The following is a 72089-nucleotide window of genomic DNA, read 5'->3' as shown; positions in this document are numbered from 1 at the left end:
TTCGCACCGTTCCTTCTAGTGACCAATCAGACGGAGGAACCCACGAAGTTTCGGTTGACAATGCCTTTCAAAGCCGAAGAAATCTTTCTTTTAATGTTCCTGCTAATCCTACTAATCCGGGAAGGGGTTTCGTAAACCGTTACTTCACCAAATTGATCAACAAAGAGGATGAAGGGAGCCAATAACCACCACCTCTACCTTTATGCTTATTTTATTACTTATGAATACTACTATTTTGGAACCTTATGAATATTTTTCTTCGAATCTATGAATATTTTTGGGAAGTTAATGATTTAACTTTAATTTCAAAAATACAGGGTTTTGAATATTTAACCTAAATAATCAAAAAGGGAGAAATTGTTAGACATGTAAAATTTTTCATAAAAAATTTTCTTTTCATACAAAATTTTTCTTAAAACTTTCTCATCAAGTCAAACCATTTTCAATCGGCCAACGATTACAGAGTTTTGAATATTTAACTTAAATAATCAAATAGGGAGAAATTGTTAGATAAATTAGATAGTTAATTAATAAGTAATTAACTATCTAAAGAACTTAATCAAACTCAATCTTTTGTGTAGGAAAAGCTGGGAGCGGTCATATTCTCAAATTGGCCAGTCAAACTGATATCAGAAAAGCAACACAAACCGAAACTCCCAAATTAATATATCCTATAAGTTTCAGTAGAAGACCGTCTCGGCTCAACTTCAGGATCGGTGAACTTTTCCTTAAAAATCGGTTTCTTATCCTCGACGGTAGGACCGATAGGACCGGTCAACCGTTCAAAGCAGCAAACCGACATGATGTCCGGTTGATTCAATTCTTGGAAAATCCTGAATGACTGTACAATCCTAACGGGAAGATTAATCAAGATCAAATCAAAGATATTGAACTAATGGAAGTTTCCATTTTGATGCAATAAGTTCTCTTTGGGAATAGACAGAAGGAGATTTTCAAATATGCAGACTGTGTTATTTCCTATTTGATACAAGTCTGTTGATAGACTGTAAACTGCAGAAGACTGCCAAGTGAACATATATACCTATTTTGGTATAAGTCCAAAAGCAACCTCCAAGGAGTAGAGATCTGTCCAACCGACCAGCTCTTAAACTCAATAGAAGACAAACTGATCGGCTGTATTATTTTCTTGGGAAGCATCAACCGCATTTAACACATTACAACTCATTTTGACCAACCAATCAAATTCAAGGATTATCATACTAAGTATCTGTTGAAAGAGAAATATTACCATGCAGGTATCTTATCATATAAGTTATATATATTTGTGATATTGTGATTTTTTAAGGAAAAAGAAAATTATTTTAAGCTATTTTATTTAAATAGTTATTCATCAAGTCTTTATAATAATTATATTTTGTTTTCAACATTTTTGTAATTTTCATGCAAAGGTATTCTTAACATAATGAACTTTCTTATTGTCTTGATTTTGCAGCAATAAGTTATGAAGAATTCAAATACTTAAGGCATGATTTTAGAAATTATTTCCCCCTTTGAATGCTCTCATTTTCTCTTTATTTTTATATTTTATATTTGTAGTTGAATTAAATTAATATATATATATATATATAAATGTATAATTTTCTTATTATAATATTTTGATGTGTATATATTAAAAAAATAGTACTGAAATAAATAAAAAATTAGTAATTAAAAATAATATTAGTGAAATTCATTATTTTTGTCATAGAACTTTTAGCTACGGTAATTTATTACTGTTGCCATTGTTGGCGACGGTAATATCACATGTGGCAAAAAATTGGCGACGGAAGCAATAGCTACAGCTGGTGACGAGTGGCTTTCTTGTTTCTATTGATAATTAGCGATGGTAAAAGGTTCTTTAGCGACAACGTTTACTGTCGCTATTGACCCTTCTTTTGCTAGTGTCTACACTAACTTTGGATGTCCTTTCATAGTTCTCCATAGTCGGGTCAAATATTAAAGGCTTCCCAATGATGCTCGTAATATACGCAAGATCGGTCGAGAGTTACATAGGTGCGGTGTAACATTCTTCAAAAATTAGAAATTTGATATTTAAAGAAGATGAAAAGTTGGTTGAGTGATATTTTAAGTTTAATTATAAACTTAAAATTGAAATGAGAAGAAAAATAATTAATTAGTTAAATTTATTTAAAAGAGGTAGTTGAAACAATTAAACAAAAATATGATAAATTATAATATTATATTCATTGTTATTAATTGAAATATAAGAATATATTTAAGTTAACACTAGTAAAAAATGGTTTTTAACGAGGGTAAAAACTCTCGGTGAAAGCCTATTTTCTCTCGGTGATAGTTTTCACCGAAGGTGACAAATGCTCTCAGAAGGTGTCGGTAATTTGACTGTCGGTAAAAGAGAAAATAATATAAGCATTTAATGCTCTCGGAGATAATATTATTGCCAAGAGTACTAATCACTAACCGTGATAATTCCAATCTTTTATTGAGAGTAGAGGTTTTTTTTTAATTGGTTTCTCTCAAAGAGATGATCACATATGGATTAAAATATGATATATATATATATATATATATAACAGACTGACCATGGATTAGAAAAGGCTCAATTGGGTTGTTTATCTTCCAACAAAAAGACTAATTTAACAATTACACATCACAAAATATATGAAATCTCATTTATCTTAAAAATTCAATAGTTTTTATGGTAATGTTAATCAGAGACATGGTGAACTTCTTCAAATTTTACCTTACATATATCTTCAAATTTTATCCCTTTCTTTGATTCATTCAACTACAAGAAGATCAATAAGAAGAGACAATCTACATCACTATTCCTCCATTGATAGTGAGCATCTGGCCGATGATGTAACTTTCCGCAGGATTGAGTGACAAGAATTCCACCAGACCAACGACCTCCTCAGGCTGACCATACCTTTCTGTAAAACCCAATAACAACTATGTGAATCAAATCAAATCCACTTTGATAGCTCTATGTACTGCTTTTTTTATAAACTTGATATAAAACAATAAAATCTTCACTTATCACAAACCTCTAATGAAATTTTCTTGATGACAATCCATATATGTCAAATTTGCCTCCATCACACTTCTTATACCAAGCAGAAGAAAATCACTTTCAATTTTCCTTTTTTACGATTTTCAATGTCATTGTGACAAAAATTGTAAGAAAATTCTAGTTTCATTTCATTACCTAATGTGATGGTTTGCAATATTTTCTTCTCAATGTCATCACCAATTATTGACAGTCATATTGAAAGCTATGAAACTAGGAGATACTACATTAATTAACCTGTCTCACAAAGAAAATAATCATCAACCGGTTTTCAAATAGTAAAATTTTCAGATGAACAAAAACAAAAATAGAAAAAATGACTGACATTAATGCCTCTAGTTCCACATTCCTTTGTAAAAGTTTTGGTTAGACCAATTAAACCAGCTTTTGCAGCACTATAATTGACTTGTCCTACATTCCTAACCAAACCCATAATTGATGCTATGTTAATGATCCTTCCTAGAGAGAAACCAATAACAAACTAAACCCAAGAAAAAGTTTGGGATGATTTACCCTATGACAATAAAACATCATCTAGATGCAAATCCATATCCTTTTAAGAATGTAATAATCATGTAGGTAACAACTATAGTTCTCAAAAATATTGTAAACAGACCAAAATCAAATATCAATTTGAAATCACAACAATTCTTATACCTGAATGATTTTCTACAAACACCTTTTAATATTAAGTAATTAAGAATTACAATAGAGTGTCGACTGTCCTACTTTTCATCTTCCATCAAATATATTTCTACTTACTATAGATTGTTGAGTTATAGAGCCTACACTTATAATAAACTCTACATTGTTAATTAGAGTTTATTGGGTTTTCTTTTTTGGTTTTGGGCTTGGGCCTGACCAAAGTTATTTAGGTTTATTACCTGAATGTTTACCCTATAAATATGTGATTATTAAGAGTTTACATTGGATAGATAGAATTCTAGAGAGATAAAGTGTGAGGCAAAAACTTTGTATTCCTTCTTCTTCTTCATAGTAAATCTGGTGGTGGCTGAAGTGGATGTAGCTCAATTTGAGTGAACCACTATAAATCTGTGTGTTCTTGTGTTCTTCTTTCTTGTGTTTTTACAGATTGTTTTCAAGCTGGTAGGATTTGGGAGATACAAATCCTAACAACTGGTATCAGAGCAGCTGGTCTAGATCTGAGCATTGGAAATGATGGCAAGTGAGAACAATATAGGACATGGGATTGGAAGATTTGATGGGACAGATTATGCCTTCTGGAGAATGCAGATTGAAGATTATCTCTATGGAAAGAAGCTTCATGTTCCTTTGAGTGAGAAACCAGAGAAGATGGATGAAGCTGAATGGAAACTCCTTGATAGACAGGTTTTGGGAGTTGTCCGATTGACGCTAGCCAAGATAGTTGCTCACAATGTAGCAAAGGAGAAGACCACCATGGGTCTAATGAAAGCTCTTTCTGATATGTATGAGAAACCATCTGCTAACAACAAGGTACACTTAATAAAAAGACTCTTTTACTTAAGAATGGTTGATGGTACTTCTGTCACTACTCATTTGAATGAATTCGATACAATTGTGAATCAATTGCTATCTGTTGAGATTAATTTTGGGGATGAAGTTAGTGCCCTGATTTTGTTAGCATCTCTACCAAATAGCTGGGAACCTATGAGGGCAGCAATTAGTAATTCAGTTGGAAATGCTAAACTGAAATTTGTTGAAGTTAGAGATCGTATTCTTGCTGAAGAGGTTCGTAAAATTGATTCTGGTGAAACGTTCAAAGGTTCTGCTCTGAATGTGGAAAACAGGGGAAGAGGTAATGATAGAAATTTCAACCGAAGTAAGAGCAGATCTATGTCAAAGAGCAGGAGGAGTCAGTCCAAGTCTGGGAGGACATTTGAGTGCTGGAATTGTGGTAAACAGGGTCATCTGAAGAGGAACTGCAAAGCACCGAAGAAAAACGGTGATGATAAAAATGATGCAGCCAACGTTGTTACAGAATCTGTCACTGATGTGTTACTTCTGTTTGTTGATAGCCCGATAGATTCATGGGTTTTGGACTCAGGAGCGTCTTTCCACACCACTGCTCACAAAGAATTAATGGAGAATTATGTGGCTGGAAACTTTGGGAAAGTTTATCTCGCAGATGGTGAGCCACTGAATATTGTTGGCATTGGTGACATCAAATTGAAGATGGCAAATGGTTCTGTTTGGAAGATTAATAAGGTGAGACACATTCCAGGTTTAATGCGCAATTTGATCTCTGTTACACAACTTGATGAAGAAGATCACAATTTTAGTTGTGGAAATGGTGGATGGAAGGTGACTAAAGGAGCAATTGTTGTTGCTCGAGGTCACAAAACTGGAACGTTATACACGACTTCAACTTACAGAGAAACAATTGCTGTTGTAGCTGATGACTCGAAGAACAGTGAATTGTGGCATTGCAGGTTGGGCCATATGAGCGAAAAATGGATGAAAATTCTTTTGAAGAATAGACAGATTCCAGAACTGAAGTCTGTTGAACATCAGTTATGTGAAAATTGCATTCTTGGAAAACAGAAACGAGTGAGTTTCTTAAAAACTGGGAAGGAGCTCAAGAAAGAAAGACTAGAGTTCGTACACACTGATGGGTGGGGACCTGCACCTGTTTCTTATATTGGCGGATCATACTACTATGTGACTTTTATAGATGATTCAACAAGAAAAGTATGGGTTTACTTTATGAAGCACAAGTCTGAAGTATTTGCTATTTTCAAGAAGTGGAAGGCTTTGGTTGAAAATGAAACAAATCAGAAAGTTAAGTGCTTGAGATCCGACAACGGAGGTGAATATATCAATTCAGATTTCAAAGAGTATTGTGTTGAGAATGGGATCAGTATGGTGAAGATTGTTCCCCGAACGCCTCAAGAGAATGGAGTAGCTGAAAGAATGAATCGAACATTGAACGAGCGTGCTAGAAGCATGAGATTGCATGCAGGGCTGCCTAAAACCTTCTGGGCAGAAGCTATTAATACTGCTGCCTATTTGATAAACAGAGGACCCTCTGTTCCTCTTGAATTCAGAATTCCTGAAGAAGCTTGGAGCAATAAAAAGGTAAACCTTTCTTATTTGAAAGTGTTTGGATGTTTATCATATGTTCATATTAATGAATGTGATAGGAGCAAGCTTGATCCAAAGTCTAATAAATGTTTTTTCATTAATTATGGTGATATCGAGTTTGGTTATCGTTTTTGGGATAATCAAAATCGGAAGATCATTCGTAGCAGAAATGTTATCTTCAATGAACAGGTTCTCTACAAAGATTGTGTTGGGAAGACATCAGGTGGTGATTCCAAGTTGAAAGAGACTGGTACAGTCGATTTGAGAGAATTTTCAGCTGAATATATACCGGTTGTCGAAGAAGAACAATGTGTTGTTGAAGATGAAATCGTTGAGAACGTGGCCCTAGAGGTAAATCAGCAAACACCGGTTATACAGTTGAGAAGATCATCAAGGAATCGAAAACCAGTTGAGAGGTGGTCTCTATCTCTAAACTATATTTTGTTGACAGATAGAGGTGAACCTGAATGCTATGAGGAAGCAATACAATCTAATGAATCGGTTAAGTGGGAGTCTGCGATGAAAGATGAGATGGACTCTTTGATGTTGAGTCAGACTTGGGAGCTCACTGAGCTACCAAAGGGAAAGAAAGCACTTCACAACAAATGGATCTTCAGGATTAAATAAGAACATGATAAAACCATGAAGTACAAGGCAAGGTTGGTTGTGAAAGGATTTCAACAGAAAGAAGGTATTGACTACAATGAAATCTTCTCTCCAGTAGTTAAATTGATGACAATTAGAACTATTTTGAGTTTGGTTGTGAAAGAAGACCTTCATCTTCAACAAATGGATGTCAAAACTGCTTTTCTTCATGGTGATCTAGATGAAGAAATTTATATGCGACAACCAGAAGGATTTGAAATCAAAGGAAAAGATGAGCTTGTGTGTAAGCTTCAGAAGAGTCTGTATGGTTTGAAACAGGCTCCAAGGCAATGGTACAAGAAGTTTGATAGCTTCATGAAAAGTAACAATTTTTTGAGGTGTGAAGCTGATCATTGCTGCTATATCAAGAGGTTTGATAAATCGTACATTATTCTTCTTCTCTACGTTGATGACATGTTGATTGCTGGAGCAAGCTTGTATGAGATTAACAAGCTCAAGAAAGAGTTGTCTGAAAAGTTTGCAATGAAGGATTTGGGTGCTGCTAAACAAATCCTTGGGATGAGAATTTTCAGGGATGAAGAAGTTCTCAAGCTTTCACAAGAAGAATATGTGAAGAAAGTTCTTAGCAGGTTCAACTTGTATGATGCAAAACCAGTTACTACCCCATTAGCTAGTCACTTTAGACTATCTAAAGATTAGTCGCCTTCAACAGAGGAGGAGAAAAATTACATGGCCACTGTTCCGTATGCCTCTGCCATTGGTTGTATTATGTATGCGATGGTTTGTACAAGACCAGACATAGCACATGCAGTGGGAGTTGTTAGCAGATTCATGAGCAATCCGGGTAGAAAACATTGGGAAGCAGTAAAGTGGATACTACGATACTTAAGAGGAAGTACAGGTCTTGCTTTGTGTTTTCGAAAGTCTAATATGGGTTTAGAAGGATATGTTGATGCTGACAATGGTGGTGATGTTGATAGTAGGAAGAGCACAACAGGGTACATTTATACTATGGGAGGTACTGCAATCAGTTGGGTATCAAAATTGCAGAAGATTGTTGCTCTTTCTAGTTGTGAAGCAGAGTATGTTGTTGTGACAGAAGCTGCTAAGGAGATGATGTGGTTACAACCCTTTTTGCGAGAATTGGGTCAAGACTACGAGGAAAGTGTGTTGCGATGCGACAGTCAGAGTGCCATTCATTTGGCAAAGAATCCTGTTTATCATGGCAGGACGAAGCATATACAGGTTCGTTATCATTTCATCCGGTCAGCTTTAGAAGATGGAGTATTAGCTCTTGAGAAGATTCACGGAAGTGAGAATCCAGCTGATATGTTGACGAAAGTTGTGACAAATGAGAAACTGAAGTTGTGTGCAACTTCAGTTGGTCTTCTTCGTTAAGACACCGAATGGAAAGCCACTACCGATCGAGAGATGATGAAGTTAGTCTCCAAGTGGGAGATTGTTGAGTTATGGAGCCTACACTTATAATAAACTCTACATTGTTAATTAGAGTTTATTGGGTTTTCTTTTTTTGGTTTTGGGCTTGGGCCTGACCAAAGTTATTTAGGTTTATTACCTGAATGTTTACCCTATAAATATGTGATTATTAAGGGTTTACATTGGATAGATAGAATTCTAGAGAGATAAAGTGTGAGGCAAAAACTTTGTATTCCTTCTTTTTCTTCATAGTAAATCTGGTGGTGGCTGAAGTGGATGTAGCTCAATTTGAGTAAATCACTATAAATCTGTGTGTTCTTGTGTTCTTCTTTCTTGTGTTTTTACAGATTGTTTTCAAGCTGGTAGGATTTGGGAGATACAAATCCTAACATAGTTAACCCTATTAAGCAAAGTAAAAATTTAAACCATTAAATACAAATCTAAGCTGATTTCTTCAGTGATATGATATAACAAAAACAGGGAATAGATTAGAATGAAAGCCTACATCATCACTAACAACAAGTAAAGGCAACTTTAATAAATTTATAATATGAACCGAGAAGAAGAAATAAAAAACTATGAACTATAAACTAAGAACAACAAGAAAAGCCAAATTAAGAATCCTAAAATTCTAAAAAAAATCATTTTCCATTACCTAATAAGTTAGAATTATAAAAATTATGGTTGATAATCAAATTATCATTTGCATTTTTTTAGACAGAAACGAATAGCAGAATACCAACCTTACGGCGCCGAGTACGAAGGAGGAGTGGCCGAGAGCGAGGGAGAATAAGCAATCAACGCAGTCGCTGCAAAACTCCGATTGACGTTGCAATTGATGCTCCAATTAAACAATCCACGCTCCGATTGAAGAAGGAGGATCATCTGATAACTCCGATTGACACTACGAGAGGAAGAAGAGAGAAGAGAGTCCACAGGTTTAGGGCGTAAATTAAAATATTATCGCCGAGAGCTTCAAATGCTCTAGGTGATAGTATTTAATGAATTTCACCGAGGTCTTCAACCAGATGCTCATACTTATCACCGAGAGCTACCTCATGCTCTTGGTAATATCAATAACTTTCACTAAGGGCTCTCATTTGCTCTCGGTGATATTAATGTCATCGTGAGCTTTCTTTCGCTCTCGGCAATTTTACTCTTTTTACTAGGGTAAATTTAAGTTTTAAAACACTACTGAAGAAATTTATTAACGAAATTTCTGACAAATATATAATTTGCGACGTTTTTTTCATCTGAATAAAGTTTTTGCAAATATGGGTGTCGCTAATACTTTGACGGACCGACTTTTAGTCGGAAAGTTTTTGCAACAGAGTTTGCGACGATATTTATGTCAAATATTCTGACGACATTTCCTACGGAATAATAATTTTTTTTCTAACAATTTTTGACATTATTTCGTACTTTTTTCATCCCAACTTATTTATAAAAATAACCGTCACAATTTTTTTTATAAATATTTTATTATTATATATTTTTACCTCATTATTTTATATTCCATGTAAATAAAATATAGTTAAACTAAATATAAACAAAGTAATTTCAAAATTTACAATAATTTATTATCACAAAATATACTAATTAAACTTTAAACACAAAATCATTAAGTATATCAAATGATATTTTTAGAAATGCTAATGTTAAACTAATACAATCCATAAACGCATTGGTTTCTTTAGCACCAAGTATATCAACACAACATAATATAGATTCAATCCTTCAAACACATATAATATAAACGACGACGGAACAAATCTCGAGCCTGTAATCAATTTAAATCAAATTCAAAATTAATTATAAAAAAATCAAAACACATTAACACAAGTATCTTATATAAAAAGAAAATAAGCACAAAGTGATATAGAATACCTGATAAAATTGATCACACTCACCTCCAAAACTTTGTCACTTTCTTCTTCAATGATCTAGAGCCAAACAGAAGAAAAAATATATATATAATTAGAAAAAATAATACTAATAGAATATTCTCAATAAGAAAGAGTAAACTTAGTATACAAAGAGATTAACATTTTCCCACAATTACCTAATATAATACTGTCAATAAGTACCTAAAGAATAGATAGAAACTTTGTTATATTCACATTAGGAGGCAATGTTTGAAACTATAGTTAATTATATTATAGTCCAATTATGAGTCCTAACTCATAAGAATATTATGGTTTTATAGTTAACTTTAAAGGTGTGAAATAATGTTTTATTGTGTCTATTAAAAGTTGTATATCACTAATTTTGATCTCTTTATGGAAATTGATATTTTCTACATATTCAATTATGAATTTAATTATTTGTGCTCGTTTAATATATTTTATTTTTGGATAAAAAATTGAATTAAAAAAATTATTTTACAAGAAAAATAGTTTTTTAAGTTTATATTATGTAAATAGTAATGATATATAGTGATAATATGTTGCGGAAAATATTGAAAGAAAAGACGCGTCAATGAACATTATTATTCTATTATTATTATATTAAATGAGAAGTTGAGATTTAAAAATTTTAATATTTTTTAAGAAATATAAAGTTTTATTAAGATAAATTATTAAAATTCAATAAAATTTAAATAAATCTCTCTTATGGAAAAAATACAAGGTCTTTCACAATCTAGGACTCAATCGAACTCGACTCGTTACATAATTGAGCCAAGTTCGAGTAATTATATACCCGACTCGAGTACTCGTCGAGCTACTTGAGCATATAATATGGATTTTTTATTTTATTTTTATAATATAAAAAAGTAAAAAGTGTAAGGCTCTATAAACCATAAATGTTCTTGTCTTCATTTTCATTAGATTGTCAACAACTCAACATTCAAAATTTGGTTTTCATTCTTAGCCATTCGGCCATCAACATTCAAAGTTCATCTTCAAACGCCTGAAGGCTCCGCTCCAAGTAAGTTATTTCTCTCTTCTTTCTTATGCAATCTCTATTCTCCTTCTTCATACCTTCACTAATTTTGGCGCGGTGACCAATCGAGATTCCGAGCTAATTTCTCGGCTCATAGAGTATTGTATATGTGTTGTTGAGTCGTTTGTATTGAATAACATTGTTTATTGTATAACCTGTTTAGAGATTTCTCTTACACTCCATGCGTTCGATGAAATGCCTATATACATATTCTGGTTAGTTTAGGGTTGGTTGAATACTAATTTCTTACTTTCTATATGCGGGGATATGTTAAATGTTTCTAAAATTAGTATAATTTTATTACAGTTATGTTTGTTGTGTGTGGTGTTTACAAAGTTTAGTTATGTTGTATGCAGTTATGTGTAGTGGATAATTATGCAAGTTAGTAATCATTTGTGTAGTGGGTAGTTATGGAAGATAGTTATTGAAGTAGTGAATATGTGGGAAAGTTATGTAACTGTTAATGTTTGGGTATAAAATTCCCAAATGTCTTTATCAATATATGAAAAATCAAAAAGATTGTAATGTACCTTTCCTTCTTCTTGGCTGTTAATCAATTGACAGATTTCTCCTTCTTCTTTAAATATCTTCTTTTTCTTGAAAACTTTGCTTTCGCTACCCTAAATTCATAAAATCATATAATTTAGTACTCTATCAAATCATAGCCTGTAACATATTGGTATCAAAGCCATACAATCCTACCATGGTGGAAACCCGAAAACAATTAGAGATAGATGCTCTTCGTGCTTCCATTGAATCCTTAACTGCCTCCTTTCTCGATTTGAACACTAGAATGAATCATAGGTTCAATGCTATTGTAACTCGTATGATGACCAATGAAGAACAAGTTTGTATTCTTGGCCAAGAAAACCGCCCTAGGGGGCACGAGGGTAATGGTCGTCAGAATCCTCCACGTGATAGAAACATTCGAAATATTCCTCCAACCCGGCTCACTAAGGTCAATTTCCCTCGATTTGATGGAACCGAAGTAGAGGGCTGACTCATATCCGCAAAATAATTTTTTAGGGTTGATAAGACTGAGGATGAAGCCAAGAAAGACATTACTCCCACTTGCAACAACGCAATCATCGGGAAATCTTGACGTGGGAAGTGTTCAGGAGGGACCTCTTAACGCATTTTGGTCCCTTTATGTATGATACCCCCATGAGACAGCTTATGCACCTACGACAAGATGAGGAATCAGTCCTGTATTATAATCAACAATACATAAATATTTCCCAGAAATTGCTTAACCTTCTCGGGGAGTATGTGATAGAATGTTACTTGGCAGGTCTGAATGAGGAGATTGCAGATATTGTCAAACTCAGAAATTCCGAAGCCTTGAACGAGGCAATGTCGATGGCCAAAGCTCAAGAATCAATATACAGATCCATGTGGAGCAGAGGGCAGTTGTATAGTAAAGCTTCCCCTTTACTGCCTAAACCAATCGGGTCAAGTATCAACTGGACTTCCTTTTCGGGTAATCCTCATGCATCTTCTTCCAATGTGAATCAAGGCTCGATGAAGCAATTAGAACCTACTGTATTTGATGAGAAAAGGAAGAAATACTTTTGTTACAAATGTGACCAGAAATGGGATCCAAACCACAAGTGTAAAACAAAATTATTTATGATCTCGGCTAATGACAAAGAAGTCTTACCAAATGTCCGGGAATTGGTTCAAGAAATGGTTGTTAACGATCCTTCATTGTTGCAGCCCAACCCAGTGGTTGAGCCTATCATTTCCCTACATGCCTTAACTGGTTCCAAGAATTTCCAAACTCTCTAGATCCGGGGCAAGATTGGGAGTATGTCGGTGGTGATCCTTATCGATATAGGTAGTACTTACAACTTCATTAACATCAGGATACTAAGGAATATAGGCCACGAGGCCATGAAAACCCAAGTGCTGTCGGTAAAAGTGGTGGACGGTTCAACCCTGTTTTGTTCTAGCGTTTGTAAAAACCTGAAATGGTCTATGAAAGGTAAAAATTACCAAGCGGATATGACCATGACATGTTATGATATGATGTTAGGAATAGAATGGTTAATCACTTTAGGTACTTCAGTCTGGAATTTCAAAAACCTTATATTTTTTCTTTTGAAAGGGTGGGGACAACCATTATCTTGCAAGGAACCACAGACACAAATCAACCTTATATAGGGTTACCCAGATAGTGAAATTGTTAAGTAAGGGTAGCATGACTGCCTTGGTACAAGCAAAAACAGAGCATGGAGTCCAGTTCTTTGCACTTATCACAAGGGACTAGGAAGAGGTATCTAAAGATCTCTAAGAGCTGCTTGATGATTTTAGCACCCTGTTCCAACAACCTGATATTATGAAAACAATACGTATACAACCTGAAATCTAGGTTTGACAGTACCTTAGTAACTGCCGATAAGATGAGAGATTAGAGGAGTAGAGAATGAGAATAATTTTAGATCTGCAATTGATAGGAAGAAGAGATTGAATTAGAAGAAGGGATTAGAAGAGATGCAGAATGAGAATAGAAAGAGTTAATCAGGGTTACCTGAAGAGTCAATTCATCAGTAGTGGTTTCTATTCCAGTTCAGCAAGTATTTAAGGTAGAATCATTCACCCCTTTACAGGACTCTCTAACTGCCTATGCCAGCTGGCAAGGCCAGCTGTTACTGCCCTTCTGTTATAACTAATGCAGTTACTCAAGTGCTACAAGACCTTTCATATGCTGTGTAGCAACTTATTCCAAACTAAAAAAATCTGCTATGTGAATACAGCTTATTAACAACGAACTTACCGAACCTGTCGAATTCGTTAACAATCCGTCGACTTAATAAGGGTTAGAAAACCTAACCTTAAAATCCTCTCAAAACACAACCATAAGGCTTACCACCAATAAGAGAGCACGATCATCGGATCGCACTAAAATAAGGCACCGAATCTGTGTGGTTACACTCATATCGCTACCCGGTCCTACAGAAGTCAGAAATTGAGAACTTAATCAATAGTATGTTGAATAGGGGAATAATTAGAAAGAGTCATACTTCATTCGCTGCTCTCGTGGTGTTGCTCAGAAAAAAGACTTATCTTGGAGGATGTGTATCGACTATAAGAGGCTGAACTCAGCCACCATTAAAAACAAATTTCCAATTCCGGTGATAGAAGAACTAATGGAGGAGTTGCATGGATCCAAGGTTTTTTCCAAATTGGATTTAAAATCTAGTTTTCACCAAATACGGATGTACATAGGATATTGCCATAAGACTGCATTCCAAACTCATGTGGGCCTATATGAGTTCCTGGTAATGTCATTTGCCTTGACAAATGCACCTTCTACCTTCCAAAGTTTGATTAATGATGTGTTGAAACCATTTCTAAAGAAATATGTGCTGGTTATCTTTGATGATATTCTAGTTTACAGTCCAAATTAGAAGGAACACCTATTTCATTTGAAACAAGTATTACTCACATTAAAACAACATCAATTAGTTTTAAATAAAGGAAAATGCAGCCAAAACTGTAGTCAAATTGCATTCCTGGGGCACATTTTGGACAAAAGGAGAATAGCTTAAGATCCGGAGAAATCGGAAGCAATGAGTGCATGGCTCGTTCCACGATCAGCAAATAGACTGAAGGGGTTCTTAAGCTTAACCGGGTATTACCGTAGATTCATCAAGCAATACGGTTGCATTGCTCGACCCCCTACTTCCCTACTGAAAAAAGGACAGTTTGATTGGAAAAAGATGCAAATGACGCATTTCAGTTGCTGAAGCAGATGATGATATCTCCTCCAATTCTAGCGCTGCACAAATTTCAGATTCCATTTGTTGTAGAGATGAACACAAGCGAAGTAGGCATTGGTGCGATATTGATACAGGAATGTCGCCCAATAGAATTTATCAGCAAAGCTATTGAATCTGGGAAGCTGCCATCATCGACTTATGAAAAGGAACTGATGTCCTTGACGTTTACTGTACATAAGTGGAGAACCTACCTCAGATATAACTATTTGTGGTAAAAACAAATCATAAATCTCTTAAGCACCTTCTAGAACAAAGAGTGCAGACTCCTGCACAAAAAAAATGTCTTTACAAATTGGTAGGTTATGATTTTACAATATAGTATAAACTGGGGAAAGAGAACCTGGTGACAGAATTGGTTGGTTTTTTTTCAAATTGGATTTAAAATCTGGTTTTTACCAAATACGGATATACATAGGAGACTGCCATAAGACTGCATTCTGAACCCATGAGGGCTTGTATGAGTTCCAGGTAATGCCATTTGGCTTGACAAATTTACCTTCTACCTTCCAAAGTTTGATGAATGATGTATTGAAACCATTTCTAAAGATATGTGCTGGTTTTCTTTGATGATATTGTAGTTTACAATCTAAATTGGAAGGAACACCTATTTCATTTGAAACAAGTATTACTCACATTAAAACATCATCAATTAGTTTTAAATAAAGGAAAATGCAGCCAAAACTGTAGTCAAATTGCATTCATGGGGGACATTTTGGACAAAAGTAGAATAGCTTCAGATCCGGAGAAATCGGAAACAATGAGCGCATGGCTCGTTCCACGGTCATCAAAGAGACTGAAGGGGTTCTTAGCTTAACCGGGTATTACCGTAGATTCATCAAGAAATACGGTTGCATTGCTTGACCCCTTACTTCCATACTGAAAAAAGGACAGTTTGGTTGGAACAAAGATGCAAATGACGCATTTCAGTTGCTAAAGCAGATGATGGTATCTCCTCCAGTTCTAGCGCTACACAAATTTCAGATTCCATTTGTTGTAGAGATGGACACAAGCGAAGTAGGCATTGGTGCGGTATTGATACAGGGAGGTCGCCCAATAAATAGCATTTATCAGCAAAGCTATTGAATCTGGGAAGCTGCCATCATCGACTTATGAAAAGGAACTGATGTCCTTGACGGTTACTGTACATAAGTGGACAACCTACCTCAAATATAACCATTTGTGGTAAAAACAGATCATAAAGCTCTTAAGCACCTGTTAGAACAAAGAGTGCAGACTTCTACACAAAAAAATTGGCTTTACAAATTGGTATGTTATGATTTTACAGTATAGTATAAAAAGGGGAAAGAGAATCTGGTGACAGATGCGTTGTCCAAGCGAGATACAAGGGTCCAATGCGCAGGAATTTCAGTATTCCATACAACTGTGCAAAAATAAATACAAGAAATTTATGTGACAAATCTAAATCTAGTCAGGCTTGTTCAAGAAATAAGTTTAGAACCTAACTCTAACCCAAATTTCACTTATATCGATGACACGTTGAAAAGAAGAGGGAAATTATTAGTTGGACGAAACGCTAAACTAAGGACCACAATGATAGCTACAATACATTATGGTGCAGAAGGGGGCATTCAGGTTCATTGGTCACACAAAAGAAATTGCAGCTAGTATACTTTTGGTCATGAATGACTAAGGATGTGCAGGAGTTTGTTCGAACCTACGAGACATGTCAAAAGAATAAGTCAGACAATATGGCATATAAAGGTAGGTTACAATCATTAACAATCACAAATCGATATTGGGAATTCATTTCTATTGATTTTTAAAAAAAAATTCCCAAAAACACAGGGAACATTTGTCATTTTTGTGTTGGTGAACAAACTGTCCAAAATGACACATTTCATTAGCTTGCGACACCCATTTTCAGCCAAAACAGTCGCTGAAGCTTTTGTCAGCAACGTCTCCAAACTTTATGGAATGCCTCTATCTATAGTCAGTGATCGAGATAAGGTTTTCCTCAGCACCTTTTGGAGAGAATTTCTAAAGATACAGCAGGTGCAACAATCTCTGTCCACAACGTATCATCCTCAATCAGACGGACAAACATAAATTGTAAACAAATGTTTAGACACTTACCTACAATGTATGGCTGGACAATCCCCCAAGGAATGGGTTCGTTGGTTTCCATTGATTGAGTGGTGGTATAACACCAACTTTCATTCAGTCATCAAAACTTCACCCTTTGAAGCTATCTATGAGTATCCTCCACCAATTCACACCCCATATGTTGTTGGGGATTCAAGAGTTGAAGAAGTGGATCTAACTCTCTTTGTACGAGAAGCAACTCTCCAATTACCGAAGTTTCACCTGCAAACAGCACACAACCGAATGAAACAAGTGCAATATAAGAAAAAAATGTGATATTAGAGGTAGGAGCTTGGGTGTTGTTAAAACTGCAGCCATACAGACAGTTATCTGTCCAAAAATGCTTTCACAAGCTGTCTCCAAATTTTTTTGGACCATTCAAAGTTCTGGAAAGGGTCAGTAATGTGGCTTACAAACTGGAGCTAGGGGCTGGAACAAGAATACACAATGTCTTCCATATATCTCAGTTAAAGAGTTTCTAAGGCACCCATATTGCCATTGTAGAAATCTCCCAAACCAAGAAAGTTGACAGGAAAGGCAGGATAGATCGTTATCCTTGCACATTTTCCCATTTCCTTCCTTGCCTTAACAGACCAGCTGACCATTTCATCATATTCCTCTTTCTTGAGCAAATTCCAATCTTGAAGATAATAGACATTAAATTGTATCTTGAGTTGATTATTTCTTTCCTTGCTCATTACTAACTCTTATCTTTGAATCTGGAACAACATTTTTTTAACGTGATTTCTCATTCCTGCAAGATTGGCAATCTCAGTTTTTCCCCTGTTCCATTTCCTTTCATTTCTCAGTATCACTTGACTGTCCTTGCATATTATTGTCCTTGCATATTATTTCCGGTAGCAGCAAAACCTTTAGCATCAATGAAACTGTTTTTCCTTTTTACTCTAGTAACAATTGTAGTAATTGAATTATGCCCATTTGTTAATTTATGTACATTCTGAAGATGTCATGCAGCAAGATTCTGCAATTTATTTCCAGTAATTGACCGGACCCCTCTCTACATCATTAACCGCAACAGTATCAGAAGCATGTCCTTCAATTGAATCTTGCTTAAATTTCCCATCACCAAGAACCTTTGCATCTTTATTTGCACACTTCTTTCTTCCAGTATCATTCTCAACATCACTTGACTGTCCTTGGGAATTATCTCCTGTAGCAGTAGAATCTTTTTCATAAATGTGATTGTCTTTCCCTTTTACTTCTGTGGCAATTATGGTAACTGAATTATTTGGGTATCCATTAAAATCATGCTCAGCTATTGTTCCCGGTACGTTGGGAGGATTGCCCTCAGAATTGCTAGAAACTAGTCCCCCACCTGTATGTATCTTTAGTAACAGCAGTTTGCACAAATTGTTTCTCAGTTGAAGCCTACACAACAACAGGTTGCATCTTTGCAGAGCTTAAATCTGTAGTTCCATATGCAGAGTTGTTGCTTCCAGCAATAATTTTAGAAACATTAGCAGCATACTGAAAACACATCATCATCAGAGTCAGTACCATCAGTTACTGTTACAAAATCCAGCCTAGTACCTTCTTGATCAACATCTATGTATCCTAAATCCTTCAAGCTAAACAACACCAGAACCAAATCCTGAAGAACCCTCCTTCTTCCCATCAATGCTAGCTAGAAACACGAACTGGAAAATCCTCTTTTAGCACATCATTATAGCCTAATTCCAGAATTATGTCCTTGCTAACCCGAGGATCAGAAACCAATCCCTGCATACCTCCTTTAATTTCATTGATTTTATCAGTAACACAGCCTTGGGTATTTGTATTCTAATTTTATTCAATATTCTAATTTTATTTGTATTTTTTTTTTCTCAATTACAGATTAAGAAGTTATGACTAGTTTAAATGAAATAACTTTCTACATGTTGGCATGGGAGATTTTTACATGGTTGACTGCAAAATCTATATTCAAGTTGGCAATAACTTCCCAACAATGCTTGAATTTTATGAAAGACATATCATTTTGTAAACGACAAGTACAAAACATGATACTTAAGGACGATAGTGAATTTTTTATTCAAGCAAACACTGTACTGCACTTTCCCCACATTCCCGACGAGAACAGAATAAATCTTTTGTCTCTTACAGACCAAGAATTAAGCTCGGTTATTCAACCACAATCTATGGAGTTTTTGAGAGATGTTCGACTGCTTGTATCGAGCGGTGGTTGTCGTGAATCTAATATTCACAACAATGATGATTCTATTTCCAAAGATGAGGATGCTATTTTCAAACAGGAGGATTCTATTTCCAAAATTACTGAGGGTTGAAATAGACGTAGTTATATCTTTTAAGAGTTATTTTATAATTTGTTAGTCTATAAATAAGGATAGAATTGTAAGGAGAGGGGATATATTTTGGTATTCTAAATTGTTATACTTTCTCTTTCTAATTACCAGAGCCGTCGCTCCTGGTAACCCTAACCCTAATAAACTCCCAATTTCTATTCAGTCTGTTCTTCTATTCATTCTGTTTCTTTTATCAATCTATTCTTCTATTCAATCTGTTTTTCTACCTATTCTGTTCTCATTCTGTTCTTTTACTCGTTCTGTTCTTCTTTTTCTATTCTACGAAACTATTATTGTGAGATTTATATCGTGATTGACAGTAAGGTCACGACAAGTGGTATCAGAGCTTACGATCCTCGGACTTCCGCTGAGAATGGTGAATTCACGTAACAAAAGTAATGAAGAGATGATCCAGAATCTGACTGAACGCATCGAGACGATGGAATCACAGATTAATGATAAGTTCCAGTTACTGCAGTTGGAGAATCTCAAAATTAATCAGAATATTGAAGCGAATCAGATAGAAACTGCTCGTAACTTCAAGATTATGCAGAAAGCTAACGCTGAAAAATTTGAATCTATAATAAGGCTGTTGGAATCCAAGAATTCGAACACAAATAATAAATCAACCGAAGACAAAAGAGGAGGTTCAAATACACCTCCACTACAGTCGAGATTTAGTTTTGGAGCAACCACTTACGAGAGAGATGGTATTTACAGAAGGCCAGACAAACAGCCGGTCGAACAAAGTTTTGGAACAACTGAGACTCCTATCAGTAATCGGAAATACACTACAAGTCCTAATTCGATACGGACCGCGGGAGATCATCCATTGCCAAATTGGGAAGAATTCTCTGAAGAGGTGTTATTAGCATTTCAAGAAGAGGGACACCAAAATGTGATAATAGAATTTAATCAGTTGAGACAGACAGAGACTTTGAAAGACTATATCTATCAATGGCGAGAGCTAAGAGCATTGGTTGCAGCTAAATGTTTTCCACAGAACGACGAATACTATGTGAAGAGTTTCATGGGAGGCTTACGACCTGAATTGAGAGAGGTTTTAAAGATGGCAGGACCAGTGACATTAGATCAGGTAATAAAACTAGTTACGGTGAAGGACGAATTCCTCGAACCTCTTGGTAAGGAAAAGAAAATGTTCACCAAATTGTCAACTCAGACCTCAAATGAAACTCAACCAAAACCTCCATGGAGTAATAACCAACAAGGTACGTTTAAACCAACTATTAACGAAAATACTACTGAAATACCAGTTAGAGATCTCACGTTTGCAGAAATGAGAGAAAAACGTGCTAAAGGTAATTGTTTCAAGTGTGACGGAAAATATTCCAAAGATCACGTTTGCCCCAATCGTCATCAGTTATTCAATATTGAAGTAATGGAAGACGAGATAACTAACTGGTTTAAAGCTAAAGAGGAGTTCAAAGCCGAATATATCTATGATGACTGTCTTAAGGCTAAAGAGGGGGCTAGAGTCGAAAGAGTTAACGACGGGGGTTCGATTTCAATGCACGCTCTTAATGGGAGTGCTAATAATGCTACGCTCAAGATTCTTGGACAACTCAAAAAAAGGAAAATCACTATATTAATTGATATTGGCAGTACGCATTCGTTTATTGATGAGGGTACTGCATCTCAGTTGGGTTGTGTTCTAAAGGAAACAATGCCTATGGGGGATACTATTGCAGGCGGAGGCAGAATATTTAGTCGATTCTTATGCACAAATTTGGCTTGGAAAATGCAGAGTCATGATTTTCTACTAGACTTCCGAACGATCAAATTGGGAGGTTATGATATGGTTTTGGGAGTTGATTGGATGACTAAATATGGACCAGTGAGCCTTGATTTCGAGGCGAGAGTTATGAAAGCTAGGTTATCGGGTGAGAAGATTCGATTGTCGGGTGATAAAGAGGGCAGTTCTTTTTATTTAATGACAGGGGACGACGTAGCTCGTAATGTGAAGAAGGATGACGATTGTTTTGGGGGTCAACTATTTTTTATGAATGCTGAGTCTACAACTCTGTTATCAGCCCAAATTCCTAAATTCTGCAAACAGTTTCCGATGCAGAAGCCACGTTCGAAAAGGGCAAGGAAGTTCTTAAGGGGAAGGGGATGTCGTGAATCTAATATTCACAACAATGATGATTCTATTTCCAAAGATGAGGATGCTATTTCCAAACAGGAGGATTCTATTTCCAAAATTACTGAGGGTTGAAATAGACGTAGTTATATCTTTTAAGAGTTATTTTATAATTTGTTAGTCTATAAATAAGGATAGAATTGTAAGGAGAGGGGATATATTTTGGTATTCTAAATTGTTATACTTTCTCTTTCTAATTACCAGAGCCGTCGCTCCTGGTAACCCTAACCCTAATAAACTCCCAATTTCTATTCAGTCTGTTCTTCTATTCATTCTGTTTCTTTTATCAATCTATTCTTCTATTCAATCTGTTTTTCTACCTATTCTGTTCTCATTCTGTTCTTTTACTCGTTCTGTTCTTCTTTTTCTATTCTACGAAACTATTATTGTGAGATTTATATCGTGATTGACAGTAAGGTCACGACAAGTGGTATCAGAGCTTACGATCCTCGGACTTCCGCTGAGAATGATGAATTCACGTAACAAAAGTAATGAAGAGATGATCCAGAATCTGACTGAACGCATCGAGACGATGGAATCACAGATTAATGATAAGTTCCAGTTACTGCAGTTGGAGAATCTCAAAATTAATCAGAATATTGAAGCGAATCAGATAGAAACTGCTCGTCACTTTGAGATTATGCAGAAAGATAACGCTGAAAAATTTGAATATATGATAAGACTGTTGGAATCCAAGAATTCCAACACAAATAATAAATCAACCGAAGACCAAGGAGGAGGTTCAAATACACCTTCACTACAGCCGAGATCTGGATATGGAACAACCCCGTATGAGAGAGATGGGATTTACAGAAGGCCAGACAAACAGCCGGTCGGACAAAATTTCAGAACAACTGGGACCCCTATCAGTAATCAGAAGCAAACGACAGGTCCTAATTCGATACGGACGGCGGGGGGTATGTCTATTAAGCAACCACAGATGGATCTGGACAAATTTGATGGTTCAAACCCTAGGGGATGGATCAGAAGAGTCAATAAGTTTTTTGATCACTTCACCATGCCTGAAGAAGAAAAGGTAAGCTACGTGTCTTATTTTCTTTCTGGTGAGGCTGATGTATGGTTCTACGATTATCTGATAGATCATCCATTACTAAATTGGGAAGAATTCTCTGAAGAGGTGTTATTAGCATTTCAAGAAGAGGGACACCAAGATGTGATAATAGAATTTAATCAGTTGAGACAGATAGGGACTTTGAAAGACTATATCTATCAATGGCGAGAGCTAAGAGCATTAGTTGCAGCTAAATGTTTTCCACAGAACGACGAATACTATGTGAAGAGTTTCATGGGAGGCTTACGACCTGAATTGAGAGAGGTTTTAAAGATGGCAGGACCAGTGACATTAGATCAGGCAATAAAACTAGTTAAGGTGAAGGACGAATTCCTCGAACCTCTTGGTAAGGAAAAGAAAATGTTCTCCAAATTGTCAACTCAGACCTCAGATGAAACACAACCAAAACCACCATGGAGTAATAACCAACAAGGTATGTTTAAACCAACTATTAACGAAAATACTACTGAAATACCAGTTAGAGATCTCACGTTTGCAGAAATGAGAGTAAAACGTGCTAAAGGTATTTGTTTCAAGTGTGACGGAAAATATTCTAAAGATCACGTTTGCCCCAATCGTCATCAGTTATTCAATATTGAAGTAATGGAAGACGAGATAGATGACTGGTTTAAAGCTAAAGAGGAGTCCAAAGCCGAATATATTTATGATGATTGTCTTAAGGCTAAAGAGGGGGCTAGAGTCGAAGGAGTTAACGACGGGGGTTCGATTTCAATGCACGCTCTTAATGGGAGTGCTAATAATGCTACGCTCAAGATTCTTGGACAACTCAAAAAAAAGAAAATCACTATATTAATTGATAGTGGCAGTACGCATTCGTTTATTGATGAGGATACTGCATCTCATTTGGGTTGTGTTCTAAAGGAAACAATGCCTATGGGGGATACTATTGCAGGCGGAGGCAGAATATTTAGTCGATTCTTATGCACAAATTTGGCTTGGAAAATGCAGAGTCATGATTTTCTACTAGACTTCCGAACGATCAAATTGGGAGGTTATGATATGGTTTTGGGAGTTGATTGGATGACTAAATATGGAACAGTGAGCCTTGATTTCGAGGCGAGAGTTATGAAAGCTAGGTTATCGAGTGAGAAGATTCGACTGTCGGGTGATAAAGAGGGCAGTTCCTTTTATTTAATGACAGGGGACGACGTAGCTCGTAATGTGAAGAAGGGTGACGATTGTTTTGGGGGTCAACTATTTTTTATGAATGCTGAGTCTACAACTCTGTTATCAGCCCAAATTCCTAAATTCTGTAAATAGTTTCCGATGCAGAAGCCACGTTCGAAAAGGGCAAGGAAGTTCTTAAGTGGAAGGGGATGTTGTGAATCTAATATTCACAACAATGATGATTCTATTTCCAAAGATGAGGATGCTATTTCCAAACAGGAGGATTCTATTTCCAAAATTACTGAGGGTTGAAATAGACATAGTTATATCTTTTAAGGGTTATTTTATAATTTGTTAGTCTATAAATAAGGATAGAATTGTAAGGAGAGGGATATATTTTGGTATTCTAAATTGTTATACTTTCTCTTTCTAATTACCAGAGCCGTCGCTCCTGGTAATCCTAACCCTAATAAACTCCCAATTTCTATTCAGTCTGTTCTTCTATTCGTTCTTCTATTCACTTTGTTTCTTTTATCAATCTATTCTTCTATTCAATCTATTCAATCTGTTCTTCTATCTATTCTGTTCTTTTACTCATTCTGTTCTTCTTTATCTATTCTACGAAACTATTATTGTGAGATTTATATCGTGATTGATAGTAAGGTCACGACAAGTGGTATCAGAGCTTACGATCCTCGGACTTCCACTGAGAATGGTGAATTCACGTGGCAAAAGTAATGAAGAGATGATCCAGAATCTTACCGAACGCATGGAGACGATGGAATCACAAATTAATGATAAGTTTCAGTTACTGCAGCTAGAGAATCTCAAAATTAGGGAAGAAACTTCTCGTAACTTCGAGATTATGCAGAAAGATAACGCTGAAAAATTTGAATCTATGATAAGGCTGTTGGAATCCAAGAATTCCAACACAAATAATAAATCAACCGAAGACCAAGGAGGAGGTTCAAATACACCTCCACTACAGCCGAGATCTGGATATGGAACAAACCCGTATGAGAGAGATGGGATTTACAGAAGGCCAGACAAACAGCCGGTCGGACAAAATTTCGGAACAACTGGGACCCCTATCAGTAATCAGAAGCAAACGACAGGTCCTAATTCGATACGGACTGCGGGGGGTATGTCTATTAAGCAACCACGGATGGATCTGGACAAATTTGATGGTTCAAACCCTAGGGGATGGATCAGAAGAGTCAATAAGTTTTTTGATCACTTCACCATGCCTGAAGAAGAAAAGGTAAACTACGTGTCTTATTTTCTTTCTGGTGAGGCTGATGTATGGTTCTACGATTATCTGATAGATCATCCATTACCAAATTGGGAAGAATTTTCTGAAGAGATGTTATTAGCATTTCAAGAAGAGGGACACCAAGATGTGATAATAGAATTTAATCAGTTGAGACAGACAGGGACTTTGAAAGACTATATCTATCAATGGCGAGAGCTAAGAGCATTGGTTGCAGCTAAATGTTTTCCACAGAACGACGAATACTATGTGAAGAGTTTCATGGGAGGCTTACGACCTGAATTGAGAGAGGTTTTAAAGATGACAGGACCAGTGACATTAGATCAGGCAATAAAGTTGGTTAAGGTGAAAGACGAGTTCCTCGAACCTCTTGGTAAGGAAAAGAAAGTGTTCTCCAAATTGTCAACTCAGACCTCAAATGAAACACAACCAAAACCTCCATGGAGTAATAACCAACAAGGTATGTTTAAACCAACTATTAACGAAAATACTACTGAAATACCAGTTAGAGATCTCACGTTTGCAGAAATGAGAGAAAAACGTACTAAAGGTATTTGTTTCAAGTGTGACGGAAAATATTCTAAAGATCACGTTTGCCCCAATCGTCATCAGTTATTCAATATTGAAGTAATGGAAGACGAGATAGATGACTGGTTTAAAGCTAAAGAGGAGTCCAAAGTCGAATATATTTATGATGACTGTCTTAAGGTTAAAGAGGGGGCTAGAGTCGAAGGAGTTAACGACGGGGGTTCGATTTCAATGCACGCTCTTAATGGGAGTGCTAATAATGCTACGCTCAAGATTCTTGGGCAGCTCAAGAAAAGGAAAATCACTATATTAATTGATAGTGGCAGTACGCATTCGTTTATTGATGAGGGTACTACATCTCAGTTGGGTTGTGTTCTAAAGGAAACAATACCTATGGGGGTGACTATTGCAGGCGGAGGCAGAATATTTAGTCGATTCTTATGCACAAATTGGCTTGGAAAATGCAGAGTCATGATTTTCTACTAGACTTCCGAACGATCAAATTGGGAGGTTATGATATGGTTTTGGGAGTTGATTGGATGACTAAATATGGACCAGTGAGCCTTGATTTCGAGGCGAGAGTTATGAAAGCTAGGTTATCGGGTGAGAAGATTCGACTGTCGGGTGATAAAGAGGGTAGTTCCTTTTATTTAATGACAGGGGACGACGTAGCTCGTAATGTGAAGAAGGGTGACGAATGTTTTGGAGGTCAACTATTTTTTATGGATGATGAGTCTACAACTCTGTTATCAGCCCAAATTCCTAAATTCTGTAAACAGTTTCCGATGTAGAAGCCACGTTCGAAAAGGGCAAGGAAGTTCTTAAGGGGAAGGGAATGTTGTGAATCTAATATTCACAACAATGATGATTCTATTTCCAAAGATGAGGATGCTATTTCCAAACAGGAGGATTCTATTTCCAAAATTACTGAGGGTTGAAATAGACGTAGTTATATCTTTTAAGGGTTATTTTATAATTTGTTAGTCTATAAATAAAGATAGAATTGTAAGGAGAGGGATATATTTTTGGTATTCTAAATTGTTATACTTTCTCTTTCTAATTATAAGAGTCGTCGCTCCTGGTAACCCTAACCCTAATAAACTCTCAATTTCTATTCAGTCTGTTCTTCTATTCGTTCTTCTATTCACTTTGTTTCTTTTATCAATCTATTCTTCTATTCAATCTATTCAATCTGTTCTTCTATCTATTCTGTTCTTTTACTCATTCTGTTCTTCTTTATCTATTCTACGAAACTATTATTGTGAGATTTATATCGTGATTGATAGTAAGGTCACATTCCCGACGAGAACAGAATAAATCTTTTGTCTCTTACAGACCAAGAATTAAGCTCGGTTATTCAACCACAATCTATGGAGTTTTTGAGAGATGTTCGACTGCTTGTATCGAGCGGTGGTCTTCTTTTTTGTAGAACATCCCAAAGGAGACCCAATCATGTAGAACCTTTTGTGATCATTAACCCGGCCACTGGAATGAAGGTTGAAGTATCTGCACCTTCTGGTTTGTCAAGAGGAGAAAGAGATAACAGTTTGAAAGTTGTCTTCAATCATAATAATAACGGCGATCCTTTTCTTATGATTATTATGATAGATAATTATGGTTGGAATGCAATATATAAGTTAATGGTATACTCCTTTGAAGAAAAGAAGTGGAGAGGGAAGAGTCAACGAGGTATTGATATTGGAGGAAGAAATTTATTCGTGGAAAATCATGTGTTCTTCGATAATTGTATTTGTTTTTTGTCGCACTTTTATCGTTGTTGTTTCACGCGTAAGAGTGAACATTATTTCCCCTATATATGGTGTTACAATATAGAAGAGGAAAAAACACAATATTTGAGATTACCGAGGAATGCAAATAAAGGGCGAAACCACAGTACTTGTCGAATGAAAATATTTCCATGGGACAAGTGCGAGACGACGACGATGTGTCTTGTTAAGTTTTGTAAAGGCCAATTCACAATATGGGTATGGAATAAAAAAGGTGAGAAACAACATGAGTGGGTTCAGATTTTGAGGAAGACAGTCTCGGATATTGGAATACTATCTGATGTTGATGTTGATGTTGTCGGTTTTACAGTAATGAATGGAAAGACGTTGGTTATTGTAATGGAAAACAAAAAGGTTTACTCTTACAATCTAGTGAGTGATGGTGTCAAACAAAAGACGGCGACTCTTATAAGCAATAACCATGGATGCAATGGATGGAATTTTATAATGTATTCCTACTCTAACACCTTGGCTCAAATTCCAAATGCTGTGCCCATTTTCTACCAAGGCTAAGTTAAGTTAAGTTAGATTTTTTTTTTTTATTGAATTATTAGATGAAAAATGTTTTGTTAAACCATACAGCAAGTTGATACTATGTTATTTGTTTTCCTATGTGAGAGATGGAAGAGGGAGAGAGAGAGGTATGTTTGACATTTGGTATTTTTTTTCTTTCTGAAATCTAATTAATAGTTTATTTATTTATTTTCTTTTATTATTAAAAAAATAGATTTATTTAATTTTTACATTAATTTTTATTCCAGATAGATAAAAAGAAATTAAGAGTATTTTGATGTTTAATCAACAACCAAACAAAAAAAACTTATTTTTTAAAAACTCTTATCAAACAGGTTCTTTTAGAAAAAAACTTAAAAAATACCAGCTCTTTGATTATTTTCGATTTTATTTATTTGGAGGGTTTATTTGATACGGTCATTTCATGAGCCTTGTAATTTGAGTTATTTTATAAAGTATGTTTTATCTCTCAAAATTTGTTTATTCAATGTTTAAGTATATTTTCAACGAAACTTAGAGAGGGAAAAAAAATAATAATTTGTAATGATTTTGAGAAAGTGATGATTATTTTTTGTAAAAAAGACTTAAGAATATTGATATATATGAATAAAATAAAATAAAAATAATTTAAAATAGAAGATATTTTAATATTTTGGTTAATGAAATGAGTGATGTGATTGTTAAAAATGATTGGTTTGGAAAATTAATTGTTTGAATTTTTTAAAAAATTCAATGAAAACAAGGCCTTAATCTCTTAATAACTACTAATTTATCATTTATTTATATTTAGATTATTATTATAGATTTCAATTTTCAGAACTTCAATAACCATTAAAAATAAACCAATTTTTGGTCTTCCTAACATACTTGTAAGAGGAACGTTAGAGCCTTCTCAGATGTCCGCAACATGCGGATACAGTCTGAAATAATATTATCACCGACGGCAACTCCTAACCACTGATTTCATTTCACTTTAATTCTCAATTTTTATTTGTCATCTTTTATCTCTTTTTTTACTTTATTCAGTTTATTTTTACTCCGATTTCCTTTGAACTCATGTAACTCCTTTGTCTTTTTATGCATTTTATTATATTAACGCTAAGTCATCTTTAAAAAAAAATACTTTTAGACCCTCCAGGGGTAAGGCAACCAATGCTTGCATAGGGCTCCCCACTTTTATAAGGCCCCAATTTTTTTATATTTAATAATATTATATTATTAATATTATTTTTTCCTCTTTTTTCTCCTTTAATATTAAATATATATTATAAAAATAACTTTTTTATCTTCTTTTTAGTCTCATATTATGATATAGTTATTATTTATATTTTATTTTATTAATTAAAATTAAAAAAAAATACTATTTTAGGGGCCCCAAAATTTAAATTTGCATAGGGCCCCCAAAATCTTAGGTCTTCGATCTTCTACCTAGGGATGGCAATGGGGCGGTTCGGGGCGGGGAATGCATTTACCGTCCCCGCACCGTTTTAATTTCGGGGAATCCCACGGGGCACCGTTAATAATTATTTTTATTTAAAATAAATAAAAATTATACAATAAAATTATATAAACAAGTTTTTTAATATAATATATATTATAATATATTAAAATTTATATTATTATAAAGAAATAACATTAGTACTCTTATAAAATATAGTGAATAAATAAATATATTGATAATTTAATATATTTAATTATATTTATGGTGTTCGGAGCAGATTCGGGGTAGATTCGGGGTGAAATCGGGGCGGGGGACACAAATACCATCCCCGCCCCATTCTCATTCGGTTTCGGGGAAAAACCATCCCAAACGGGACAATTCGGTTCGGTTTTCGCGGAGCGGTTTCAAATTGTCATCCCTACCTCTACCTACCTGCATCCTTCGTAATGTAGGCTCATTCTCATAACTGCCTTCGTTTCCTGAGAAGGCTGATGAGAAATTGATTAATTGCCGTTAGAATTGATATGATATGACTGAAGATTTGAAGAGAAGAAAAGAAGGAAGTTCGAACCTCTTTCGATTTCTTATCATCATCTTGCTTTTTCTATGTTAGAATTGATATGATATTTATGACTAGGTCGACTTTATTCTTTGTCTTGTGTTCGAGAAACTTCTTGTCAATGTCATGTTGTTTGAGTCCAAATCGGCTTTTACATATTCAATGCCTTCAACAATAGTTTTGCATAAATAAATCATCATCTCAGCATAGAACGTACGAATCATTGCGGTAAAGGAAGATTATAAATCGAACAGATTAAATTACATTGGAATTATAATTTTAATTCTAATTTTTAATATTACCTGATAAATATAAATTAACAGATTTAATGTGACCAAATCCAAGATCATAATGCATCTATAAACCTTAATTTCAAAACTCCATAAGAAAAATGAAATACTAGAAGAAATATCACAAAAAATGTATCAAATTAAAAACATCAATAGATCACTTTGGGATAGTTGATATTTATGATTATATTAATATATAATTTAAAAATTATGTTAATACAATTTTGAAATTATATAGTAATATAATGTTTTGTATTATTAAAAATTAGTATGGTGTAGTTGGTTAAAAATGAGTGCAGTGTAGTTTGATAAATGATTGATTAACATTGTTTAACTAAAATATTAAGCAATTTATTAACCTTAATGCGAAAACCCGACATTAATTATTATAATTATATATATAAATATATTCGAGTTGAAATAAGTGTCATTTATATTTGTAAAAATTATAATTTTTATTATATTATTTTATAATGAGTAACAATATATTTTAAAATTTGTTTTTACAAGAAAAGATAATGTGTCATTTGATGAGAAGATTGAATGTAATAGTTTTTATTCCATAATTGGAATAACATAAAATCAAAATTCACAACATGTATGATTACTCTTTTATAATAAATAAAAATCTAAATATATTTGTTAAATCCTTATATATGTAATACATGTTATAAATTAAATTAGATTTTATAAATATATGTCTAATTCATGTGTTATAAGGAAAATAATAAACATTAAAAGATTATATATATATATATATATATTCATAAAATCTATTTTTTTTATTATTAAAATATTACATATCCAAAAAAAAAATCTTACATAATTGTTAACTTATTAATTAAATTTGATTGAACTTCCCAACCAAAATATTGATAAAATCCGAACAAGAAAAATATAGTATTTTATTTAATGAGACTATATATATATATATATATATATATATTATGACAATTAATTATAATAATATTTTTTACAATATACCAACTTAATTTTTGTTATGTTTAATAAAGAAATTTTTAAAATTTTTATTATGTTGACATTTTTTGTAATTGATATTATTTGATTAATTATTATTAAATTAGTTAACAAACACATTAAAATATGAATTATTAAAATTATGATGTAAAAACAATGGAATTTGATTTAAAATAATTAACATAAATTATATCAGTACAAATTATAATTTTATTATAATAAATAATAATAGTTTTTCAAATCTCTTTGAAGATTTGCTCAATCATTACGCATTAATAATAGTCTATAAAAAAATAAATTTTAGATTTTATGAATCATCCCCATTTCATGTCTATAAAATATTAAAATATTTCTTACAAAGTATAAAATCAAAACAAAATTGTATACTTATGTGTATCATGAGAAAGGGAACGATGAAGAAGAGTTATCTAGATTTAACTTTTATTCTTTACCTATTTCTATCAGGTTAATTTTTTATCCAACAAATATATTTCTTATATTTTATCGTGATTTTTATTTATATTTTTTTTTGCTAGTGAGTTTGAATATTTTGTTCTTAATATTTTTTTAGGTATGACTATACTGTCAATGGCGGAATCTAAAAAATCGACCACAAATTCACTGCATTTCTGGTGTATGGTAAAATGTTCCATAATGTGCGTAACTAATAAACCAGATTGTACTAACAACGTGTGTAGTTGCAAACCTGGATGGGGGTATGGGGATGTTGCAGGCTCACCTTTGTTGGATCTCCCTCATAATTTCCATTGATTACAAAGTAAAGATTGTGAAAGTAATTGAAAATTATTGTGGTATATAAATAAAAATCAATAAAATATTTAATTTTGTACCAATATTTAATTTTCTACTTATTATAATTCATCCATCAACATTAAAAAAAAAAATCAATCTTTTCTATACTAAAAGTGTTTAGATCAAAGAAAGTGAACACAATTCCGATTTATACTCTTTTTTCTAGGGGTGAGCAAACGGGTAAACTCAACCCGTATTACTTAATCCATATTCAAGCCAAATTAAATTTACTCAACCCATAACCCAACCTATATTATTTACTAATATAAGTTGGGTTGGGTAACCCAAATTATTATTTTTTTATTTTTCATTTAATATGTATTTGACTCATTTAACACATTTTAATCCATTTAACACGTTTTTCAAAAATTTTACGTTTTTGGAATGTTTAACACGTTTTTGACACGTTTAACACGTTTTTTTTTACGTTTTTGACACGTTTTTCACACGTTTAACACGTTTTTCACACGTTTAACACGTTTTGATACGTTTAATATGTTTTTGGCACGTTTAACACATTTTTGACACGTTTTTCATGTTTTTGGTATGTTTAACATGATTAACACGTTTTGACACGTTTTTCACGATGGTAACACAATTAACATATTTTGACATGTTTTTCACGTTTTTAGCACGTTTAACACGTTTTGACACGTTTTTTACATTCTTGACACGTTTAACACGTTTTAAACATTTTTATCACATTTTCACACGTTTTTTACGTTTTGTCACGTTTAACATGTTTTGACACGTTTAACACGTTTTCCACGTTTTTAGCACGTTTTGACACATTTAACACGTTTAACATGTTTTCACATTTTTAACACGTTTAATACATTTTTTACACATTTAATGTGCCAAACGTGAAAAATGTGTTAAACGTGTCAAAAACGTAAAAACGTGTCAAATGTGCCAAATATGTGTTAAACGTGCCAAAAACGTGTTAAAACTTGTCAAAACGTGTTAACGTGCAAAAACCATGTTAAACATGTCAAAAATATGTTTAATGTGCAAACACGTGTTAAACGTGTTAACATGTCAAAAACGTGTTAAACGTGCCAAAAACGTATTAAACATGCAAAAAACGTGAAAACGTGCAAAAACGTGTTAAATGTACCAAAACATGTTAAATGTGCTAAAAATATGTTAAATGAGCCAAAAACGTGTTAAACGTGTTAAACATGTCAAAAACGTGCTAAATGTGTTAAACGTGCCAAAAATGGGTAAAACGTGTTAACATGTGAAAAACGTGTCAAATATGTCAAAACCGTGTTAATAATGCCAAAAACGTGAAAAACATGTTAAACATGTGAAAAACGTGTTATACGTGTGAGAAACATGTTAAACGTGTAAAAAACGTGTTAAACATATCAAAACGTGTTAAACGTGCTAAAAACGTGAAAATCGTGTTAACATGCCAAAAATGTGAAAATCATGTTAAACTTATCAAAAACGTGTTAACGTGTTAAATATGTCAAAAACGTGTTAAAAGTGCCAAAACGTGAAAAACGTGTTAAACTTGTCAAAAACGTGTTAAACGTATTAAACATGTCAAAAGAATGTGAAACGTGACAAAAACGTTAACAATGTGTTATTAGTGTGAAAACGTGTTAAACATGTCAAAAATGTGTTAAATGTGTCAAAAATGTGTTAAACATGCCAAAAACGTGTTAAACGTGCCAAAAACGTGAAAACGTGCCAAAAACGTGAAACGTGTTAAACAAGTGAAAACGTGTTATGAGTGTGAAAACGTGTTAAAAATATTAAAAACGTGTGAAAACGTGTTAAACGTGTGAAAAACGTGTTCGACTTAAAGTTGGAAGATGATTAATTTATATTGGATTAATAAATGAGAATTAAATTAAATTTATATAATTTTGGTAACCCTAACCCAACTCAAATTAAATTCAACCCATACTAAATCCAACCCAAATTAACAAACCCTGATTAATATTTTGGGTTTGGGTTAGGGTTGGGTTTGGATAAACCCAAATTATACTCACCTAGTTTTTTCTATGAAAATATATATACAAAGAGAAATGATAAAGCCAACGAATGACTAGCGAAAGCAAGGCCACGAATCCTACGTGGCCTTGCCAGCTAGGAGAGAGAAAGAAAAAAAAAATAAAAAAAAATAAAACGTTTCAGCTCCTCTTTCTTCTTTCTTCTTCCCTCTCTTTCTTCTCTGGCGATTTATCACATCCGGTGAACGAACCGGCGTCTTCTTTGGCGATTTATCACTCCGGCATCCCGACTTCTACTTTCTTCTTTCGCTCGAAAATGGTAAGACACTTCGTTTTATTTTTTTTTTATTTTTTTTTTCTTTCTCTCTCCTAGCTGGCAAGGCCACGTAGGATTCGTGGCCTTGCTTTCGCTAGTCATTCGTTGGCTTTATCATTTCTCATATACAAAATGATGTCGACTTCTTAACTATGTATGTTTTCTAAATTAAAAAATAAAAATGAAGTGTTTTAGATTTTATATAGTCAAACTTAAAATGGTGTTCCATTTTGTTTGGGTGCATAATATATAGGCATTGACCTATCATTTGTTTGTTTAATTCAAGTCTTTCCATATTATTAAATACAAATATTTGATTTTAATTTTATAATTTTTTTAAATGTCACAATTGTATTAAATACTAAGCTGAAAAGATCTGGATAACTCTTAAAAGAATTGATAGATTATGATTTTTCACTTTCTCATATTCCAAAATAAATATGTCAAACCCTAATAACAATTAGATATAAACAATAACTCAAATTGTTTATAAATGATATCATCATCCAAAATTTGTTTTTCTTAATTTTAAAAAAATATATCAAAGTATTTGAAATTTTAAATAATATATATGTAATAATTAAATTATTAATAACATCATTTCAAATATACCTTTTTTTACTCAAGTTAGGATAAAAAGTTTTATTACAATTTTTTCTTTTTTTTGTATTTTTTTTAAATAAATTTGTAATGAATAATAAAATTCATTATTGTTTAGCTCTTTAATTATTTAACATCGAAGGATGTCTTATTTATCTTTAAATCACGAAATAATGTAGTCAATACTATTTTAGTTGATTTATTCTATTTTAAGAATTTGTTTTACTACTATCTCCGTCTTGTTTGATTTCATAAAATTTTCGTGAAACACCATTTATACTATATTTATTGTAAGTAAAAATTTGTACTGTAAAATAATATATTGGTGATGTTATATATTTAATTATATTTATTAGCTTTTATGACAAAATGGGATTATAACATTTTAACTTTATAGATTTAAAAATAAAAGATTGATTTGACAAACTTACTAAATTTAAAAATAAAATATCGGTTAAACATATTAATTTCTTAAATTAAAAAAAAATGTATATATAAGTTCAAAATGTTGACTTACTAAATTAAAAAAGAAAAAAGTCATAAAAACAATTATCGATTGAAACTTTATTCGTATTTTAAATAATAAATAATAAGTTATTTTATTTGAAAAAATATTAAAAAAAAATAGAATTGAAAAATATAAAATTACACTAAATTAAATTACATTAAAATTCTAATTTTAATTCTAAAACCAGATAAACATAAACTAACCGATTCAATTGACCAAATCCAAGATCATAATGCATCTATAAGTTTAATAACTTATTGTTAAAAACCTTAATTTCAAAACTCCATAAGAAAAATGAAATACTAGAAGAAATATCACCAAAATTGTATCAAATTAAAAACATAATAGATCACTTTGGGATAGTTAGAAGTATAATTTGATATTTATGATTATATTAATATATAATTTAAAAATTATGTTAATATAATTTTGAAATTATATAGTAATATAATGTTTAATATCATTAAAAATTAGTATGGTGTAGTTGGTTAAGAATGAGTGTAATGTAGTTTGATATATGATTAATTAACATTGTTTGACTAACATATTAAGCGATTTATTAATCGTAATGCGAAAACCGACATTACTTATAATTAATTATTATAATTATATATATACTCAGAGTGGAAATAATTGTCATTTATATTTGTAAAAATTATAATTTTTATTATATTATTTTTATAATGAGTAATGATATATTTTGAAATTTGCTTTTACAAGACAAAATAATATGTCATCTGATGAGAAGATTGAATGTAATAGTTTTTATTCAATAATTGGAATAACATAAAGGGTAGTAGCGGGAGAAGAGGAAAGAAAATTAAATGGACTGCTCTCTGTATGCCAAAAGAGGAGGGAGATATTGGCCTGAAAAACTGCATCGAGTGGAACAAGGCTCTAACCTTCAAGCATCTGTGGGCATTGGAACGCAACAAGTAATCATTATGGATCAAATGGGTACACACGCGATTAATGAAACTGGAAACCAGTATCTGGACGTGTAAAATCAATTAAGGTATGAGCTAGTTACTAAAGAAATGGAAAGAAATCAAAGAAGCAACACTACTCAAAGCCGAAGGAAACAGATTCACAACAAACGTATTCAATTGCGGCTTTGGAGCAGTAGTTTACAACATTTGGCAGGAATGTAATGCGAGAGTTTATGGCAGAACTCGCATAAGTGTTGAAGAATTATGTAGAAACATAGTCCCAGATTGTGGTGCACTTGCGGGAACGTGGAAAAAAGTTTCAAGTACGAAGTAAAATTGTCAGCAGAAATTTAAATTTACTGTTTACTAAAATTATTAGAATCGAAAACATTGTAATCAGATAGTTATGTTTTTGCTTTTATTCAGAATGATACGACTTCAAAATCATTCTAGGTCTGTCTAGAATGATTTCTTAAACTCGTTTTTTTTTCTGTTTTGGAAATTTTTTAATGAAATGACGCTAGGTCGTTTATCAAAAAAAAAAAAAAATATATATATAATAGATCTATCTTCTTTTTTTTTAATTCACATGCTTTCTGTTTGAGGAATTATGTCTCCTGTTTTTAAGGTTTATTATAATAATAATAATAATAATAATAATAATAATTAATAATATATATAATATATTGAGAAATAAAAATTGAAATTCAATTTCAAGAATAGGATGCATAACTCTTGGACGGTAAGAGGCCACATAAAACCTTTTTTTTAAATAAAAAATATGTTTCTCTTGCTTTGAATACTCATCATCTTACTAATTTATAGAACAAATAACTAATCAATAATCTATTCTTTTTATTAACTAAATGTAAAAAATATTATTAAATCTATATATTGTTTAAAAAATATATTAAAAAAATAAAAAAGTGTATATGTTGTAACCATATGACGTTCACATTATTTATTACATTTTAAAACATAACCCAACTTACGAAATTAAATTTGATAGTCTTCAATGAATCGTTAAAGTATCTTTTAAGTGGAATTGAATGAAATGGTTTTCAATAACTCATAAATACATCTCTAGATCTCCTCGTAACATTTGCCTATAATATTGTCGCAAAGAAAACCAACTAGTAGAAGTAAGTTTATAAGTTCCTAGCTAAATCTATTAGTAAGCAGACGAACTAAGTGCTTAAATATTCAATTAATTATTATTTGTTTATAATATTTTGATGTAATATAAATAACCTAGTTATTCATGTTTAAAGGGAACGACGAAGAAGACTTGTCTAGATTTTACATTATTTCTTTATATAATTCTATCAGGTTAAATTGTTATATCACAAAAACAAAATATATATATATATATATATATATATATATATATATATATATATATATATATATATTCTATCATGATTGTTATTTTAATTTATTTTAGTTTATTTTATGAATATTTTGTTCTTAATATTTTGTAGGTATGGTTATATTGTCAACGACAGCATATATCGAAATAATCGACGACAAATTCAAGCAAACATTTCTGGTGTATGGTAAAATGTACAATAATTACAAATGTAGTTGTCATTCTAGAATTGGATATTGCATTCCCTTTGTTTTACCGACAAATTTGATCAAGACATAAAGTCTCCATCATAATTTCCATTTGATTTCAAAATAAAGATATCGTGTTTATTTGTGGAAGTAATTGAAAATTATTGTGATCTCTAAAATAAGAATTAAAAAAAATATTTAATTTTGTAACAATATTTAATTTTTAGTTATTATTATTCATCTGTCAACATTAAAAAAATATTTTCTATATGAAAAGTATTGAGATCAAAGAAAGTGAAACAAAATTTGGATTTGTACTTTTTTTTCTATGAAAAAACATATGCATAATGATGTCAACTACTTAACCATTATGTTTTCTAAATTCAAAAAAACAAATTAAGTGTTTTAGATTTAATATAGTTTGTTTGGGTGCATAATATATAGGCATTGACCTATCATTTGTTAGTTTAATTCAAGGCTTTCCATATTATTAAATACAAATATTTGATATGTTTTATAAATTTATTTTTTAAAATGTCACAATTTTAATAAATACTATGCTGAAAATATTTCAATAGCTCTTAAAAGAATTGACACATCATGATTCTTCACTTTCTCATATTCCAAAAGAAATTAAATATGTCAAATCCTTATAACATTTAGATATAAAAAAAACTCTCAAATTGTTTACAAATGGTATCATTATCCTACAATTGTTTTTCTTAATTTAAAAAAATATATATATACCAAAGTATTTGTAATTTTAAATAATATATATGTAATAATTAAATTATTAATAACATCATTTCAAATATACCTTTTTTTTTTACTTAAGCTAGCACCAAAAAGAGTTTAATTTACAATTTTTGTTTCTTTTTGACTTTTTTTAAGAAAATCTCTAATGAATAATAAAATGCATTATTGTTTAGCTCTTTAATTCTTTAACATCAAAGGAAAGTATGACTTATTTATCTTTTCACCACTAAATAATGTAGTCAATACTATTTTAATTGATTTGTTTTATTTTGAGAATTTGTTTTACTACCATCTCCGTCTTGTTTGATTTCAGAAAATTTTCGTGGAACACCATTTATACAATATTTTTTAAAATAAATTTGTACATTAAAATGATATATTGGTGATGTTATATATTAAATTGTGTTTATTAGCATTTATGGCAAAATGAGATGATATCGGAATTGATGACACAAATATCATCTCGATCAACTAACGATCAAACCGGTTAAAAATATACATAAACTAGAAATTCAGATAAAAACTGCTGGTCAAATTATAATTCTCATCCTTAAACACACTGGCATCATGACTTAAAAGGGTTCCAAGTTAGAATTGAAGTTATACATTATTGTCCTAATTTGAATAAATAATTAAACTAGCTATAAAAAAGATGAGGAGGGATAAAGAGAAGGAAATTTCAGGTTCTACCCACATTTCAAACAAAACTTTCTCAAACTAAACAAGTGTTTGGACAAGCAAAGTGAAAGTAGGTATGGGCGGGTCTCTAAAGAAGATTCTAAAACTAAAGACAACATCACATCGCTATTTGACATAAAACTGGGAAATGACCGAGGCACATTGTTTTGGCACGACTCATGGTTTGAAAACCGACCACTTATTCTTAAGGGAGATTTCTGAAATATACGTATTAGAAGGGATTGGTTGGTTGCCACGGTAAGAGACGTAAGAGATGGGGGAATGAGGTTCACTACTTAGGCGGGTTCCAGAAGGGAAGCAAGTTCATGAACATATCAAAAACATTCATTTTCAACAGAGACACGATATACATTCATGGGAAGTCGAGGAAAGCGGGAAGCTTATTTCCAGTAAGGTTTGGAACATTATTCGAGAGAGAGGGCAAGTTGTTGATGGGCTCCACTTAGTAAGGTTTGGAACATTATTCGAGAGAGAGGGCAAGTTGTTGATGGGCTCCACTTGTTTGGTCTTCGAAGGTCATCCCATGCATGATTTCGTTCTTTGGTTAAATTTTAATGGGAGGCTTAATACATGGGACCATATTCGAAGATACATGGATATACCGGATGCTAACTGACTATTATGCGAGGAGAACGAGGCGTCCATTGCTCACTTACTCGGGGGTTGCCCGTTTACTAAGCTAGTGTGGAGTAAATTTGTCTCAGCTATGGGTTTATTGAGTTTTCTGGGAGCGTGGAAGGATATCAAAGTTGTTGGTCTAACCAAAGCGAAAGGTAATAAATTTCCAGAAAGTGTACTTAAGTACGGATTTGCTTAAATAGTCTACCATCTATGGGTTGATAGAAACACGCGAATATTTGTAAGAGTCCGTAGAAGTGTAATCGATGTTCGGAGTGATAGCATGTTTGATTGTGGAGCGCTTATGAATACTTGGAGGAGAATTCCCGAGGGTGAGCAAGAATGGAGCCTATGTCAAGAATGGAGAATCCCGTATGAAGAAGTCACTAGTTTCGAAAAAGTGAAAGTGAGATAAAAGATCAAGTGTTTGATTGTTTGTAATTAATTAGACTTGTTTCTTTGTACGTTTTTTTATGTTTCTTTGATATTTCGAACATTTGTTTATTCTAGAATGTTAGAATAAAAGCAAGGAACTATGTCCGTTTCTTCCCTTTGGGGATTTTTAATAAAATAGCAAATAAGTCGTTTTAAAAAAAAATAGCCACATTTATAATCTTTTTTTCAAATTATTCATTTTCCCTCTCTAAATTATTAATTAACTCATTAATTAACCTCTTCTCTATCTTAACCCATTAATTAATCTCTTTCTTAATTATTAATTAATCTCCTCTCTCTTTAAACTATTAATTAACTCATTAATTAACCTCTCCCTCAATTAATTAAAATATATAATATAAATATAAAATCAAATAACATGGGTAAAAGAAACAATGTAAAATAAAATAACCTGTGTAAAATAATTTGTGTAAATATTAAAATAAAATAACATGTGTAAAATAACATCTTTAGATCTTCTCCTCACATTTACCTATATATATATTGTCACAAAGGAAACCAATTAGTAGAAGTTTATAGGTTCCTGGCTAAATCTATTTGTAAGCGGCAGAACTGAGGGCTTAAATATTCAATTAATTATTATTTATTTATAATGTTTTGATCGAATATAATTAACCTAGCTATTCATGTTTAAATTGCACTTTTTTATTTTAAGAAAGAATCACATTTTCAAATTCAAACACAATCCTTCAACATATGTTGTGAGAATGAAACACAATATTTTTTCTCTTTAATCTAGCATTAATTAGTAGAGTTTTATGTTTAAATCACTTTTAAAATTCAAATACATTTTTGGTTATTTTTATTTAACTCTTAACTATTTTTTCTATTATAATTAAAATTTTGTGACTTTTTTATGTCTTTGTTAGAGACCATCAATTTATTTGTAAATTAGTATTTTGTAACTATTACTATCACAATTATTTTTAAAATTGTCAAAACAAAAGTGAAAGTGATTTTGTATAAAAATTTGTGTTTAAATTATATACAACTTTTTCAAATAAAAAGTAGAGGAAAATAAATAAATTTTTGATAAATTTAAGATCAAGTTAAAACAAACAAAATTTAGTCAATTGTTTCTACCAAACATCATTGGTTTAGAGTGTTGTGGTAAGGTTTATTAAGCAATATATAAAAAACATATATTACAATATTTTTCAATTTGTTTTGAAATATGTAAAATTGTATTTTAAAGCCATATTATCTAATATGGAGAGAGTCCACGAAAAACATTATACATTCTATAAGGACTCATAATTTACTATTGTATAGGCTTATGAATTCACTACATTAAATTGTATTATAAATTTGATTCATATTTTCATTATATATTTTTCAGTCAAAATGTCTACAAACTCAATCCCAGTTAGAGATATTGTGATTCTTCTAAGTTTATGGGTTACAATTGTCATAAGTGACAATTTTAACGTAAACTTCGAACCTGGATGGGGATCTAATCATTTGACTGTGCTCGATCAAGGAAATACAGTAGAGCTTCTTATGGATCAATCATCTGGTATGAATATTATCTCTAGTATATGGTATATTATTAAAGTTGAATATAAAGACTAATGGTACATGATTCTAATATTTTTTGAATATATATATATATATATATATATATATATATATATATATATATATATATATAAATGATTAGGTGAGGGAATTTGGTAAGGGAATTTGGTGAGGGAATAACTTGGCATAATCTTATTCGCTGAAAAAATCAAATAATTTCTCTCTTTTATCTCTTTCCTCCCACTTTTACATTTTTCAACCAATGAAGGTGATGTCAAGTCATTCCCTCACCAAATTCTCTCACCAAATTCCCTCACTAAATTCCCTCTCTCTATCACTCCTCATATATATATATATATATATTAGAGAAATTAATATTTTATTTCAAAAATGTTTACGTATAGATAAAAAAAAAAACTTATTATAAATTTAATTTCAACTAAGAACATTCTGATTTAAATGGGTAAATGAATGTAAATAATTTTGGAATGAAAATATATCAACCATGAAGTTACCTTAAAAAAAATGTAATTAGATTACTAATTTTGTATTTAACAGATTTTGGGGGTAACATTAATATCATTCCACAAAAAAAAAAATTATAGACACCTTGTTGATTTTAATTTGTACTAATCTTTAAATTTATTTTAAGATGAGAAATTATGTATAAGTTTTTTTTTTATCAAATTTCAAGGACTTTATTGATTTTTGTTTTGGTTTGTAGGTGCTGGGTTTAGATCCAAACATGAGTATTACAATGGTGTATTTAGAATGAGAATGAAGCTACCACAATACAAAACCGGAGGAATTATTATCTCCTTTTATGTAAATATTTTTATATTAAACTTCATTTTATCCATTTTTTTGTTAAAATATTTATTAATAGAGTTTTGTGAAATATTCTAATTATTATAAACTATATATATGTTCACCTTGGTGTTAACTAATGATTTTTTAATTGTGTCATTGGATGAATATAATGAAATGGTTATACATTTTTAGAAAGTATAATCAATATATAATGTATAAAATTGTGAACATTTTACTTAATTCTGGTTCATTATTACTAAACAAATAATCTAAAAGGTGTCAATGAAGGAATTAATCAATCAATCATGTCAACTCATTGAATTGATTTAATTTTATTTTCTCTAAGTTAATTACATTTTTTTGTTTCTTATGTTTAACAGTTGATATCAAAACAAGGTACTGGAAATCATGATGAACTTGACTTTGAGTTTATTGGCATAAGTGGATTATTACAAACAAATATCTTCACCAATGATGGAGGACATAGGGAAGAGAAAATTAAACTTTGGTTTGATCCCACTCAGGAATTTCACACTTATGAAATTGATTTGAATTGGAATAGAATTTTGTAAGTTTTCTTCTTTCCTATTAATGTTTAAAATACTAACTGGTAGAGGTTAATTTGTTTGAATTAAATTACTTATTTATCCTATGATAAGGATTGATCATATGTTGATGCCACTAAATTTTTAAAGTGTTAAAATTAACTAAAAGCTGCATAAAATCTCATACCGATATCCAACTCTAAGAGTCGGACTGAGTTTAATCGATTTTGATTGGCATTGTTAGGTTTATCGTAGACGGTAGACAAATAAGGGAGTTCAAGAACAGTGGAGGGAACTACATAACAAAACCATTGCATGTGGAGGCAAGCATTTGGAATGCAGCTTGGGCTGGGAATGTTGATTGGTCAAAAGGACCTTATAAAACCTATTATCAAGACTTCTATATTCAAGGCACTATAGCTAATTCAGGAAACATTCAAATGGATAGTAATTCTTCCAACATTCATAATAACTCCAAAGACAGTAATAATTCCAAAGGGATAATCCATTAACCCATATCATATGAAATAGGGAAGGAAGTTAATTTGTAGATTAGAGCTCGAAAAATAATATAAAGTTATTGAGAATAAGTATTTTACATGTAATCAATTATGGAAATCAAATAATATTATATATTTTATTTTTGTTGACATTTTTCTCATTTATTCAGTCAAGTAGATAAGTTTTATCTAAATGGTTATATCTTCATGGTAGATTAATATTTGTGACCATATAATTTATAAAATTGAATGTTCCATGAGAATATTGAATATGAATTGTATCACATGCATAATTGAGAATAATTAAATTATTTTTTTAATTGATTAAAATATCTATCATTATTTCTCTAGTATAAAGGAGGACAACATTCATTAGACATATTATTCATTTAATTTCTGAATTCATGTCTTAAGATTCTTAGTGATTTGGTGTTAAAGATGACTCTCTCTAGTAGATCTTCTTAAATGTTGTTCAACTGACATTTGTGTAGTTTTTTCTTCAATTTGTTTAACTGATAGTTAACATCATCACCATCTCCTTCTTGAGTGTCAACTCCATACTCAAAACTCATGGCAGGTGGAGTTGCATCCAAACTAATAGGAATTTCGGTAAAGGAACTTGCTTCTTCAACATTATCACTATCACCTGTAACTTGGTCTACACAAACACATCTCTAATTCTAACGATTTTTTTTCGTCATCAAATCGATTTCATAACCTATACCCGAACTGTTCATGATCGTACGTACCCATGAAGTTTCGACTTATCTTCAAGCTTTGACCTTTCATCGTTTGGGATATGAACGAACGTCCTATAACCAAACTCTCAAATGCTTGTAAGAGACATATCTTTCTGTTTAAACCTTAATCAGAACTTTATAGTTCAATGTTGTTGTAGGAGAAAGGTTTATCAAGTCAACTACGGTTTCTGTTGCCTCCCTTATAAAAACATGGGTAACTTCAAATGAGACAACATACACCTCAATCATTACAAGAATATTTTTCAATGTTTTTTCGAGATTTTCAGAGTTTTATTCCAGTTCTCTTTTTGGCATTTTAAATTTTTTGGTTTTTCTTACCAATAATGAGTTTCAAACCTCTCCTCCTTTAACAAAGGTAGCGATGAGGTTTCATTTCCCAATTTGGGACCCTAGGCCTCGCTTTTATGGGATTTATTTTGGTTCTTTTTCTTCAAAAACCTTCGATGGGGCTGCTCTCAGGATAATCATTTACAAACGAAAAATAGCTTGTGACCGATATCTTTTGAATTGTGTTTATTGTGAAATCGTCATTTTGTTTTTGAGAATATCACTCGAAAGGAAGCGATGCTCTTGGCTTTTGTCTCTACTTGTTTCCTAAATCCAAAATATCTGTTTTAGGATGGGATCGAGGTTTTCTTCCTTTCTCAAAAGATTTTCTTTTTCTTTTGAGGAAGGGACTGGAGTTTTATTTATATATTTGAGACTGGGCCTACAAATATGCGGGTTGCCTACATATCTTCTCGATTTATTTTGTACAAGAGAAGAATCATGTCTCCGTAGTTTGGACATTGAGTCATTTGTCCATGTTGCAAGTTTTTTTTAAATGACTTAACGTCATTTCATTAAAAAATCTCAAAAAGAGGAAAAATAACCAACAACATTGTTTGTATCATTCCAGATAGGCCTATAAATGATTTTTAAAGGAAAAGAGGTCTACTGAATTATTACAAACACACAAACAGTTTTAAAGTTTTATCACACCTTAAAATTTTCAAGTTAAGTGACTTAATTGTATGAAATTTTCCAGATAAGCTTCTTTTGAGATTAGATTATGTTATACAAAACTTCTTTTGAGGTCGAACTTTAAACCATTTTGTGCATGCTTGATACAAAATTATTTTTTAAGCGCAACGAGATTGCTTGACGCAGTGAACTCTCCTCCTTCATTCTTTGAGTTAAGTGTTTACTTTTTTAAATTGTTTTTAAAAGTTGGTTGGTTATCTGACTAACAGATTAATAGATTTGTTAACTTAACTTATTTATCTCAGGTAGGTAATGTTAGTTGGTTGTGTTTAGAGGACCCCATTCTATAATAATCATTACTCTTTTATAATAAATAAAAATCTATATATATTTGATAAAACCTTATCTAATACAGGATATAAATTAAATTAGATTTTGTGAATGTATCTCTAATTCATGTTTATCTTACAAGGAAAACAATAAACATTAATAGAGATATATTTAAAAAAATTAACAAATCTAAAATTTGACTTTTGTAATCTGAATTATTAAATTATTACATATCCAAAAACAATCTTAAACATTTTTTTCCAATTATGGAATAACACATCAACAAACAAATTCCCAACAATTATCATTACTCTTTTATAATAAATAAAAATCTATATATATATATATATGATAAAACCTTATCTAATGCAGGTTATAAATTAAATTAGATTTTGTGAATGTATCTCTAATTCATGTTTATCTTAAAAGGAAAACAATAAACATTAATAGAGATCTATTAAAAAAATTTCACAAATCTAAAATTTGTTTTTTTTAATCTGAATTATTAAATTATTACATATCCAAAAACAATCTTAAACAATTTTAAAATTATTAATTAAAATTGATTTAAACTGTCCAACCAAAATATTGATCAAATCCTAATAAAAAAATATAATCTTATTTAATAATAGACTATATATAATCAAATTAATCTAGTCCACACTACAAATATATTAATTAAAGTTATAATATACTGAATATTGTTATAGATCGACATATTACCTTAACTTTTTATGTTTGATAAGGAAATTATTTGAATTTTTTATTATGTTATATTTTTGTAATTCATATTATTTGATTAATTATTATGAAATTAGTTTATAAAAATGTTAGAATATAATTTTTTTTTTAAGTTTAATATCAGATATCTACCAAATTATTATACTAACTTAATATTTAATACATTCATTGGGATACAGGATTGGAAGTAAGATAAAAATAATTAATTTATTATCACTCATTAGTATAGACAGTCACTTTATTTTAATCAAAACATAATAAAACAATGTCATTAACTATATTAGTTGTATATGGAGGGATAGACAAATAAAATCCAAAAATGCTGAATTTTTAATTATAAATATTAATTTTTAATTCATCATATGACATTAATTTGGATTAAAATAATTAACATAAATTATAATTTTATCATATAATATGATAAATACTTTTTAAAAAAATCTCTTTGAAGATTTGCTCAATCCTTATGCACAGATATATTTTAGATTTTGTGAATCATCCCCATTTCATCTTTATAAAATATTGAATTATTTCTTAAAGTATAAAATCAAAACAAAATTGTAGGATATTGAATTTATGTGCATCATGAGAAAGGGAAGGATGAAGAAGGGTTGTCTAGATTTGATTTTCGTTCTTTATATAATTCTATCAGGTTAACTATTTAACCCACAAATATTTCTATATTCTACCTTTTTCATCACTGATTTTGAATATTTTTGTTCTTAATAATTTTTTAGGTATAGCTATATTGTCAACTGCGGAATCTAAAGAATCGACGACATATTCAAGCAAAAATGTCTGGTGTTCAGCAAAATGTGCATTTATTTGCGGTACTTTATCTTCACATTGCTTTAATGGAGGAGAATGTAGTTGTGATGGTCCAGGCAGGCCCTTTGTTGAATCAGCCCGATTTGATCAAGAGATAAAGTCCCCCTCATAATTGCATTGATTCTAAAATAAAGAACTTGTGATGATGAAAATTATTGTGATCTATAAAATAAGAATCGTTAAAATATTTTATTTTGTAGCAATGTTTTATTTTCTAGTTATTATTATTCATCCGCCAACATTAAAAAATGTCGATCTTTTTTATACTTAAGGTGTCGAGATTAAAGAAAGTGAAACAGAATTTGGGTTTAAGCTTTGTTTTCTATGAAGAAATATATACCAAATGATGTCAACTTCTTACACATAACTACAACTTTAACTATGCATGTTTAAAAAAAGTATGTGTTGTGTTCTAGATTTTAAATAGTCAAATCTTAATTGGGGCTCCATCTTGTTTCTGTATATAATATACAGGGATTGACCTATCATTTGTTTGTTTCATTCAAGGCTTGCCATATTTTTAAATTAAATACAAATATTTAATATGTTTTATAAATTTTAATTTTTTAAATGTGACATTTTCAATAAATACTATGCTGAAAAGATCTGGATAGTTCTAAAAATAATTGGCACTATAAAGACCATCCATCTCAAATAGTGTAATTATTATAAATAAATAAAATTAATATTTTAGTATTTTTTTTAGTGTATAATTATTATTTAAAATAATATATACATAAATTAATTAATTGATTAATGAATGACATCATTTGAAATGTACTTTTATATATGACTTAATTATTGCTAAAGTATATTTCACTCCACTAACAAATATTTACACCTAATTTTTCATGTAAAAATCAAGTTAACTTCTCTTAAATAATAAATGACGTAAAAATTATCGAATACCAAACAAATTAACATGAGCTTGATAATTTTTTTGAAAACTCAAAGATAGACTAACTCAAGCATATCTTGTGACCTTATGGTCAAATGATATATTTAAATATTATATTGTGTCTTTGCGATTTAAAATTAAAATGTGTTAATGTTCAACTCATTTAATAAAAATATGATGTAAAGTCAACAACATAAAAAAAAATGGCTAGGATTAGACACAACTTTTTTTTTCAAAAGTCACTTATAAGTTTTTCAATATAAAAGTTATGGTCATTTTAAGTGAGGATTTATTGTTCTAGGTTTTAGATTCTCTTTTAATGATTGTATTTCAATTTTTTTAGTTCATACATAAATTATATCATCATCCTTAGCTTAGGAATTACATATTAAAGATGGATAAACTAAAAAGTATTGAATTTTAAAGTATAACTCTACGGGTGAAACGCGCTCTTCATTTCCGTTTAATAATAATTATATTAAATGATAATTTAATTAATAATATAAATATAAATAAAATTATTATAAATAAATAACATTAAATATAGATAATATTATATACTAAATATATTTCATTTTGATACAATTAACATAATATTATTTGTTTAAATTTTAATAAATATGAAACAAATTTAACCAAATTATTAGAATGAAATCATTATTTTAATACATTGTTTAATTTATAATTCATGAGTGAAGCGATTCACTTCTGTTTATCCGGACATTTTTTTATTTTATTTTTAACTCGAATATAATTTAATAATAAAATATTAATGATGCCCTCTAATTGGTTCGGAATAGAGGCATAGAATAGATAACAAAAAAATCTCTGGAAATATCTTATCATTATATTTAAACTTTCTTTATAATTCTCTAATATATATAATCATTTTCAAAAAATTATATATAATTATTAAATATTATATTGTGTCTTTACCATTCAAGTTAAAATAGGTTAAGAGGACTTATTTTGAATAAAAGATAAGGTAGAGTCAATACTATTCGATTTGTTTTACTCCTAGTTTGATTTCAATTTTCATGAAATACCATCTATACTATATTTTCTTTTTGAGTAAAAAATTGTACCATAAAATAATTTTTTATATAATATATTAAAAATTCATATTCTTATAAAAAAAAATAAAGTTAAAATTATAATAAAATATAAATAAATATATTGGTGATGTTATATATTTAATTGTGTTTATTAGCATTTATGACAAAATAAGGTGATATAGGGACGGATGACACAAATATCATCTCGATCAACTAACGATCAAATCGGTTAAAAATCACCTGACAATTCAAATACGAAACTGCGGGTCAAATTATAATTGTCATCCTTAAACACTACCATCACTTCGACTTAGAGTGTTCTAAGTAAGAATTGAACTCACTCTACCAAAGTAGTCCAGTGATAAGAGTTGACTTAAAAAACTGAAAAGTCATTAATTCAATTTCATCAAGAGCGCTTTGAGTTTAAACGGGGTTCATGGATGTGGGGTGTCACGCTAGTTATTCTTTTAATTTCCCCCAAAAAAAAATTGAAGTCGTGATCTTTGTTCTTTTAGACACACCCTTACACATTTCATTAATTCATTTAATTCCATTATCACAACTAAATGGTAAAATTCATTAGAAAAAAACAATTCAGGTCAAGTTATACATTATTGTCATAATTAGTGAATAAATAACTAAACTAGCTATAAAACAGATCATCAACCTTTCTATTAGAAAAACCTCAAAACCATAAAAATATATATATATATCACAACACAAGAGGATTAGAAGACCAGTGATGAGGGGAGTCTCATCTTCCAAAAGAAGTGGATGATATAAAAACAAATCTTCTCCGCCTAGTTTTAAGAATTATAGAAAAATCGCATTTCCAAAACACTTAAGTCAAGTACATTAACCAGATTGCCAACTTCGACATAGACAGTGAACCTTGGCAAGCGAAACCATATAATCGTCAGACCTGCAATGGCCATTGAATAATTGACTTGTATTTTATTCAAACTTGTTTTCCAACCCTTTAAAAAATCACAATCAAATGCTCAATTATTCAGTTTGTAATCCACAAGCCTAAGATTCAACTCTACACTTTTTTTACCAAAGGAATCGGGCTACAACCACAGCTTTCTAAAAAAATGTTTAGCAATGAGCATACCTTAAACCATATGGGCACTGGCAAGCAGCTAAAATAGATAGCTTAGCCAAGTCTGCATTGCCCTGCACAAATGGAATATTTTACAGAAGGGGTTCATGCATACTTCTAACTAACCTAAAACAAAAGGTTAACCAAATTCAAGTATATGGTAAAGAATAAAAGACTTATTGTGCCAAAGTGCAACTCAGAAATGACAGGAGTTAAAACAGACACAGATTCTTGAAGGAAGTTAAATATTTGCTAAATGATAACCAGTAAAATGTTTGCAGAATCAATAGAAAGGGTGAATTCCCACAAGGGGAATTTTTGTGGGTACCAAAAAATAGCTGTGCCTGAGTTAAGTAAACAAACCTGAGATTCATAGTATAGCCCTGCATATAAAGATGCATAAAAGTACTCACTTTCCTTGCCACTTGTAAATGCCGCAATAAGCTACACAGAGATACCAATTGCTTTAATCAACTGAAATAAAACAATCATCATTTTTGTCGGGTCATAGCCCCCAACTTCAATTTAAGACATTTTTAGTAAAAATCGAACCTAAGACATTTGTTCTCTTGAACTACCTTATTGGGTTAAACTACCTAATTTTGATGTCTAAAATAAAATAAAAAAAAAAACAGAATATCTTTTTTATTTATAGTATCATTAAACTAAATATTGATTCCCTTAAGATTTTATGTGACACACAGAGCTTGTGTGATGTAAGGTTTCTTCTTTGGGAAAAAAATCTGGTTTGATGAAAAAGTGGATTATTTAGGGTTATTTGGGTAAAATGACTAAAATATCATTTGTATTTAGTATTATAAAATGTAAGAAAAATAAAGGATATTTTAGTTTATGATTTGAATGATGAAGTGATTGATGATGGGATAAGGGGTTAATTGTATTAAAAGCCAAATAACCTTTCTTCAAACAAGGCGTGGATGTATTTATCAGTTATCACACTCAGAAGCTAAGTGTTCATGTCAAACATTCAACATTTCTGTAAACAATGTTATGAGGAAGACAATCAAAAGAACCTTCTCTGGGTCACCACCATCTTTAAACATGTTATAGGCTTCTCGCATGACAGGACGAGGATCTATACCAACCTGCATTACTTTAAAAAACCATAAGAGTTCCAATTTATTATTTAATGCACAACAAAATGGATTCTTGTCCACAATCTTCTTCTTTTTTGCTAAGATGGATCAAAATGATTGATTTTAAAATAAGTATTTCCACAGAGGATGTCAAGAATCTATCTTATTGTTGCAAAAGAATATCGCAAAGTCTAACTTGACAAGAAAAAGCAGAGATTCCGTGCAGGCGTTAACTATGATGGAAGAAAATCAAAAGAAGCCAAACACGAACATGATTGTCAGGAAGAACTCATGTATTTGCCTTTTCAAAAGACAAAAGAAAACATTCAACTTCCAATAAAAAGAACATGAAGAGACTATCTTATTGTTGTCTTAGCTAAAGTACTGAATTATTTAGCTCAATGGAAAATATCGAAGATTTACAATTTACCTCAAGAAATCTTCTTCTTGCCTCATCAACCCCATATATCTGAGCTTCACACAGAAAACACCATATAGATTCTTCGGTATCATTTGGATTTTGAGCAACATCTATCCTAAACTGTTCAGCCCCTTCTTCATACCTAAAAGAATAGCCCTGCACATTGAATCTCCTCCCATGGTTTTGTAGAATGAAAATCAACAGATCCTCATCCACTTACTAATGTTGATAATGAATGAATTATACCTGTTAAGATAATACAATGACAGCCCTCTCTGCCATAAATCTGCTCATTCAATTACAACAAAGTATGAAGAGGAAAGAAAACCAATGCATCATCATAGAAGTATTAAATGAAACAAATGTAAAGTTACATGCTTTTTGCCGAGGATCAAGTTCAATTGCTTTATCGAACTCTGCTAATGAATTCTTAACATCACCCTTTCAAATAAAAATGATTCATTTAATATAATCAGAAATACAATTAGTCTAAAGAGAAGTTTTATCTGCTAAACAATATAATGGACCGGTCACCTGTCTGAAGAATGACATTCCCCGTCTAACAACGATTATAGCTTCGCGGGGAGAATTTCCTCCTGTTAGGGCATCCCAAATACTTGAAACAGATGGCGGATGGGTTTTTCGGGAAAGTGGAAAACGGAGATTCTCGCGGAGGGAAGTCCTTGAGAAAGCGTTTGAAGAAGCGAAGAAGTGAAAGTTGTTATTGTTGGATGATTTAAACGAAAATGGCGGCGTAGAAGAAGCGCATGAGATTGAGATTGTATATCCATGGAAGGAATTGAGATAAGTGGAAATGGTGGGATGGAAGGTTCGGATTGACGCCATTGATTTGAAGGAGAGAATTACAGAGTGAGAAAAAAATTTAAGGTGTTGGTTTCTGGATTAGAAGTCTCTCCGTTAGACCTGTTAACAAAGCGACTTGTTCAGTCATGTTTGGTTTAAATTTAACATATTTTTACAAGTTTCTATTATTTTTAAATATAAAAAAAATTGTTAAAATTATAATTATGATTTTAATTAAGATTATAGTTATGGATCTCAAATATGGTCAAGTCAATTGAAATTTTTAACTTTTTCTCTTTATATTTGGGAATTTGATAAGAAGCCTTAAATGATAAGATTGGATAAAGTATGGAAAATAAAAAATCACAAATTGTAAGGTATTTGTAAGGTTTGAAAGAAAAAGTTAACGAGGAAATTTTGATTTTAATAAGCGCATGTTCAAGCTTAACCAATAGACACTTAATTTGAATTTGTAAATTTATTGTTTTAAATATTGTAGATACTTAATTTTTACATTTTGAAATTAAAATAGGTTGTCCAATTCAGTATGATCTTCATACTTGATTAACGAACCGAGAGAACAAAATCAAAAAATTCGCTTTGAGAAATTGGCTCGGAGGGACCCTTGAGTAGCGGTCCAAATGCCAATTTCTAAAAATACTCGAGCTTCATACGTTCAAAATGACCGTTTAAAAAAATAATGAACTTTGAGTGTAATATTGTTGTTGGACAAAATGTGTCGAACAACTAGTTCGGGGCTCATTTGTGTGCCCAAACGTTAATTTTCAAAAGTTGGAAATCGGTAAACCTGAAATGTTCAAATTGACCGGTTCGAAAAATCTTAAATTTTGAGTATAATATTGTTGTTAGAAATTTTGTGTAAAAGACCTTCAAAATGGTAAAAACGTCAAAACCGAGTTGAAACGGGTGAGTCGGGAGCGAGTCAACGGAGGTCAACGCTCTAGACTTCGCGCCTAAAAGGATTCAAGAACGTGCTTGTTGACGTCATGCTGCAGACGCGCGATTCATTTGAAAATCGGCCAAAACCATGGGGTTTGAGTTGTTTTTTCGCTGAAGAAAATCTGGAGGCTCCTTCAACTTCAAAAAATCACTTAGGTCGCTATACTCAATGGATTTAGTTTTTGTTGGATATTTTTGAAAACTTGAAGAGTTCTCTACCAAGTTCGTTTGTATCCAGAATAACGCCAACGCTCTTAACCCCTTCAAATCGACGGTTTAAGACGATGCGACTAAAACAGGATTGAACCAAACATGTCATCGATGTTTAATTCATAACTAATACTACATGGCTTAGTTTTTGGATTGCGACCTATGGTTGGAAAGATGATATATATCCCATTCGAATGGAACCAGTCGCGCGTTCCATTTAATGGCTAAGGTAGTCAATTTAGCCCGACAATCTGATGCAAGTTCACCCACTTCGTTCCATAAGCGAATTGGATCATGAGTGACTTTGAAAAATTCATATCTTTTATTTGTCTCAATCATTTTGAGAAAACGAGATACCATTGAAAATGTGTTAGATTTCATTTGATACTAAGTAGCACTCATGGTTTGACCTACAGCCCACGTGAGGTCGCCCATAAGCCAAACTTTCCACTTCAAGACCCATGGTGTTCCATCGAGAATTGTATGAACATGCGGCCAATCTTGAAGATTTATTCCAACACCAAAGTGGAAGCTACCAAGCTCACCTTTTGAGCGCATATTGGCTCAGCCTATATGGTGGTTTGAGTCAAGAGTTATGATTGTTTGAAGTTTCGGTTAATCCAGAATGACATGAAACCGAAATCGGAAAAGACCTAATTTCAAAATTTCGTAATTCGGTCTACACTTAACTATTTGGTCTAAGAAAGAGCTTAAAATGTAGATTGACCGGTTACCTACACAAGAAAAATAAGTCCAGGCGCGGTTGTGAAGGAATTAAAGTCGGTTTTGCTAAATTCATAATTCCTAAGTTATCCTTTACCTAAGGAGTATATAAAGGATTTACCTCATTTAATTGAGGATTGAGGGACGATTATTCATTTGCTAAATTTGACACTTGAGAGCAAGAGAGGGAGCCTCCTTATAGGGAAAGCAACCGATTGAAGACTGGAAGTTGTTTTCGACAATCCGGCGAAATCTATAAACTACAGTTCTTCTTTGATTCTTGTCTTCTTCATGTAGTTTTCTTTGCTCTCATGTTGTTGTAATCACATAGGACATCAGTTTTGTACACCGACGATGTCGATGTCGGGGATTGTTGAACAACAGTTTGATTAATTATGTTTGATTTTAGTTAATTGAATGTTTTTTGAATACTGTCTGGATATTTGGTTCACCCACTGATAGAGTCTTAGGGAGATTGAGTCTAGACTTAAGAAGAGGTTAGGTCAAGGCTAGCCTCGTTTTTAAATTTTGAAAGTCGTCGGAATCTTCATGTTTTGATCGCTGAAGGAAGAAATGTCGATCATCTTCAGCGATGTTCCAAACGGTTTCTTCGGCGCAGCAAAGCTGCGTTTGAAGCTCTGAAGAACAAGGAAGGCTTATGTGATGATTATGAAGTCATCACGCAGTCGGATAAGAAGTCACGAACGGTAACTGTCGTCTGTTCTGTTTTTTCAGATATGTAGAGGGCCTCTTTTCATGTCCTCTGTTTCCTCATTCTCCGGTCTCAAAGTAATCTCTAAAGGTCGCATCTGCTTTGAAGAGCCTTTATCGTGTTGAGTCCCGGTCTTCCAGTGCGTCGGCGAAGTCTAGGCGGAGCTCACCGGAGAAGACAACGTTCCAAATTGGAAGAACATAGTGTCGTTTTGTTCTTTGACTCAGGAATCCGTCAGGTCTCTCAAACAAACGACAAGGAAACAAACGAAGAGTTCGATTCGACGATTCCTATGTGTTATTCGTGCTCATCCTTTGTCGGAGAATCCCTACATGGCCTCGAGAAACGGCGATGTAGACGGAGGCGGAAGACGACGACCTTTCAGTTAATTTTTTTTTGGAATTTCCGAATTCCTGAAGTTCTAGGGCGCATTCAGTTTGGCCTTTAGACTTCTCAAACGTTTAAATTCTCCTAGAAATTTTAAAATCCGGAATTAATTCTTAAAATAGAATTAATTATGATCCTGAACTTTCCATCTTGTTCAATTTCGACCTAAAACTTCCAGATTCGAATCATTTTTAAAGGATTTAAATTCATTTGTCCCCTGGACTTTTTTCAACGTCCAATTTGGCCCCGACTTTATAATTATCTAATTTTGGATATAAAGTCAATTTCCAACTTTTTGGAAATTTGTTAGGACTTGTTTGGATTCATTTTATGTCAAATAACATTATTCTTTCAATTGGAGCCTTCAAACAATTTTATAAAAATTTAAAAAATGCATGGATGGTCTAAAATATTATTTTCAACAAAAATAATATTTTTCCACAATTTTTAGGGCCCATTTGAAAAATGACTTATTTTAGAATGCTCATTTCGGAAGCTCCATATATAGCCCGAAAAATTATGACATTTTCGAGTAGGTTCATAAAAATATTGTTGACCTCCTTGGAAATTTTCAGAATTTTTGGAACACTTTTGAAAAAAAAACTCGTTTTATTGGAGTCATATCTAGTGTCTCATAACCCCGAAAAGTTCTGTAAACGAGAGTAAAGTATTCCTAAACATATGTTTGACATGCACAAGAACTCTCGTGATTTTCTAACTCTCTTGGACAAATTCTCAATTTTAGTTGTTACATACTTCGGGACTCAAATTCCCCTTCTTCGTTTCTTAATCCATATTCCCATGAACTAGTGAAGTCCTTCATGTGCAAGGATTCATAGTCTTTCGACAAGAAAACATTCAAGTAAATCAGCAAATGCAAAAGTTCACATTGTAGTTCATATGTGTGCTCAAAGAGCGCATTCGATGATCTATTTCATCTTCTTTAAGTCTAAGAATACATAACAAGAGTCCAAAAACACCTTTGGACTAAGCATAGGATATCCTATTAAATATACTTAAAATATGATAAATGGACATTCAAGAATTCTAATGGCTTGGTGACAACCTTCATTGGAATCTAATTAAGAGATATGATTATTCCTTCTAAATTAACGACAAGGTTAGGGAACTCACAAGCAAAATAATTATGAACTCGTAATACAAATGTGTAACGTACCTTCACAAACAATGGTCAACTACATAGGAGTAGAGATTATCTCATTGGATAGGTACATAGATCATAGTTGTTGCGACCCTTTCCACATGTGTAACCAAGCACCGGATGACCGGACCCTTAATTCGTGAATACTATGTTTTCTTTCTTTAGTTTCTTTGTGAAGTAAACTAAAGTGACAACTCTTAAAGTCAATCAGATTATTACATTTTTGAATACGTACTAATCTGGAACTTGTACGGGTCAAGCATGGAAATATCTATGATATAGAACTCCACTTTGGTTCCTCGTCTCAAACAGATAAGACAACATCATATATGGATAGTTCTCTTATCTACTTTTTGTGAGATTCGAGAGGAAGGTAAGTCACGGGGGTTCTATAGCATAATTTTCATAGAACAATTTTTTTTCTAAAAGTGCACGGGTCGTGTTTACGATTTAAGTCTTTCGATGCGTCCCCTCCATAGGCGAAGCACTCGAAAGGATAGATAAGGCATGAAACCGACCAATTTCGGATCGCAAAAAATTCTTAAAGACTATGCATTCGAATGAACAAATTAATCTTAGGATTAGATCCTTCATGCCTTAAAAATACAAGAGGTTAAGTGTACTCCTAAAATTGGTAGACGAATAGGATGAGAAAGGGAGAGAATATTCTTGTGTAACGAAGAAAAGCATTTCTTTGGGTATGTGACCGGGGTAGCGAGCGAATTTAAACATGTACAAATGCCGTTAACTTATTATTTACGTGACATATAAATAAATAAAATATTTATGTCACTAATTCAACTATCGAATTTCAATAAATTGAAGGTTTTAACTACCGAATTTCAAAGTTGGTAGTCAAAACATTCCATTCACTGAAATTCGGTAGTTAAATTAGTGACATGAATCTTTTATTTATATATATAATAAGTTAACTGCGTTTAAAATTGTTAAGTCGTGTTTTTACAACTTTAATGACCAGAAGCCCAAAATTATGATGGCTAAATTTTTTTATTGTTTTATTGTCTAAAGTTCTAAATATTGGTCATTTTGGATCGATTATATTTGTTACATCTGAATTACATTATTTATTAGATTGAAAATAGTTAATAACCATCCAATTTTATTTGAGTGCTTAATTTTAAAGTTATTATCATTAAAAATAATTATTGTTTAATCATCAAGATAGTTAAAATGATAAAAATTATATATAAGAGATATTTTTTACTTAAAAAATATAATTTAAGATCCTGTTTGGAAACGTCCAGCTGGGTTTGGGCGATTTTTTTTTTAATTTACTTAAAATTTATTTTTAAAATATTTTATTGGGGTTAATTTAGATGAAATAATATTATAGATTTTAATTGTGAATATATTAACAAATTTATTAATATTTATTAGTTCAAATTTAGCTTTACTCCCACTTAATGTGTTTCTAAATTGAATGACTTCTTTTCAATTGTATGTACTATTTTTATTTAATTTATTTTCAAAATTTTGAAATTCTTAAGATTTTTATCATTTAATAAATTAATTATTGGTTAAACTTAAGATTCAATATTTTAAAAGTGACTATTAAAATAATATTGCACTTTTTTAATTAATTATAATATAAGGATTTCTAAAATATTATGAAAATGTAGGATAATTTTCATTAACTCAATATTGTGAAATGAAACAATATTGTGATAATGATTATCATCTTAAAAAGTAATTGACTCATTTAAAACAATATCAACAATAACAAAATCATAACAGCTCAAAAAATCAAAAAAATTAAGAGAATTAGGATCCTTATATATTTTAATTACTCAGTATATTACTCAGTATCTTAAATATTTCTATTCAAAATTGAGATTTCATTGTTATATGGTGTTATAACGGATGCAAGAACAATGATAATAATAATAGTAAAAGACAGAATGAAAACGACACCCAATTTAACGTGGTATCCAGCAAAATTGCTGACTAATCCACGGGCAGAGCCACTGAAAAATATTTCACTATAATCGTTAACACGGATTACAGATACTCAGAATAGTTCAAGAGAGAACTAACAAATATTGGATGCAATAAACCAAAGAGGGGAGAGTTTCTTTTATACACTAAGAAACTTCCCCAACTCCCATCATCTTCCGATGTTGGACAATCATCAAAAAAAAAGAATATTCTAGGCAAAGAAACCAACAAATCTCCACTTTGACTTGAATATTTTCCCAGATAGCCAGATGCACCAGATGTACTTTAAATACCAGATGTGTCAGATGCATTACACTGAATACCCAGATAAACAGAACAGATGCATTACACTGAATGCCTAGATAAACAAAACAGATGCATTACACTGAATGCCCAGATGTGACCTGCTCTGCCTCAGGCCTTGCCCCTTCAAGGGCAATCAACAACTTCTAACATTGAGCAAATTCAAATAGTGTTGAAACTTGCTCTGCGGAACTGGCTTGGTAAACATATCAGTTGTATTGTCTGCAGTCCCCACTTTGTTTACCTTGATCCTCTTCTCACTTCTCAGAAAATGGTACCTCACATCAATGTGTTTTGTTCTTTCATGGTGAAATTGATCCTTGGTTAAGCATATTGCACTCAAACTGTCGCAGTACACTGAAGCCTGATCGTGGTGTAGACCCAAGTCACTAACCAATCCTTTTAACCAGATTCTCTCCTTAGCAGCTTCTGTCAAGGCCATATATTCTGCCTCTGTAGTAGACAAGGTTACTGTCTGCTGCAGAGTAGCCTTCCAACTCACAACAGAACCACCAAGCGTGAATACATAACCGGTCATCGATCTTCTACTGTCTACATCTCCAGCATAGTCAGAATCTGAGTAACCAGATACTAGACACTGACTATCACCACCAAAACTGAGACCAATATCAGATGTACCCCTGAGGTAGCGGAAAATCCTCTTCACTGCTTACCAGTGTTCCTTACTAGGGTCTCCCATGAACCTACAGACAACACTAACAGCATGTGCAAGATCCGGTCTAGTGCAGACCATAGCATACATCAAGCTTCCCACTGCACTAGCATAAGGAACATGTGACATGTATTCCTTTTCCTGAGATGATTTAGGTGCAAATGCTACAGACAAATGTGCATTTGAAGCACTAGGAGTATCAATGGTCTTAGCAGTAGCCATTCCAAACCTTGATAGAACTTTTTAAATATACCCCTTTTGTGACAAGAATAACTTCTTATGACTTCTATCTCTGTAGATCTCCATTCCCAGAATTTTCTTAGCAGCACCTAAATCCTTCATTTCGAATTCTATACTGAGTAGTCCCTTCAACTTTTGAATGTCATACTTCTTCTCAGCAGCTAGCAACATATCATCTACATACAATACCAAATAGATGAAGGAACCATCTTTGAGCTTGTTGTAGTAGACACAATTGTCATACGGACTTCTTGAATAGCCAATCTTAAACATGTAGCTATCAAACCGCTTATACCACTGCCTCGGGGACTGTTTCAGTCCATATAAGGACTTCTTCAACTTGCAAACATATTCCTCTTTTCCAGGTTCCTAAAACCATTTGGCTGAGTCATGTATATCTCTTCTTCCAACTCTCCATGTAAGAAAGCTGTCTTCACGTCTAGTTGTTCAAGTTTCAGGTCCTGATGTGCAACTATAGCAAGTAGCACCCTAATGGAAGTATGTCTGACTACTGGTAAGAATATCTCATTATAGTCCACTCCCTCTTTCTGACTGAACCCTCTAGCAACTAACCTGGCTTTATACTTGACCCCCTCAGCTGGTGACAACCCTTCCTTCTTCTTGAACAACTATTTACAAGTGACAACCTTTCTCCCTGGTGGTATTCTAGCTAATTCCCAAGTCTGATTCTTTTGAAGTGACGCCATCTCATCTCCCATGGCAGCAAGCCATTGGACAGACTCAGTACCCGTAACAGCTTCCTTGTAGGTGGATGGCTCATGAGGATCCACTTCCTCTACAACCTGTAAAGCATAGGCAACCATGTCCTCATAGCCATACATTGAAGGAGGTACACCAAAATTAGCTCTTCTAGGACGATTAAGAGCTAGATTTTGATGTTCTACAGATGATGATGGAGCAACTGGAAAATCTACCGCTGAAAGTGGTTGAGAAAAACTCTCATCTACTTCACAACTAGCCTCAGTCATTTCATGCTCCACCTGTTTCTCGACACCACAATCTATCTGCTCATAGGTTGAAAACCATTCCCTCCTAGGACAAATATGGTAAAATGCTCCAGAATCCAGAACCCGCACATCAGTGTAATGTGTGTGACCATCAGCAACTAAGGCAATATCCTCTTCGGAATTTGTACCATCTTCAGCAACTGCAACAGTACCTGGTGCCTTCTCATGTTGATTTTGTCTCTTTTTTGGACATTCATTCTTCCAACTGCAACAGTACCTTGTACCATCCTTACAGTAATTGCACACATCTGTTGGTTTCGAACCCCTACTGACTGGTTTCTTGGGGAACTTCTTTTTCCCCGGTTTACCATATCCCTGTTGGTTATTTGCAATTAGCCCAACCGCCTGACTGTCCGAAACAGTGTCACTACAGCTATGTCGCAATTCTCTACTGTGAAGGGCAGATCTAACTTCTTCTAAAGCCAATGAATCTTTACCACTAATGAAAGACTCCCTAAAGTTTTCATATGATATTGGTAAAGAAACTAACAGAATCAAGGCAGCATCCTCATCATCTATCTTAATATCAATATTACGCAGATCTAATAATATTGCATTTAATTGAACAAGATGGTCTCTAAGAGGTGTACCTTCTTGCATACGCAGACTGAACTGACGTTGCTTCAAAAGGAACTTGTTGGTTAAGCTCTTCTTCATGTATAAAGTCTTCAGCTTAGACCACAAATCAGCAGCGGTTTCCTCCTCAGCCACCTTAATAATGATATCGTCTGTCAAAGCCAAGAGCAATGTTGAGTGTGTCTTTTCTTCCAAAGACTTCATATCAGCAGGTGGTGGGACAGGTGCAGGCTTCATCAAGGGAGCCCATAGGCCGTGTTGTTTCAACAATGCCCGGACCTTGATCTGCCACAGACTGAAACTATTCCTCCCATTAAACTTGTCGGCTTTCCAACTTTTACATCCAACCATCGTTCTTGTCTGAGCAGATCTGAACAACCCTGCTCTGATACCAGTTTGTTATAACGGATGCAAGAACAATGATAATAATAATAGTAAAAGACAGAATGAAAACGACACCCGATTTAACGTGGTATCCAGCAAAATTGCTGACTAATCCACGGGCAGAGCCACTAAAAAATATTTCACTATAATCGTTAACACGGATTACAGATACTCAGAATAGTTCAAGAGAGAACTAACAAATATTGGATGCAATAAACTAAAAAGGGGAGAGTTTCTTTTATACACTAAGAAACTTCCCCAACTCCCATCATCTTCCGATGTAGGACAGTCATCCAAAAAAAAAGAATATTCTAGGCAAAGAAACCAACATCTGGTCTTTTTTCTCAACTCTTCTACGATGTACTCGTAGTTTTCATAATCCTCGAAATCAATATTAATGTAATACTTAATATAATGTTTTTTCATGACTAATTATAGTTTTTTAACATGTTACATTGCCATCAATTTATTCTCAAGAGTAACATTCTATCAACTCATTCTAACTCTAAAATAGAACCTTCATGGACAATAGCAAAACATACTTGTACATTTGTGCAAGCTTTCCGACAAACCTAATTTTATTATAACTCCATTTTAACTCGGGATCGTGACAATTTCAATGATTTTTTTTCGAGCTCTTTAAAATGAACTGTCTTAAAATAATAATAAAAGAAGTCAAATCTTCCTCTCAATAAAAGAAGAATCACATTTCTTACATAGAATTGAACTTAATGAATTTCTAGAGTCAATATTCTTTAAACTCATAATTTCAATTATTGGTTATGTCAAAATTGAGTTTATAAAACTCCATTTTTTTTTTATAATTATAGGGTAATTAATTTTGTTAGGTTAGGAATAAAGCATGGATAGTCCCTTAAATCTCTCTTTTTCTCTATTTGTTGAACCTCAAATTTGTTTAACTGTCATAACTAACATATGCATGATCATATATGGTTCAGCTACCATTCCTCTCCTGCAGCCAATCTTCCCATCTGTCAGGCCACTCTGTGCAGGGGCTTCAAGAGCTTCTTCAAGCAGATGGCCTTTTGGTTTATATCTTTAATTAATTTATCTTCTTTCTCTTTCCCTTTTTCTCTCTAACCCTAAAACCAAAAAATAAATAAAAATTTATCCTCCACCAATAATTTAGTTTAAAAAATAAGTCATGGAAAGCAATGACAATAGTGGGAAGAAAAGAATCATCATCCTCACCGTCTCTTCCTTGCTCCTAGTAGCTATGGTGATCGCGGTCACCGTCGGTATAAGTCAAACCGACGATGACGCCAGCAAGAGATACGATCACCAAGAACTAACCGCCCATGCAAAGGCTGTCCAAAGTATATGTCAACCAACCGATTATAAAGAGGCATGCATGCAAAGTTTGGCACACGCGAATTCGACCGACCCGAAGGAATTGATTCGCGCCGCATTCGATTCCACGAAGAAAAATATTAGAGAGGCAGCCAATAACTCTACATTGCTCAAGGAGCTGGCGAAGGATCCTAGGACGAAAGATGCCCTAGCCGGTTGTAAAGAGATGGCGGATATAGCGGTTAAGGATCTCGAGAGATCGTTGGATCAAATAGCAAATATGGATGTTATACATTTCGATTCTGTCTTAGCTAACTTGAAGGTATGGCTAAGCGGAGCCCTAACTTACCAAGGGACGTGCCTTGAGGGGTTTGATAACACGACGGGAGAAGCGGGGGAGAAAATGCAAGAGTATTTGAAACTCGGCATGCAATTGACTAGCAATGGTCTTGCCATGGTTAATGAGATAGCGCACGCTCTTTCGTCCCTCAATCTCGACGAGCTTCAAGGGATGAACCGTCGGTTGTTATTCGATCAGGATCTAACGGTCGGTCACGACGAAATACCTTTTTGGGTCGATGGCGGTAAGAGGAGACTCCTTAGCTCAAAACTTATCGACAATCTTAAACCTAATATGGTTGTGGCCAAAGATGGGAGCGGAAAGTACACCAACATAACCGCCGCGCTACTCGATATTCCTCGTAATAGCGACGACACGTTTGTTTTATACATAAAAGAGGGTATCTACGACGAGAAAATTCAAGTCGATCGGAACTTGACTCATTTGGTCATGTATGGAGACGGTCCGACCAAGACTAGGGTCCGAGGTCGATTAAATTGGATCGACGGGGTGTCAACTTTCCATACCGCGACGGTCGGTATGTACAAATCCATTTAATTTTATTTAGACAAGTCATTCTTTAAATATACTATTATTAGGTTAAAAAAATCAAAACAAACCTTTAATTCACATGCATGCATGATGCAGTTATTTTGGGTGATCATTTCATTGGGAAGGACATTGGATTCGATAACTACGCGGGTCCCGAGAAACATCAAGCGGTCGCACTACGAGTCGGTTCCGACATGTCGATTTTCTACAATTGCCAAATAGACGGTTACCAAGATACCTTATACGCCCATACATACCGACAATACTATCGTAATTGCGTAATCTCGGGGACAATCGATTTCATCTTCGGCGATAGCGCCGCGCTCTTCCAAAACTGCACGATGTTGGTGAGGAGGCCATTGGATAACCAAGCCAACATCATCACAGCCCACGGTCGAAAGGAGCCTCGTCAGCCCACGGGCCTCGTCTTGCAGAACTGCAACCTAGTAGCCGATCCGGCTTACTACCCCGATAGATTCACAATCAAGACTTATATGGCTAGGCCATGGAAGGAATTTTCTAGGACGATTATTATGGAAAGTTTTATCGACGATTTAATATCTCCCGACGGTTTCATGCCATGGGAAGGTGAATTCGGGCTAGATACTTGCTACTATACCGAGTACAACAATAGGGGTCCCGGATCTATTAAGTTTAACCGAACTACTTGGCGGGGGATTAAGGAGGTAAGCAAAAGCCTAATCAAAGAGCATTTCACTGCGAACAAGTTCTTGGATGCAAAATCTTGGTTATCGAAAACCGGGGTGCCCTATTATCCCGGTCTCATATACCCAACACCTCTCGATAGACCAAATGCTGCAAAAGATGACGACTTGTTGGACTTGGAACGAGATAACTCAAATAAGCACAACTTTGATAACGCCACCAACAGTGTTCTTGCAGCCGGTAACATTACTGATAACTCCACCGCCGTTGCTAACGCGACTGCATTCGTCGCGAGTATACTTGCCCCAACTCCATCCTCAAGCCCGGTCCCTGGCCAAGCTAACGAGACCAAGTCCGATAAGGAAGAGGAGAAGGAGAAGAAAAAAGATGAAAAAGACAAGAAAAAAGAAAAGAAAAAGGAGGAGAAGGCAAAGGATAAGGAAGAAAAGAAGGAGAAAAAGGATAAGGAAGAGGATGAAGACAAGGCAAAGGAAGAAAAAGATAAACAAAAGGATAAGAAGGAAGACGAAGACAAGGCAAAGGAAAAGAAAATATCAGAAGATGCGTCGGCACCAAGTAGCAATCAAAAAAAGCCGCTTACTAGTCTTACCTACGGTATTAATAACTAAAGAGGTTTAGTTACCATTTTCGTCGCTTTAATTTACTAATGTATTTATGTGTTATTTTATTTTTGTTTTGTTTTGATTGATTTGAAGAATGGGGTGTCACAATCTTGTGACTCTCTAGTTATTGTCATTTGTATTGTTACCGCATGTAGGTGCAATCAGACAATTGTCGATCAACAAGGCACATTCTCTGTTCCACACAACAAACATTTATGTGTCTTGAGAAAAAAACAACTGAAAAGAAGGGTTGAATGTCTGATAATTTAGCCATCATTATAAAATATTTTGTATAAGATTGTGACCCAAATAGTTTTGCCAAATTGGGATTTTTTTTAAAAAAAAAGTCTCTTCTCACATTTATGTACTATGTTTTGTAAGTTTGTATTGTATATTATAACATGTAACATCTTTATATTATAAGAATCAATTTTAATCTTGAAGCCCGAAGACTTATTTGTTGATTAAAACAATAAACACCCCGATTAACAATTCAATTCGTCGCTAAATTAGCATTCGTAATCTACATAAGTGATCATGTTCAATATTTGTACGAAGATTTTCACAAATATCATTCAAATTTGGACATGAACCTCTTGCTATTTTTCATATATTTCCTTATGGAATAGCTTCAACTTTAATCAGCCATAAATCATTGATTCATCAAGAAGCACCAAATCAATAAATGCTTTGTTAGGAAGAGAATTAACTTAACCATTCACATTCATTTTAAGAGGAACTCCCATTTTTTTTTTTAACATTAAGTTTCGCGTATAGAAGGTGGATACCCCAGGTTTCGAGCCTCTCTGACGTCCTAGGTTTGAGCTCGTGAGATGGCAAGTTCCGCTCATCTAATTAAATTGGTTGAGTAAGTTTACGAGTTATGTGTTTAACCCGCGGGAATTAGAAAAAAAAAATTCGTCTTAAAATTTGTTTTTAAGTCTTATTGTTTGATCTTAATTATTTGATAATTGAATATATATATAATTTATCTAAATTGTAAATATTTTGTATGTTTCTATTTAATATATTTATAGGGTTTTAAATTGTTAATATTTGTATATTAATAATAAAATAAATGTTAATTGTAAAGTCAAACGTCGGTAAATGGTAACACCGTCGCAATTAGTGAACTTGTTTCTGGCGCAAAATATCTTTTACCGACGTATTCCATAATGCGACGCAATACTTACCGACACATATTTCAACTTAGTTTATAAGCGCCGGTAAAAATATTTTCCGAAGTGTGCTACTCATTTGAATTATTTACTAATAAATATGTTTTATACAATCTATATATATATATATAATGATGCTTAATTTTTAAAGTGTCCGGATTGTCGGGTCGAGAGCTGTGGTTAATTTGGATATATGTGAGAGTAAATTGATACTTGGGTCGGATTGTGGGTTAACCCGCTCATAAACTTAAAATGGTTAAAAATAAAATTAAAAATGTTATAGGTATGGTTCAAACTTGCAACCTAACAAAAACAAGTACAACCTTTTAACCAACTAGGCTAATAACACTTTATATTTTAAATTAAACTCAAAATTTGATAAACGCGTGACATTTTAACAATATAAGTTCAACTTTTTAACTAACTAATCTATATATATATATATATATATATATAATGATGCTTAATTTTTAAAGTGTCCGGATTGCCGGGTCGAAAGCTGTGGTTAATTTGGATATATGTGAGAGTAAATGGATACTTGGGTCGGATTGTAGGTTAACCCGTTCATAAAAAATTTACCGTAATATTTTTTTCACGATTTTTTATATTATTACTCATACAAATACACGGGATACATGCTAGTGTTTTTAATGTTACTTAGCTCAGATATGAAAAACAATTTATTATTTTGGATAAGGCTTAAAATCAAAACTATAAATTTATGAATTGGGATTTTTCATGACATTTTTAACGACTACAAATTGAATAATAAGTATTTTTAAAATAATTAATATATTATTGCATAATAACTTATAATAATCACATAAAAGCAACAACATTTATCTATTTTACATATAAATTTATATTTTTTAATAATTATTACAATATAAAAAATTAAGAAATAGTGTGTAAAATTATGTATACAAGCTTTTCCAACTAATGTATATAGATTATTATAAAATCTTTTATAAACTAATTTTTAATTTATTTTAAATAACTGATAACTTATTTGAATTTTACCTAAATAGTTAATTTTATTTTTTGTAAAACTAAAAAAAGTGTAAACAAGTCAAATAATAATATGATAAATTTTAAAGTCACACAAAAATAATTAATTAATATTACTTAAGAAATTTAAATGGTATAATTGTAAAATTGACAATGTTTAATAAAAAAAAAATAATGATAGAGGGAACGATGTTCGGGAAAGCGACTCCACCTAGTAGTCACAGTTGGAAAAAAATTATCATGTAAAAAGTTAAGGAGATAAAGAGATTTCGGGAAGGAATTGTCCCGAACATTGTCATATTCGAGAGAACATTGTCATATTCAAGACAGAATAATCCCGAATATTGTCATGTTTGGGACGGAATGGTCTCGAACATGGTTTTCTTTCTTTAACTTTTTACATTTATATTTTTTCTATCTAATTTTTTACCTGATAATTTTTTTTATTATTCTAATGTGACTTATTTTTTCTACGTGGCCATCAGATGAGAATCGTTATAGAGAGTTGTCCAGCGTCGTTCTCTATCATTACTCATACTAAAATTAATATTAACAATAAATTTAAAATATTTAATATTTAAATATTTAATAATAAAAAAATTAAATTAACAAATAAAAATATCTAAATTTAAAAGACTCAATATTTAAATTAATTTAATAATATTTAAAACTAATATCTCAACAAATATATCTCTACTATTATAACCTTAAATATTAATAATTATATTTATTAATAAACTTAATATATTAAATATGAATATTAAAAATGTATATTAATATTTTTTAATTTATATATTTAATTATAATTTATTCACATAATATATTATTCTATGAAATAAATTTATATTAAATAAGTAATTAATATATAATAAATCAAATTATACAAATATTAATTTATTTTTAATAAATATAAACCGGGTTGGACCGGAGTGACCCGACCCGGAAATACTCGATGGATGGATCTAAACCGGGTAGCATCTTTCTGGCTGGCTTTTCTGCTACGCGATCCATTTGTACTGAAAATCAAACCCTAAAAAAGTTGTAGGAAGAAGACGAAGAAAATGTTTAAGAAGTAAGTTCTCTCTTTAGATAATCTCGTTTTAATCTACTTTCCAGTTTATTTGCACGTCATTTGCCTATTCTTTGTCTCTAAAAGTGAGATTTTTTGAAATATCGATGGTCTTCGATTTCCTTAAGACGAAGAAAGTGATCATTTCTTCTATTTTTCTCCGCCATCATCGCTGTATGTGTTTTGTTGTATTGATAACTCTTATATTTTACACTGATAAAAGAAGTTAATGAATGAGATCAATGTCTAATAGCCTTATTGCAAGCTTAATAATGGTGTCTGCTATTAAATTATGCCTGTTAATTGGGAAAAAAAAATCTAGCTCTTTTGTCTTTTAGTTTGTTGGTAGAAATTTTATTCATGGCCATTGTTTATGAACCATTTACTCATTCAGTCTTGATTACTTAGAACATAGTAATTAGGGTAAATCATTAATGTATGTCTTATATAGTTGTCAATGAACCCATTAGGCTAGCCACCAAGTCTCTTGCTCCTATTAAGTCCAGCCTTAGTAGAAGTGGGTAGTGGCACTGGGTGGACAGTCTACCCGCCCTTAAGCCTAAGCATCCGCTTCTTTTCTGGATGGGGTGGTGCTTGCCACACATGCTCCGCTCGCTTAACCAAAACTGGAAAAGCAGCTCTTTTTATCCTCATTGGATTGGACTTCTCAAAAGAGGAGCTAACCCTACTCCCGGCGCGGGAGACAGGGAAAAAGAGAAGGGTCGGGTCAGTCTATTCGGTCTTATTAGTCCCCTTCAGAAGTAGAACAGACCAAACGTTTCAGGTTCGATTCCACTTGGAATACCTTAAGTTGAAGTGGGGCCATGATGGTGGGAGGTTGTGTTAACTTCTTTTAGATAATAAACTCTGGTTTCAATAGGTGTCAATGAAAATGTTTTAGGTTTGATTCTCATTAAGAACGTCTTAAGTTGAAGTGGGGAAGTCTGGTTCTTTTAGATAATAAACTCTGCTTTCAATAGGTGTCAATGAAAAGTTAGCTGATTGATTTGTGTTGCATTCATATTATATAGGTTTGTTTTGTCTGTCCTCTTTTGTTATATTTTCTCATTTGTTTCTCTTTTTATTTTATTTTCTGTGGTGGCATTTTTTTCAAAAGTTAGGTTTTCTTGAAATTTAAGCAGTAACTGAAAATTAAGCAAAATAGTAGTAGAAGATTTGAACGCAACTATTGGAAACCTATTCTGATAACTTTGACCTGTGTTTGGCGTATGCAACAAAAGAATAGAATGATAAAACAAACCTTACCAACCTCAATTGTCTTTCCTTTAAGTATGCATATTTTGTTCTTTTTATAGTTTTGATATCTGATTAATTAGTTTAGTGAATATTTTGTAGATTCTCCACTGAAGAAGTTTCTGGACAAAATCAAGTTAAGGCATCTGTTCAACGCAGGATCCGACAAAGTATTGCTGAAGAGGTTTGTGTCTCTTTAACTTATAGATTTTGTTTTTAGCTTAACGTAACTGTTCTTTCGCTTTCAATGCAGTATCCAGGCCTTGAACCCGTATTGGAGGACTTGCTTCCCAAAAAGTCCCCTCTTATTGTTACTAAATGGTAAGCTTCAATTTTTTTCCTTTCCTTTAGATGATCACATCCATCCATTTCCACATGTTATCTTTTATAATTTATTACTTTGATATTTGTTCTATTTCCTCCCAGCCAAAATCATCTGAATCTGGTCGTTGTCAATAATGTGCCACTGTTTTTCAACATACGCGATGGACCCTATATGCCTACTCTGCGACTTCTCCATCAATGTAAAATATCCACTCTCTTTAGATCTATCTGGTTTGCTTAATCGTTATTTTAAGCGCAAGCCACGTGTAACTGTTCTATAATTGAGATCTAAACATGAACTTAATTAGATTCCTCTTAAAAGGGTAGAAAGAGATATGTTTGATTGGAATTATATCAATTGAAATCTTAAATACTATGTTTTCTATGTTATGTGGGCAGTGGGCTTTATTGTGTGACATGCACCAAATTTTTATCTTCTCTTTTGTCGGTTTTGATTACTGGAATAAGACATGTAGCTTTTGTTGTTAGGGTTATACTGTAGAAGTGCATTTTGAAGCTTCTAATAGGTGTTGTGTCCACACGGAAATTTTTTTTGCATATGGATTGAGTTATAAACAAGGAAAGAAGCTCATTTTGCTTCCTAAACTTTTACAAATGGCTAAAAATACTTGTTGTCGTCTATCTCTTGTGTAACAACTCCACGTTAAGTTCTTGCTATGCACTTTAGAAAGAGAATAATTACCCATTTGGAAACACTTTTGAAATCTGTTTCAGATACAAAAAATATGGAATCTGTACTAAGTTTAGTTTCCAAACATGTTTGTACGAAAAGAGAAAAAAAAATGTTTTCAAATTGGGCAAATATCTCAGTTTATGATTGGATTAAGGAACTGCAACATTTGTATAAAGATTATTTAAGAACATAACGAAGTTTGTCAAGATATAATGCACATAAGTAAATTGAGGAATTCCGTAAGCAAAACAAGTCCGACTCAAGTTGAGGAAGTAAAACGTGTCTTTGATGCAAATTTTTGAAGCAAGATGAGCTTCTTTCTTATTATAATCAACTCCAAAACGTTCTCACATTATGGGGCAAGACCATTTTAGAATCTGTCTACTAATTGAAATTATGATGTATTGCTCTACATATTCTTCCTACAGATCCAGACATAATGAAGAAGCTACAGGTTGATAGGGGTGCTATTAGATTTGTCCTTTCAGGAGCCAATATTATGTGTCCAGGACTTACATCTCCTGGTGGCGCTTTGGATGACAATGTCGAGGCAGAGACTCCTGTTGTAAGTAGCTTCGTCCTGTATTGATTTAAAATATATCCATCTCCGTGATCCAGAAAAATCGACGTCTGTAATGTTTTCCAAAATTCACAATGATCTAAAATAAAAAAATCATCATCGAGAACAAAATCTCTATATCAAACAAAGCAAAAAAAAATATCACTATAACTTGGATCATTTCTAGACAATGATTTATAGTTGATCTTTGTTTTGTATTCATTTTATCAGGCCATTATGGCTGAAGGAAAGCAGCATGCTCTTGCTATTGGATTTACAAAGCTATCGGCAAAAGATATGTAAGTTATGCAATATATCGTCATTTGCCAATTAGTTATTTCAGTACATTATGGTTTCAAAGATATTTCAGAATTAAAGTTTTTCTCTTTTTATGTTCATGGGAGAAAATACTGCTATTAAATGATGCACTAGAAAATTTGTTTCTTACCCACCTAGAGTAACTAAACCCCTTTCCATATCTGCTATTTTATTTTGTACTTCTTTCAGTTCAGATTTCATAAAACAATTGCAGGAGCATATGAATATGAAGATTCAC

At 32.4% G+C, this 72089-nt stretch overlaps 5 protein-coding genes across 6 annotated transcripts; 4 read left to right on the top strand and 1 right to left on the bottom strand.

Moving 5' to 3' along the window:
* Positions 1–26854: 26854 nt before the first annotated feature.
* On the top strand, positions 26855–27784 carry LOC124917934. The gene is made up of 2 exons (XM_047458199.1): positions 26855–27173; positions 27318–27784. The coding sequence occupies exons 1-2, from the start codon at positions 26855–26857 to the stop codon at positions 27782–27784; spliced, it is 786 nt and encodes a 261-aa protein (XP_047314155.1).
* Positions 27785–41612: 13828 nt separating this feature from the next.
* LOC124917933 (xyloglucan endotransglucosylase/hydrolase protein 3-like) lies at positions 41613–43653 on the top strand. The gene is made up of 4 exons (XM_047458198.1): positions 41613–41784; positions 42511–42611; positions 42977–43164; positions 43386–43653. The coding sequence occupies exons 1-4, from the start codon at positions 41613–41615 to the stop codon at positions 43651–43653; spliced, it is 729 nt and encodes a 242-aa protein (XP_047314154.1).
* A 6120-nt stretch (positions 43654–49773) lies between these two features.
* On the bottom strand, positions 49774–52761 carry LOC124917935. Of its 2 annotated transcripts, XM_047458200.1 has the most exons (8): positions 52372–52761; positions 52212–52278; positions 52084–52123; positions 51847–51979; positions 51354–51425; positions 50683–50763; positions 50332–50393; positions 49774–50139 (listed from the first exon to the last, which is right to left on the bottom strand). In XM_047458200.1, exons 1-8 carry the CDS (start codon positions 52681–52683, stop codon positions 50073–50075), a joined length of 834 nt encoding a protein of 277 aa, XP_047314156.1. In that variant the 5' UTR covers positions 52684–52761; the 3' UTR covers positions 49774–50072. The 2 variants fall into 2 exon arrangements, with proteins under 2 accessions (XP_047314156.1, XP_047314157.1); XM_047458201.1 differs by lacking the exon at positions 51354–51425.
* A 10359-nt stretch (positions 52762–63120) lies between these two features.
* Positions 63121–65453, top strand: LOC124917932 (pectinesterase-like). The gene is made up of 3 exons (XM_047458196.1): positions 63121–64144; positions 64255–65150; positions 65244–65453. The coding sequence occupies exons 1-3, from the start codon at positions 63121–63123 to the stop codon at positions 65451–65453; spliced, it is 2130 nt and encodes a 709-aa protein (XP_047314152.1).
* A 3177-nt stretch (positions 65454–68630) lies between these two features.
* LOC124917936 (malignant T-cell-amplified sequence 1 homolog) lies at positions 68631–71871 on the top strand. The gene is made up of 6 exons (XM_047458202.1): positions 68631–68705; positions 70059–70140; positions 70210–70277; positions 70383–70480; positions 71403–71539; positions 71765–71871. The coding sequence occupies exons 1-6, from the start codon at positions 68695–68697 to the stop codon at positions 71834–71836; spliced, it is 468 nt and encodes a 155-aa protein (XP_047314158.1). The 5' UTR covers positions 68631–68694; the 3' UTR covers positions 71837–71871.
* The last annotated feature ends 218 nt before the right edge of the window (positions 71872–72089 follow it).

The sequence above is a fragment of the Impatiens glandulifera genome, unplaced genomic scaffold (genome assembly GCF_907164915.1).
Source record: "Impatiens glandulifera unplaced genomic scaffold, dImpGla2.1, whole genome shotgun sequence".
Taxonomy (NCBI): domain Eukaryota; kingdom Viridiplantae; phylum Streptophyta; class Magnoliopsida; order Ericales; family Balsaminaceae; genus Impatiens; species Impatiens glandulifera.
Note: the sequence above shows the minus strand (reverse complement) of the source record. Positions and strands in the feature narration are given on the sequence as shown.

Bases quoted from the DNA above. Each gene is read 5' to 3' on its own strand.
- LOC124917936 (XM_047458202.1), top strand. The intron at 70,141-70,209 runs GTTTGTGTCTCT...CTTTCAATGCAG, and splicing joins GACAAAGTATTGCTGAAGAG to TATCCAGGCCTTGAACCCGT. The intron at 71,540-71,764 runs GTAAGTAGCTTC...TCATTTTATCAG, and splicing joins TCGAGGCAGAGACTCCTGTT to GCCATTATGGCTGAAGGAAA.
- LOC124917933 (XM_047458198.1), top strand. From the start codon at position 41,613: ATGTCTACAAACTCAATCCCAGTTAGAGATATTGTGATTCTTCTAAGT. The intron at 41,785-42,510 runs GTATGAATATTA...TTTGGTTTGTAG, and splicing joins TCTTATGGATCAATCATCTG to GTGCTGGGTTTAGATCCAAA. The intron at 42,612-42,976 runs GTAAATATTTTT...TATGTTTAACAG, and splicing joins GAATTATTATCTCCTTTTAT to TTGATATCAAAACAAGGTAC.
- LOC124917932 (XM_047458196.1), top strand. From the start codon at position 63,121: ATGGAAAGCAATGACAATAGTGGGAAGAAAAGAATCATCATCCTCACC. The intron at 64,145-64,254 runs GTATGTACAAAT...TGCATGATGCAG, and splicing joins TTTCCATACCGCGACGGTCG to TTATTTTGGGTGATCATTTC. The intron at 65,151-65,243 runs GTCCCTGGCCAA...GAAAAGAAAAAG, and splicing joins CAACTCCATCCTCAAGCCCG to GAGGAGAAGGCAAAGGATAA.
- LOC124917935 (XM_047458200.1), bottom strand. From the start codon at position 52,683: ATGGCGTCAATCCGAACCTTCCATCCCACCATTTCCACTTATCTCAAT. The intron at 52,279-52,371 runs GTGACCGGTCCA...TTTATTTGAAAG, and splicing joins GAATGTCATTCTTCAGACAG to GGTGATGTTAAGAATTCATT. The intron at 50,394-50,682 runs GTTTGTTTACTT...CCATTTGTGCAG, and splicing joins GGCTATACTATGAATCTCAG to GGCAATGCAGACTTGGCTAA.
- LOC124917934 (XM_047458199.1), top strand. From the start codon at position 26,855: ATGGAGTTTTTGAGAGATGTTCGACTGCTTGTATCGAGCGGTGGTCTT. The intron at 27,174-27,317 runs GTATTGATATTG...GTTACAATATAG, and splicing joins GAGAGGGAAGAGTCAACGAG to AAGAGGAAAAAACACAATAT.